The following is a 72,089-nucleotide window of genomic DNA, read 5'->3' as shown; positions in this document are numbered from 1 at the left end:
TTCTAGCAACTCCAAATATCACAATTCAAATTTCCAGCTCAAGCAAATTCAAACTCCAAACTTCAACAAAAACCGGCCTTTTACAATTTTTTTATATTCCACCTTTTGGCTTCTTGTTTTTTTTTAAATTACTCACAAAATATAAACACAACTCTAGTAGCAAGAATCAACACCAAAATATGCCAAACTCAATCCTTCCTTAAATAATAACAAATTGCACAATTTTTAGGTTTTTTATGCAATATGCTTTCAAAACACTTCTCTTTTTTCTTTTTTTTTCTTTTTTTGAATATATGAATGCAACTAATTAAGATTAAAACAGCAAATAAAAATCAACAATAAACCAAATTAACAAGAACAATGATGAAAAACAACCAACAAACTAGGAAGCAAAATATGATAAAACAAGGGAACCTAATGTGACTAGGAAAAACGATTTTGAATTTTTTTTTTTTTTTATGTAGGATGTGTATGAACTAAGAAAAATCTTAACCTAATGCTAAAATTGCAAAATAACACAAAAACAAATAAAACAATTAAAATAGATCAACTTGAATAAAATCTTGGCTCTAATATCAAATGACAGAAGCCTAAGTCGACTTGCTCCTAAACCCGTATTATATTAGCATGGATCTTAATTATGTTGAGATTCTAATGGAAACCTTAACTCCTAATCAACTTGTGATTATAAACCTTGATATATGATGAAAACACCATAATAAGTTAAGGAAATCCTATTGATAAGTCAAACTAATACGCAATAAAAAACTTTTTTTACTAGACATTATGTTATTAAAACATTACTATATGTCAATCAATTAGTAGTTAAACTTTAGATAAATAAAAGTTAGTAACATTTAGGTAGTTCAAAATGTATTAAATTTGAAGGCTAATGTTATACTTTAACTTTTGAATTATTTTGGTCCAATAATAAAGATCAATTTGTAGTAACCTACTAGCCTAGTGGATCAAATTCATAAATACCTGTATTTGGAGCTTTTTTTCTAATATGTTTATTATTTATTTTAATAATAATAATAATAATAATAATTTAGATATTCCTAGAGTTGTTAAAGGAGCCCAATGTGGCTACTAATTTATTGTGGAAATAATAAATATTTCTTAGAGTAATTAAGGGTCTAAATAAGGCCAAATTTTTATTGATTATTTATAATAAATATTTGATTCAAGAAGTCATGTTGCTTGACGACCATATACGACCATATATGGTCATTTTTCAAATTAATTCAAATATAATGGAAAATATAATTTTGATTGAAAAGAATATCTTTAACAGAGGAAGTGAAGTAGAATTTGCCTCCATCAGGAAAATGTCATACAAGACATAAACTTTACCTTATCAAGGATGGAGGTTTCAAGCTGTAAAAGAGGACATCTTGCAAGAAGAAATCGCATCCAGACACAATTTCAAAAATCAAAAAGTTTGCAGAATTTTCTCTCAACTAGTCCTTATTTTCTTATAATCTCACCTCTTTAATTTAATTTGTTTTGGTTAGTTGATCTATTTGTGGTTTCTCAATTCAATGGATATTGTTCTTTTTTTATTGTCAACATCATTTGTACATCAATAGATTTTAATATTTTAAATTTAGTTCATATCCATTATATCTCTTTTAATTCTACAAATACATTATCATTTTATCATTTTTATTCCTTGTGTTTATTTTATGTTTCAATATTTACAAATCTAAAGTCATTTTTATATGTTTTCTATTTACTGTTATCTTATTTTGAATCAAGTTTGTTTTGAAAGTCATTTACCACAAGACATAAAGAAGAATATTGGAATTGGCAAATCTCTACAATCTTTTACAATGACTTGATTTTAGTTAGATTTACATTTATCGCACAAATTTTTTTTATTAATTAATCATTTTATTATTTATTATTTGAAATAAACTACCTATTTTCTCTGATTTTATTTAGAGTGGTATTTCCGCACACATAAAAGAGATGACCCAAATGTGTTTGGTGTTCGAAAAATACCAAACACAATTTTCGGCATTGCCTAATGAGACACTTGATTTTAACCAAGATGCTAGTGACTCTATCTCAAAGTCATCCAAATGGCAATATCAATTCCAAAAATCTTACTAAGGGAGATGAACAAAATAAAAAGCTCAGAGACTATAAGACACCCATATATTCATGTGCAAGTTGATCACCAATCTATCCCAAGATATAAAGGAGGGAGAGAAACTGACTGGCCAACTTACTGAATTTTCGCTAAAACATTTCCAAAGTTTATGATAGGCTTCCCTCAACATATGTAGGCTATTCAAGTCATACCACACAAACTACGCTTGGAAGAGGCAGAGTTAAACCTGTAACACAAGAGCGCCAAGTAGAACCAAAGGGAGACATCCAACTTTACATTCCACCACAAGCGAGGCAACTCGAACAACAAGTAGAGCAGCATAGTCATAATTAGATGAACAACCCAAATGAGTATAAGCACCAACATCAACTAATCAAATTTAATATTCCCGTGTAAAAGAATAGGATTAATTATCATCAACCACAAAAAAACCATAACCTAAATTTTGGGAGAGCTAGATTTCAACACCATGCTAGAATTGATCTAGAGATAATAGAGATCATTATCCAAGAAATGGTTAGTTACATGTTTCCAAAGAACTTTCATCATCCAGACTTTAGCATGTTCTCAGGAATGGAAAGCCAGTCTGCCATTTAGTATATTGGTCGTTTTACAATTCAATGTGGCGAAACTGTATCAAACGACATATGGAAACTATAAGGCATAGAAGCGTATTTGGTGATACTCAAGTTTGAATATAACTTATCAGTACATATGCAGATAAACTGGCAGCTATTGAATTAAGTACAATCTACTGAATTAAACATAAATGAAGAAAACAAATAAGCATAAAAGGAAACAAGAAACATCAAAATTTTACATGGTTTAATCTAAAAACATACTTATGTCCACGGGGAAGGGAGAGCTCTATGCATTACAAAAAGAAGTTACACACTTAGGAATTTCTCAGATGGATAGAAATTCCTACTTAACTAGCTAAACCCCTAGTATAATGAGTCCTAAATCCTCACAAGGCGCTCTACACACACTAAGTCGTTAAACTAGTCTATCTAAACTAGCCCATCCCCAATTTATATTTTTAATTAGAACTGACTAGTTTAATTTCAATTCTAAATACATATTAATCCATCACACTATACATAAGAATGCTTTGTAATTTTTTTCTAATTTATTATTTTATTTCCTTTCCTTCTTCTTGTTTGACATAGAAGTGTATATTGAGTATTATATTTTGTTTGTTGCTTGGGTGAGAATTTAAAGTCTACAGAATGATTTTTGATAATTTGTAGTTTGTATTTTGAGTTTTATAGTGTTCAATTTCTATTTTCCTATGGTTGTTGCTGCTTTTATGTTTCATTCCAATTACTAAAACAAAAAGGGAAGATTTTTAACAAAATTGGTAAAAATACAAAAAAAAAAAAAAAGGATAAAGTGGCTCTATTTTATGCTAAGTGATATATGGATGATGTTTGCGACTGGAGTCTTACTGTCATAATTAATTAAATTGATGCTTCACTCTTGGTAGAAGATTTCTGAAAAGTAGGGCATTACTTTTGATATGCAATATTTGTGTTTTAATTAATGTAAATTGTATATAACCCTATTAATTTGTTGGTTGATATACATTGTTAGGTTAAGTTTGTTTATTTAGTTATTTCTTTGTCTTTTAATTTATTTTTTCTATAATGATTTAGAGATTTGTGGTATTTAATTATGAACATGTAAAGACTTCACTATGCATGTATTGAGAAAGAAGCAAATTAAATTTCTGTTTTGTATACTTGCCTTGTTGAATCATGTTCTTTGAGAAGATTAATATGTATATGTGTTTTAACTACTATGGTAATTTTTTGGCTTTTGAAATTATGAAAGAAGAAGTCGTATTATATTATGTAAGCAAAAGTGTTAAGAAAAAAATATAAGCCAACAATAGAATATTAAAAAAATAAAAGTAAAAAAGAAATAAACAAAGGGTTAGATTTGAAAGATCCTATAAATACAATTCTTGTTTTTAAATTTCCATAAAGACATTTGCATAATTAAAGAATAAGTAATATAAGTTTTTGAATCCACTTTTGGCATCAAAGTCTAATTAATTCTTTAATTTTATGTTTCAAAATAATACCAACATTTTAAAAAACAACTAACTTGGACAAAAAGATCAGAAAAAGCAAATTATTTATAAATATACGCAATATATATATATATATATATATATATATATATATATATATATGCGTGTGTGGATTTTTGAAAGCGGTGTCCACCTAATTTATAGGGTTTTAGCAAATTGCATTCTGAACTAAACATTCACTATCTATGCACCCTGAATTCATAGGTTGTTGATGGAAATGTCCTCCGACTATGATTCCATCCAAAGTTGGGTGTTAACTAGCATGTGAGTGGCATATGCACCCGTTAGAGCTGGGGTACAATTGGTATTCCATGTGATTTGGCACCAAAAACAAGGTAGAATTGAAATTCATCTTCTTTTTTGTATTTTGTAGGATTGAAATTGTTAAAGCTACACAAATTAGGGTAAAGCATTTTATGTGGGATGAGAAACTCAACCAACAGTTAGAGATTTAGGAAATCAGATAGAAAAAATCTAAAATTTCTTGTAAATAGAAGAAATTAAATAGATTTATGGGAAAAACACGATCAAGGTAGCATTGGAAAAAAAAATTATGCAAATAGAAGATCCATCAAGTTAATTAATCAGTACAATTTTGAAAGAGTCAAATTGGATGCAAGTCAGAGACAATTGAAATGGCTTCTGGAGATGCAACGAAGGAACCCCCAATTTATCATAAGTGGCAGTGTCTTTATTGGTGATTGTAACATTTTTAATAGGTTTTGATTTTTCTTTTTATTTGTTTGTTAAAATATTGGTGTTTGGGTTAATATTGCAGAATTATATTTGGCTTTTTTTTTTATTTTTGTGTACGTTGAAAGTGATTGGATGCATGGTTATGTTGTATTTTGCTAGTTGAAAGTGATAGGTCCATAAGTTTTAGTTTGTAAAATGTTGAATCAGTATAATATTTTTGTTCATTTTTTATTATTGGTTGAAAGTGATGGTTACATGGGGTATTATTCTTTCCATTTTTGTTTGTTAAAAGTGATGGATGCAGATGCATGGGGTTTAGTTTACAAAATAAGTTAGTAGGTTTGAAAATTTTGTTTAAAGTGGTAGTAGCCAATCAAGTAAAAGTAATATTGTTTTATAGTCCTAATAATTAATGTGTGCCTCCCATTTCCCTGCATCTTAATGATTAAATCCTTGTTCTAATTTTAGATGTTTGATTTAAATAGAAACTGAAGCATGCGTTAGGGAATATTCAAGAAATAAATGTAAGAGCAATCGGTTCACATTACTAGATAAGGTTAAAATAAATAGTTTGAGTGATTGAAATTATGTATTAAAACATAAATTCAATTTTTAGATTTGAAAGTAGTTTGATTGAAACTTCTCTCATTCAGATTAGTAATTTTGTTGTAAATATATTGATAAAAATATTTATCTTGGGTCCACTTTGTGTGGTGCATTTTATTGACTTATGGGATTTGTATGTGGTCCCTTAACATTAATGTGCTATATATATGTCTGGTAAGAAAGAATAAATAACACACTTGAGGTCCCTTTGCATTATTTTTTTATCTATCTATGAATGTTGTTAATATGTGTTTTATAGCCTTGAAAAATGGAATTGTTTAGTAATTATGTTGTCTAAATTTACTTTGACATTGCAGTACATGGTAGTGATTGACTTACTCTCAATATTCACTATGGAGGTGATGTTTTTGAGAGAATAGGGACACAAGTATATTTAGGTGGGAGCGTAGACTATTTTGATAATTGTAACCCTGATTACATGTCTCTACTTAAATTAAAAGTCATGGCTGAGATACTAGGTTACACAAATATAGTGGTGTTTTATGCATAGTTTTAGAGGTAGGTTACTTACCTTGCCACGGATAATATGGTTCATAATCTGTGTGCTAAAGATTTAGCTAAAGATAGGATATTGAAATGTTTATATTAAAGAATGTCACATTACAAAATCTTTAAAATGGATGCCACAACCATTTGATGATGAGGGAGTATTAAGTGGTGAAGGGGTATTAAAGTCTAGGCCTATTGTTGAAGTTGTACCATAAGCTACTATTGTAAGTGATGCTGGTGGGGTATGAATAACTACACTTTTAGACTTCAAGACTTTCAATTTGAAACACGAGCTGATACACAGGCTCAAAAAAAACCTGAACCACACCGCCAAACACAAACTCAAACACAACTTGAGCCGCAACAGTATACACAATATGCAACCAAGTAGCCTTCACAACCTAAACATGAAATTGCATAGCCTGAAATTGAAGATAAAGATAATAAGGAAATGAGTGACAATGATAAAGACAATCAAACGCAACCTACAATCTAGCAGCCTCCACAACCTGAACATGAGATTACATAGCCTGAAGTTAAAGCTAAATATAATAGGGGAATGAATGATGAAGATAGAGATTTTGTGGGATTAGATTATGAGCAGTCTGATGGTGTCGGTGTTTTTAATAAAAATATGTTGATTTTAATGAACCGGATATTGAAGTGGATAGTGGAGATGTAGAAGTAGATGCCATTGAATATGTTGAAAGTGACTGTAATGATGATGATCAGCTTAACAATGAATGTAACCCTAATTTGGATGAAGATAGTGTGAATGTGAGATCAAGATGTACTAAATGGACTTAGTTCAATAGTGAAATTGATATGAGAGACTCATCATTTTATTGTTGGAGTATTGTTCTCCACAGCAGATGAGTCTAGAAAAGTTGTCAGAGAATATGGAATAAGAAGACACAAACATTTTGAGATTTAAAATTAAAAACAATGACAAGGACAAAATACAAGTTGTCTATAATAGAAAAAGAGGACAACAAATGGGTGCTTTATGCCTCTGCAATTGATGGATCAACAATTCAAATGAAGACATTCAATGATAATTGTAAATGTGGTCTATCTTTTAACAATAAAAATGTGACATCCACTTGGTGGGCAAATACATATGCGAACAGGTTTAAGCAAGAACCAAATTGGGGATACTCTACATTTAAGAAAACTAAGCAAACTAACTTTGTGGTCAATGTTAGTAATTGGCAATATACAAAGCTAGAGCTAGTGTAAAGCACGTGAAAATGGGACAGAGATTAAAGAATATGGTTGGCTATTAGATTATTGTAAGGAGATCAAGAGGTCCAATCAATGAAGCATAGTTATTATTGTATAGCTTCTAAAAGTAATACTGTTTATGGGTGAGAAGAGGCACTAAGATATCTACACAAACTAAAAGTATAGACACTTTGATGTCAATTTCAGTGATTTTAATCCAAATGTGCAACTAGAATGAGCTATTCAGGAACCAAATAGAAAAGTCAAAGCAACAGCCAGAGGAAGAAGAAAAGAAGGAAGAAGAGGATAAAGAGGAAAAGGAAAAGATAGTGGTGGCAATGGTATTGTTGGAAATGGTGATAGCGGCAATGGCAGTAGTAAAAGTCGCAATGGTGAGAGTGGCATTAATGGCAACGATGTCAGTCTTAAATCTACCAATTGCGATAGATGACTCAGTGGAATATGGTTGTTTGAAATCACTTTTTGTGCAAATTAAGTGAACTTCATGAGATTTTGTATGTAAACTACTATGTAATTGAGTTAGGGATGGTATATTTTTTAGACTGTTTATTTTGGAAAGTTATTTATAGGTATATAACTTCACCAAATAAACAAGCTATATGACAACTTATAGATTTATAACATAGCACCTTTCTTTTGAACATATCCACATATTTTTTTAGTCATATAACTATACTATTATGAGACAATGTTAACTTATCAATGTCGATGGAATGCACTTAAGCTGGTATTTTATCCAATTTGTTGTTGCTGTATATGTTTGATTTAAATGACACAACATTTCTATATGAAGGTCCTACATATATGAAACTGAGCAATGCATGTGTTTTTGTAACTGTTTCCAAATATCTAGCAAGTTTACTATATATGAAAATGAGCAAAGTGCATGTTGTAAAAGTGCTAATCAAGCCAATTTTTGATACTATTTCAGAATGTATTGCTGCAAAATTACTTAAACTTGGGGGTGAATTACTGCAAAAGTACTTAAAGTTTAGGGAGTTTTCAGCAGATTTAATTAAATTTTAGGTTGTATTACTGCTACAAAAATTCTTAAAGTTTAGGAGATATTGCTATAGTTGCAATTAAAGTTTAGAGTGTACTACGATAAAATTAATTACAAGTTCATGTGACAAATTGGAAAGAGAAACACTTCATTTTCATGTGGCACTCTACTTTTTTCTACTTACGAGCATAATAAATCTAACTTTTACTTCAAGAAATTAAAATTGCAATAAAAAAAAATGTAAATCAAACAACTACAATACTATCATTGAAAATCCTTACTGCAAGATTACCATTAAAACTAAAATAAATTTACAATAAACATATTATTGTCCTTAAAAATAAACACAAATAATAAAACCACCTGAAATTTCAAAAATTGGTTAACCATTAACCATTATAACTAAGACTCTGCAACTGAATCATGTAGTTGGAGTTTAATCATTTCAAATCCAAAAAGAATACCAACTCACCATCATAAATAATTAAAACCACCCGAAATTTCAAAATTTTGGGCAAAAAATAACCTAAATCAAAGTAAACAATAGAAAATTAAACCAAATCAAAGCAGCTCATATGAAAAAATATAACCAAATATATTTACATACATTGTTATTAAAATCATATGATTCATATGCGAATCATCTTATTCATATCGGAATGGATGTAAAACGATAAAAATTGTTTGTTTGAATTGATTTTCAGGTGAAACGTGCATGTAAAACAATACGAATTATTTGTTTAAATTGATATCTAGGTGAATCACACGTTTCACCCTATCAAATCTCATGATTCGATTGAATCACCGATTCACCAATTCATTGTCAAAGTTGTAATACTCTTCCTTAGATGTGATTCAAATTGGGAAATGTGGAGATTAATTGGCCAATTGAAGAAACCCATTGTCAAAGACCTTGGGAAATCGTACAAGATGACCTTGGAGACTGAGCTAGTGCTAGCAGACGATGATGATGGAGTTGTGGTTGCACTGCTAATGTTTTTGTTCATTTGCTGATCATTCTCACAAAACTTTATTTTTTTTCCTTAAACTGTACTCCAAACGCAACTCAAGGAAAATTCTCAAATTGCAAATTGCAACAAACTTAAATTGGAATCATAGTGAAAATTCCCAAAGAAAGCAAACAACCACAACCAGCCTCTTAAAGAAGAAGGTCTACTGGAGATGTGGAGAAGAAAAAGATGATGATAGATAAAAGAAATTTATTATTATTTTATTTATTTTCTTTTTATTGGTCAAAGAGAAAAAATAACAAATTTATTATTATTTTATGATAAATCCATAAGCTAGCTTGATTTCTTCCAAGTCCACGCGAAAGTGGAACAAAAATAATAATAAATGATAAAATTCCTTTTTATTATTTTAAATAAATAATGAAATAAGATGTGTATATAACCATATATATAACAATATAAACCTAATTTATGTAAGTAGTAAAATGATAGCAGCTGGTACAAGATTTTGCCTCTGATTTTTGCCCTCTTCATTATTTCTTATGCAAACAGTTTTTTTTTTCTTTTTTCTTTTTTTCCTTGTTTGAGGAAATGTGGTAGTAAAAAAAAAATAAAAAAATAAAAGAAGGAAAAATAGTGATTCAATTTGGGATCATTGTGAAAAACTAGAGGAAGAAAAAAATAGTAGATTAAGGTTGAAGTGTATATATTAGAGAAATTGTTATTAGGGAGATATTTTTAGAATCAAAAACCATTTAACTGTGGCTTAAAAAGATGTTGCCCTATGCATGAAATTTCTAATGATATTTGCAATTAATTCAAGCAATAAATAAATAGAAATCAGAAAAAAAAATGATGGAGATGATTTTTTTGATAATTAGGAAGACAAACATGGTTAAAAAAAAATGATGATCGATGCTTGTATTAAAGGTAGTAAAAACCAGCAACTATTACCTTAAATATTATATGGAAAAAAGGAAATAAAGATAGTGTTGGTCTACATATTTGTAGATTTGTTTATGCAAATACTCTCTCTATTAATTTGCTAAAAAAATTTTATTTTACAGTTATGTTGGATCCAGTTTATTTATTTGATCCAGGTTTGAAACCTCCATCCTACCATGAAGTCGGGATTAAATATTTGAAAAAAAAAAAGGTAGAAACAATTAACAAGTTATTGTTAGAAAAATATAGAGCTGAATGGGGAAAAAAAAAAAAAAGGGGGGGGGGGGGGATGCACACTCATGTTAGATGGTTAGACAGATGAGAAAAATAGTTCTATTATTAATTTTTTAGTGAATAGTCCAAGAGAGATTGTGTTTCTAAAAAGTGTTGACACATCAGATATATTTAAAATTGTACAAAATTTATTTGGGCTTATTGATTCTATAATAGATGAAATTAGTGAAGACAATGTAATTCAATTAATGATAGATAATACATCAACATATGTAAAAGCTGAAGAATTTTTTATGGCTATTCAAATGATAAATAAAAGGCAATAGAAAAAATATTAAATTCAGTTGCATTTTTAGATTAAATTTATTTGTTTTTAATTTTATAGCTTTATGGTTGGAGTCATTTAGTGGAAATTGTAAGGAGTTTCAAAATCTTACCGCTCAAGTTCTTAGTTTGAATTGTAGTGCCATTGGATGTAAAAAAAACTGAAGTAAATTTAATTCGGTAAAGTATTTTATCAGGTAAAGTATTTTATTTTTTAAATATTAATAAATATTATATATGGTGTAGTTTAGATATTAATATTGTTTTTTTAAATAGGTGCACTCAAAGAGAAGAAATCGCTTAGAACAACAAAGATTAAGTACATTTGTTTTTGTAAAGTACAATCTTCAATTAGAGATAAGACATAAGAAAAAAATATTAGAAGATGAATCATATGATCCTATCTATCTATTGGATTCAAAATCTGATGATGAGTAGATCCCTAAAAGAAGATGCAATTCTACCTAATGGTACAACTTGGATGAATGTCAATGAATGTTTTGAAGGTGAACAAGAAGAAAATAGCGAAAAAAGAAAAAAAGGTAATATTAGTGTACAAACAATTTAAGTATATTATCTATTGTAAAATATTCAGTAACATAGTAACATAATATATTTATTTATTTGTAGGTCAAAGAGATATTACCAATAAAGAGGAAAAACAAATAATTGATATTGAAGAAAATGATAGTTATGATGAGAAAGCACAAGAACATCATATAGAGAGTGATGATAACTTGGGGGATGATGATGATATCGATCCTTATGAATTTAAATACTGACATTATTTATAATTTACTACTTATAATTAATTATAATTTTTATTTTATTTTTTTCAAAAAGTAGTATACATTAAAATTATATTTTATGGATGTAGCTACCATTTATAATTTAGATGTTGAATTTTAAAGTAACAATCATCTTTGGATTAATAAATGAGAGATTGATATTATCATTATTATTTTTATTAGTATGGATAGATTTAACTAAATATTAAATATATTAGTATTATAAATAATACAAATTATTGATTACTATTTGTGATTCGACTCAATACGTTTCGTTTTATGATACATTGTTCGAGTTCAAAATTATTAAGTCTATCTTACGATACACGTTTCACAATTTTAATAAAACGATACACATTTGGATTCATGATTTGACAACATTTTTTATATAGCCAAATCATATAATTTCTATCAATCCATTCACATAATTACTCAATTTCTAGAAGAATCAAAACTCAAATCCTGATAAATAACCTGGTAGTTTTAACAGTCAGGAAACTTCCAGGATTTTGATCAATCCACAATGTCTTTATCATAATAGTTTTTCCACAATTGCAAAGCACTTCTTCCATCTCTTCCTTAAACTTACCAACCCAAGCTTTGTAACCCACTTTAGAAACCCTAGAATTTTCCTGCTTTTCATATCTTTGGTTTTGAATAAAGAGATGACAACAAATAATGTTGAATACCAACTGTACCCTTGCTGTAACAATGTATTTGACATTTACATTCTGGTTTACGCCCAATTTTTAATGGAATCATGCTCAAGGGGCATTGCTATCAAAAACCAATGACTTCAAGGTGTATAGATGGTGAATTTTTAGTTCAGGATGTAATTTGCAAATATCCTATAAGTTTGAGGATACCACTTCCCAAAACCTTATATATATATATATATATATATATACATATACGGTTAGGCTCAAATTAGGTTCTTAAAACTAATGTAAGGACTTCCTTTTTTAGCCTCTAGATGAAATCAAAGACTCATATTTAAAATTACACTTATTTTTCACTAGATCTTGATAGGATTCACTCTCCCTAAAAAGGGTTTTAGTATGCCACTAAACCTATGCTTAACCATTTTTAAATTTTAAATCCTAGCTCTTGATATAATCCGAAAGCTACTAAATGAAAATCTGATATTAAAACTATTATGTTGTTTTGATATGAGCCTAACAACATATATAAATATATATTCATTTATATATAGCGAAAATTTCAATTGCTCCCTGCTTGTACCATCATAAACCTTACCAGTTTGTACCCTAACCACCAATTACAAAAAAAAGAAAAGAAAAATGCAATCACCTTATAGAAGTTTTGAAATCAATGGAGAAATGATAAAGTTTAAAAATAGAAAATGATACTATGGGGAAAAACAAAAAAAAGCCATAAAGATATTAGAGTCTAGTATAAATCCATCAAAATTGTATTTTTCTGTAATAATGGAAAATATCAATAATTAATGGTGATGCCAATAATCATGAGACAAAACAATGCTGCCAACAAAGTGAAAATCTATCCCAACTCCAAATTCAAGTTCTAACAATCAAAGTATAAAATTTAAAGGTAACGCAAAGTGGGATTAAGATGATGATGTTGATCATTATGCTATTTTTTGGCATAACAATTGCTATGTTCATGTTAACAGCAATAAAATAACTGCTATATAATGTAAATGCCATTTAATTTTAGTTACTAAATAAAAGAACATTAATTCATAATGTCAATTCATCTGGTGGTGATACATTCATATATGTGCATATATATATTTATCTACCACAACCATACAAAAGTTAGATTATTTCATTGTGGTTATACAAAAACAATGGATATATGCCCAACTGTCAAAAAACCTAACTATGACTTTAAAATTATGGACTAAACCTATCACTTGCACCAACAAACAATATGATTTTATACTATTTGCACTAAACAAATAGTATATACTTTTTATAGTGTCTTCAAAATAGAGACACAAAGCTATACTATATTTTATGTCCTAAAATATATTGTAAAAAGCATAAACAATATGCACAACTAACATTCATAGCCTCCTAATTCAAAAAAAAAAAAACCAATCTAACTTTTCAATAATTATCACCACTTGAACAAAACAAAATATAGCTGTTGCTTGACTAACCTACACCTTTTTCTTCCTTTTGCCTAAAAAATTCAATCCAACTGATAGTGGCATGCTTTATTTCACATATTGTAACCCATTTTACAAACAAATTCCAAAAACTATTATAACTATGCAAGAAGAAGAAGGTACTAAAGTTGAACCTCTTGCAACTGAAGATGTAGCTATTGGTGTTGAAGTTGTGGCTACTGCTATTGCAATTGCTGCTACTATTATAGTTGAACCATTGTCAATCTCTTGAACACTTCCAAACTGAGTGTTAAGATATAAACCATAATATTAGAAATTGTATGCTCAATTTAAAAATACTAAATAAACTGAACAAAAACTCATATAATTTTTTTATTGAAGCTGCTGCTTTTGTAGTTCCAGCATTCCCTTGCCCTTAACCAAATCCATCCTAAGTAATAAAGTATGATGTTAAAGTTTATAAGCAAATTTGTTTGTGTTTAACAATTAGAATAAGCATATGAATATATAACATTACCTTGCTGCTTCTTGCCTTTTTCTGTTATTTTGAACATGAGAGCATGACCTTTTATTATGGCCAAGACCCTTACAGATCCACATCTAAGCGCAAATGATCTTTACTCTCTCAATGGTTCATTGGGTTCCCTCCTTCAGGTTAATTTTGGCCTACCAAGTAGCATTTTTCTTTGTGGTGGTAATAAGTCATCCACTTGAACTTCAGGCCACTCAGATTCATCAAGTACAGGGTTGACCATGTTGTCATAGGTGACCAAATAAACTTCCTTGGTCAAGTTCTTATCTACATATGCAGTAGAGTCACCTCTCTTATTGGCCAATCATGCCAATACATACTCACATGGAATGCCATTGATATGCCAGACTCCACAAGCACAAAAGAACTTATCCAAATGAACAATAACCTCCTTGGAATCCTCAATCACCTTAAAATTTTCATTGCCAGTCTATATAACTTTGCAGTTTATAGCTTCCCTTATAAACAAATTAAGACTAACTTACACTTTTAAAAGGATATTAGTTGTCCAAGTAAAAGCTTTGGTGTGTCTCTTATGGAACATCCTCATCATTATTCTCCTGATATACTCAAGCCAAGACAATATTGGCTTATCCCTATAACCATTCAATTTGCTGTTAAATAACTCAGTTATATTGTTAGAAACTTGGTCAACCATGACACTAATGTCAAAAGCATGTCTTGCATAATGGGAAGTAGAAATTGCCATCAAACAATCATAAGCAACCACTAAAATTTTCTTCATTGCCTCCATATTATAGTTGAACTCTTGTACATTTATTGCCCTACATGCAGCCTAAAATAGGTTTCTCACTTGTGATCTTGGAAACTTGATCTTGAAATTAGCAAATATATAACTAGCATAATATATATTCTTATTCCTTAGAAATAAGTAAGTTAAGGCACTCAATACCCATTTCTGCCTATCTGTCATAAATATAACGGTCCTCCTCTCTGATACGCCAAAATGATTATACAGTAGCTCTACAAACCAAAACCAACTATTTACGTTTTCAGCCTCACAAACGGCAACTACAATTGGAAACAAACTACTATTTGCATCCAAACAAACATAGTTAGTAAAACCCCTCGAAAAGACCTTCTGAAATTGCACCCATCAAGACCAATAAATGGTATGTAGCAATTAGTATACTTTGCATCTAAATTTAACCTAAATAAACCCCCTAACTAATTGGCAATCCAGCTACCTCTTGTAGCAAGGTTTAAAATATCCAAAATTTCTTCAAAATTTTTTTGAAATTTTCATTTTTTTTAAGGGGTCAAAATAAAATTTATGTTCCAAATGGAAACTGGTAGAATTTTCACATTATTCATCGAAATTTCTAAAATTTTGCCAAAATTTTCATATAAATTTCCATCAAAATATACCTTAATAATTTGCTTAAAAAATCTATAATATCTATCGAAATTTTGAAAATTTCCATATAAATTTCTAAAATTTTCCATGGAAATTTTGAAAATATCTATAAAAATTTTTAAATTTTTTTATAAAAAAATTTAAAAAAGTTATTAACGTTTAGTAAATTATTTTACGAAATTACCTTTACGTTAGTGATAGTTTTTTTAACCTTTTAATTGTTTTTTAAGTATTTAATTATATAAATAAAACGTAGTAAATTGAATTTAATAACCTTAATAAGTTTTATTCATCGATAAAATATATATATACTTGCTATACATTTGATATAAAATAGATTAATTAGAATCCCATAATTACAAGTTAAAAATTGATTATATAAGAATGAAAAATAATAATATAAAATAATAATATGGAAATACAATATTATGTATAATTGATATTGATAGCATTTAAAACAATAACATTAAGCAAATAAAAATAAAAAGATGATAGAATATATTATACTAAATATCAAGTACAACTATATTTAATACAAAATCTTTATAGTTGACATATTAATAATTACATGAAAAATTATTAAGAAGATACATCTTTTAATAATTACTTTTCACATTTCATATCTCAAAATGAAAACGAGAAAGATACTAATAATTTTCAATTATCTAAAAATTCTATGAGTATTGAGATGATATTTATGAAATATAATGTAATTGTAATGATTGTTTTATCTTAATTAATAAACAATTTATCAAATAAATATTTTTTTTGCATATTTTTATCAATAATAATTTATTTATTATCGTTACCGTTTACCATAAATTCAATTGATTAAGAAAAATATAATATCTATTCAATATTTTTACAATTTTTATAATCAATTTGGTAATTGATTGTTTAAATAAGCTAGTACTAAAGTTTCAACCAACATTTCCATTTTTAAAAATAAATTTCCATCATTTTTTGTAAATTTTTATTAATATTCGATACTTTCCGATATTTCTATGAAAATTTTTATATTTTGAACCTTCGATATTTCTACTGATACCAAAATTTTGAACCTTGCCTATAGTAATAAGATTTTCTATGACCCTCTTACATGCGTGCTCCTTAAAATAAATTTTTATCTAGAAAGTTTTACCATCATACAGTAGAGATGCATGAATCCTCTAAGGACAGCCCACAATGTTCTCACGACATGCATTAACTGTTATGTTCTGATTCATAAGTTTTATCAACATAAGACCCTCCTACACGACATATGCATTTAAGATTTTTCTAGACTCCTTCACATTCTCAAAAACTTAAAATAATGTCAATTTGGTCTTCTCATTAGCTAAATGTTTATATACATTTCCACTCATTCCTCTAAACAACTTTGCAGTTGGACTCTCATCCTCGGAGTGAGACCTAACTGGCAGACCCTTACCATCTACCTTATAATATAATAAATCTACCTCACTACCACTTCCACTACTATCATCACCATTGACTACTATGACATTCTCATCTTGCCTCACACCATCATCATCAGCCCATCTAAACCTTTCATGTGGATCAAATTCCTCCTCATCTTCTACATCATCTAGAGCTAGTTCATTGGGAATATGTTCATGCGTAGAGATATGTTCTTGGCTAGAGTTTGGTTTAAAATTATTAGGGATAGGGTCGGATAATGGTATAGAAAGTTGTTCATGATTAAGGATAGGTTCAAATGGTGGAAAAAAAAAGTTGCTTTATGATTGGAAATGGGTTCAGATAATGGCATAAGAGCTTATTCATGGTTGGAGATGGATTGAAAGTCTAGTTCAAGGGGTGCCGCAAACTGTAACATAAGAATCTCATCAAAACTCATGCTAACGGTATAAAATCAACATCCAAATTGACCATTTCTATACCTCTATCCATAAACATCTTAAAAACATCCAAAGTTAAAAATCAGTTTCTATTTTCACTTTCTCCCCATTTTTCCATGGTAACATAATATGTACATTCATGGTTTCTCCTTCCTCAAGTGGTTGACCTTTTACTAACATCTTTGTTTCTGCTCACAGAATTACGAGGTTGTATTCATCCTAATCCACCTAAAATAGTTCAAGCTTATCTCCTAAAGAACTAGTTTCAAACTCTAATGACATTGTGTTGTAAAATAGATGAAAACAAAACAAACAACAAGAAAAACAAAATACAACCTAAATATCCTCATAATTTACAGCATAACCTAAAAACTTGACTAATATCAAACTAAAAAATTTCAAAACCATATAAAGCATAAATTCCAAATAGAAACATGCATCATTACCAACATACATTATGAAGTAGCAAATCATAAACCACAAACATGTATCATTTACCAAATAGATTATATCAAACCCACGCAAGAACAAAAACCTATACCATAAACACTAAGTAGAAAGAAGAAATAAACTAAGTAAAGATAAAAAATAAATAAATAACATTTTTATCTTCAAGCGCGCCTTATTCACATTTTTTTTCCTAGTGGTAAGGTCCATACTGTGTATACCTCCAACTAGCTGGAACCTTGATATCAAATTTCAACAAAATTTTAGTAAAAAATGCCCAAAAAAATAAAATCAGATTTAGAAAAACTAAATCAATTTTGAAGACACATTTTACTTGAATTAAAGCTTGGGTATTTTTTTATTTCAAATTTCAAAACCCTAACTAAAAAAATACTCACATATGCTAATATAAAAAATAAAAAAAATAAATAAAAATAAAAAACTAACCTTGATTGTTCATGGATTTAAGTCACCTCTCTAAACCCACTTGAAATTCTTCAACAAACCCACTTATTTCCACTTCTTTTACAACCTAGATCTACACACTTCTTCTACCCACTCATGGAAGGAAATTTCGCATCAAATTAAGTAGAGCTCTCAAGTCGTGGTCTTCTTCACGTATGGTATGGTTTATTTCTCAGGCTTTCCACACAAGGCATGTCAATCAGAAATAATAATATTTGCAAAAAGATAAACTTATCCTTTATTTGTTAATTATAATAATGTGTAACTAATGGTAAAAGCCAATATTGTAATGTATGAAAGTTAAACATCAAAATTGAATTATAATAAACTTCAGAAATATCATTTGAAAATTTTCCTTATATATGATGATTACTTTTTTAAAAAAAATCCAGATAAAGAAACGTCATTAAAGCTAAGGAACAAACAAAATTAATCACATTATTAGTGATCCAAATACGTTCTTTGTTACTATAGATAATGCACGGTTAAAAAATAAAAAAATAAAAAAATAAAAAAATAAAAAAAAAAAGACATTTGTAACTTGAAGCATAACTTATGTGGTAAACGATAAGAAGGGCAAGCTGCCTGCGTTATTCTTCTGCCTTGAAAAGACAGCAGCCACGTAAAAGTTTGAAAGATTGAAGACAGGCACATCAAAACTCCTGAGTTTGACCTGCATATTAAAGGACTTTGACTATTCATTGACAAAGAATAACGGGAAAACTTTTGGCCAGAATGCATTACAAATTAAGTAACGGCATGTTGTAATCGATATACAGCAGTTGCAAAGTGGAAATCTAATCGGGGTTGGTTCAGAAAGCTTTGCAAGAAATATATAACATATAGCCAAGGGTTTTACAACACGGAAAAGACGAATGTCGTTCAAAATCAAAAATTTCGAGCCTATCGTTTTATTTATTTATTTTTTTTTTTTTGGGAAATAAATTATGATGCACTAATTTTTGGAGCCACGTAGTTTGGAAGCTTGGCAATAAAAGCATGAATAAATGGACTAGCAGTCAATCTAAATAAGGTTTGTAGAGGTAGGATCACATGGACATAATGGCTAATTATGTGGACGTTTATGGAGTTGGCATCTATGGGATTTATTTGTGAAATGTTATTCTTGGAAAAAATTACTAGGAGTAGCTACAATCTTGCATACTGGAGAGGAGCATCATTTGATTGGGAAAATATTCTTTCTCCCTGGTTTGTCATATTTGAATGGAAGAAAAGGAAATCTAGATCACAAATTCCATTGATTATGTTCTTTTAAGCGGGCACTTGGCCATAGTTAAAAAACTTGAAATATTTATTACCAAAACAAACAAACAAAAAAAATTGAAATATTTAATTTGGATAGGTTTCTCTTTATTGAAGTGACTGGAACTGCGATATCTTTAGTTTTACTATTTTATTTTTAACAAATAAAATAATAAAAATGATGTTTGGACCATCCTTTTTCCCCAGTATATATCATCATCATGTCCTTTTTCCCCAGAATATATCATCATCATCATCATCATCATCATCATCATCATCATCATCATCATCATCATTATTATTATTATTATTATTATTATTATTATTATTATTATTATTATTATTATTATTAGATCTACTTTGCCAACTTCGTAGTAGAAGATCTACTTTGCCAACTTCTTCTAATTTAAATCAATAAAATGATAATTAATAATAAATTTTTGGAGTTGTTAAAGTAGCTTTAATATGACTAATAATTTATTATAGGAACAGTGGGTATTTCTTGAAGTGATTGAGAGCATTAATAAGGCCAAATTTGTATGATTATCTATAATCAATATTTGATTTGAGACTTAATGTTTGATCGATGACCATATATTATCATCTTTCAAATTAAATTAAATATAATGAAAAATATTGCTTTGATTGAAAATAATATCTTTAATTGAGGAATTGATCTTTCAAATTAAATTAAATATAATGAAAAATATTGCTTTGATTGAAAATAATATCTTTAATTGAGGAATTGATGTAGGATTTGCCTTGTCTTTAATTGAGGAATTGATGTAGAATTTGCCTCCATGAACGAAAGGTCATACAAGAAATGAAGTTTGCCTTATCAATTTTGGATGTTGGACATCTTATACGAGGAAAGGGCTTTCAAACACACTTTCAAATTCCAGAAACTATCAGAATTTTCTCTCAACTATGCTTTTTTTTTTTAATACATTGTAGTTCGTTTTTCCATTCAAATTCTTAGCATCAAAATGTATCCATTTTGTTTTAGTTAATCTATACATTTGTTGTTTCTCGATTCATTGGATCATTTTTATTTTTCTTATTGTTTATATCATTTTCTAAATCAATAGATTTCAATATTTTAATTTTGGTTTATTGATAAGTGAGTTTAGCTCACTTATTTAGTCTTTTATAACTTGATTATTTTTGGAAAACTCAAACATTTATGGTTATTTTGATATATTTTTGTGTACTTGTGTAGGTGAGCTCTAAAATGAAATTAAGAGTGATTTTCATGGTTTTTAAAGTTTTTGGGATCACTTGGAGAGGAAGAAGGCTCACTATACCTCAACCAAGTCAAACATGCCACCAACTATTTAATATTTTCAAAATATTGACTTTCCATATCTTAATTTTTAATTTTAACTTTCATTTACTTTGGTCAATATGTAGCTTTAATGAGAATATGTGTAAGACATGTGCCTTTGGTGTAAAGATTTATAAGGGCAAATCATGTGAGTTATTTAAATTAGGCACATAAAAGTCATGTGCACATTTAGGACCCTTTGATCTTGATCTAAAGATTGGATTTAAAGCTAGGATTTTATAGATGATTTAAGAAGGGTTTTTGAGGAAGCTTGGCAGAGAAAAAAGGGGAAGAACCACCATTGTAGATAGCTTGGAAACGAACTAGGAGCAACACACTCAATCTAGAGAGAGAAAGAGCAAAATCTAGAGAGAGAAAGCTTAGGCTTGGAAGAAGATTGAAGAGATTCCTCTTTAAGATTCCTTCTCCTTTGAGTTTTCTCTATCTTTTATCACTCTCCAAATTGTATTTGTATATATATATATATATATATATTGTGTTTGACGTAGGTTTAATGATAAATTTACATTTTATTTTGGATTTGGTTGATATTTTGTATATAGATTGCTAGATTTACTATCTAGGGTGTTGATGAAACTTTTATTTGAATTATAATTGAATAATGGTTTGATTACTATTTTGCAGTTCTATTCTTTTCTTGTGTATTCGTTGGATTTAATGTTTTAATATGCCTAATTAGATTGGAAATTGATTGGGTAATGGGTAGATCTATAAATTTCTCCTTAGAAAAGGATTATTTAATGGATTTGTCACTAGGATTACACAATCCATATTTTAATTAGAGTTGAAAAGCTTAATTAGGAAGTGGATAGCCAAGAAAAGGGGAATTAATGCATGGCTTGTTAGGTTAATTTAGTAAGGGATTCTTAAATTTTCATTAATTATCCATAGATTCTAATTTTCCTAAAGATAGGAAATTGGATGTAATTAAAAACCTTTTGCTTAGAATTATGGATAGAAATCCAATAGTAATCACCCAAGTTAAATTCAATTATAGGAAAAATAAGATGGAAATCAATATCCTAGAGCTTTAGATCATAATATTTGCCATTTTCATTATTTGTGTATGTTATTTCTCTTGATTTCTTGTCCTATTACTTTAGTTTAATTTTAATATTAGTTTTAATTTACAATTACACTAGTTTTTAGTCAATTGGATGCTTAAATAATAAAAAAAAATTAATCAATAATTTTGGTACTTAGCAAAGTTTCTTTATTACTTATGCAACCCGTATATTTGAGAAAATAGCGCACATTTATTCATTTTAGATCTCTTTTAATTCTACAGTTCTATTATCATCTTTATTAATTTTATATCTCTTTTAATTCTATAGTTCTATTATCATCTTGCCATTCACTTTCTTGTGTTTATTTACATTTCAATATTTTCAAATCCACTATCATCTTTATATATTTTCTATTTACGGTTATCTTTGTTGAGTCAAGTTTGTTTTGAAAGTTTTTTTTTTTATCACAAAGCTTAAAAAGGAACTTTGGGATTGAAAGTTCTACATGCTTTTTTACAATGCTTCATTTGAGTTAAATTTACATCTATCACACAATTTTTTATTTAAATCATTTTATTATTTGTTATTTTTAATAAATTACTTATTTTTTTATAATTTTATTTAGAATATCATGTCAATATCCATAAAGAGACATCACAAATTTGTTCAACGTTTAAAAAATACCAAATAACCAACCAAGTTAACTTTTGAAATAAATTTACCATATTAAACATTGTTTATAACCAATACAACACTTTAACATTTAGATTACCCTAAAAAAAATATTATTTTAGTTAGTGAACCATCTATATCTAAAAAATTGTACCTATAAAATATCAGGAGGAAATTTGTTTTAAATAATTAAAAAAAAAACTCATTATTATAAAAATATAATATCCTCTATTAATGATACACTTTACAAATAACTGTATATTTGTGTCATAATCACCAATTATAATAACCAAACATTATATATATAGTTATTCCCTTATCTAATATATATATATATAGAGAGAGAGAGAGAGAGAGGTTTACCATAGTATAACATAGTTCATGACCAATATAAAACTTTAATTTAACATTTGGATTACTTTATAATCAATTATAATAATATAATATGCTATAGTTGCTATACACTTTACAATTATTGCATATTTGTGTCATAATCACCAATTATAACAACCAAACATTATATAGCTGTTCTTGACCTTTAAAAAAATAAAAACAAAACATTAGATAGCCACTCTACCATCCTTCCCCTAATTGTAATTTTAAAAACAATAAAGGTACAACTTTTACCCAAACTATAAAATCAATAATGCATCAACTAGTGGCAAAAGCCTAAAATATTAAGGAAAATTGGGAAAAGGATACCATTTAGCCATAAAAAAAGAAGGGCAAATAGGTTACTATTTTTAAATATGATTAAACAAAAACCTCATCAAATGGGCCCCAATGAAATCACACTTTTTCATCTTAACCAAAATAAAAAATTATAGTGGATAAAGCTAAGTTATTAGCAAAAACAATAGGTGATTCGAGAATCTGGTATGCTGATTATAAGCTATTAAAAGGTGTAGATGAGGATTTAGTTGAGGTTAGGTAGTGTAAGCGAGATGTAACAATGTAAAGATAAGTCTCATCATAGCTTTGAATGGTACGAGGTCCATCATATCTTTTTAAATACTAATTAACCGAATCATGCGCTCGCAAATTGTGGGTCCCTTTCCTAAAAAGATTTGATTTCATCTCTACCACAATTTTCAAAAGCTGCATTTCATTTCAAAAAGAGCTTTACAGGAGGAAAAAGAAAATAGAAAAAGGAAAAAAGAGGATAGATGATTTTACGATTCCACACTACTGAGGTTTATGTATGTATGTTTACGCCGTCTGATTCATCACACTAGAGTGATGATAATGGAGTTTAGAAGTCTCACCATTTTTGCTATCCACACAGAAAATCTCAATTTTGGAAATATTTTACAATACATTTCAAATACTTATGTGTTATTTTTTAAAATATACATATATATATATATATATATATATATATATATTTATATATGTGTATGAGATTGCACAGGATGGTCGTTTTTCTTCTATATAGGTAATCTTTTGTCTAATTAAAAATATATAAAATGAGTGAAGGTTTAAAATAAACTAAAATATTTTGATAAATTTGATACCATGGATAAAAAAAACAACATAAAAAAGCTAGGCATACACATATAATTATTCGATTAGTTTATATTTTAATTATATTTACATTTTTAAAAATTAATTTATTTATTATATATATTAACTAATCAAATAATAGATATATATATATATATATAAAATAAATAATTTGATAAATTACTTAACATCTATTATATCACTCCAATAAAAAATAAAGGATTATAACAACAAAATTTAAACAGTATTTGGCAACATAACATCAACGTGTCTATCAAGCTATATAATTTTATGCGGGCTCCCATCTAATGCTACCCACATGGTATTATATAAACGCATGGAGGTTAGTTTATCACTTTATTAGCCTATTTCGTCTCTTTATTTTTCGTACTTTTTTTTTTTTTTTTCCTTCTATTTTCACAAACGCTGTTTATTGTCGGCATTTCACCAATATTATTGATTGCCATTGCACTTGCTTTAAACTCTATTTGGTAGCTTATTTCTTCTTCTTTTTTTTTTTTTTTTTTTTTTGATTTGAGTTAAAAGTGCTTTTAAATATATAATTATTTTTTAAAAATTATCCAAATATTTTAAAATTTAAAAACTGCCCTTAGCTTTTTTAAAAATCCTGTCAAAAGGCCTTAGTTTTATATATATATATATATATATATTTACTTTTGTAACATTATTAAGTTTCTCTTAATTATTTTAATATATATATATATATATTAGGCAATGCAATAATTGGATTATTAATATTAATGTTTATAATTTAATTAAATATATTAAAAATAAATATTTTTTAAATATATAATATTTAAAAATAATAGCAATTTTAATTTTTATTCATTATCATGGAGGATTCAATAACAATAATAATAATTATTATTATTATTAAATTTATGTTAATAAAATATTTTTCATAAAAATTTGTAATATACTAAATACTGTATAATATTATTACAATACAAGCTAATATAATCTAACATACCAAATCTACCCTTTATGTATATGAAATTTCCATAATTTCCCATTACAAGTATTAAATATTTTCAGTATCTTATCTTGATTCTTGAAAATCCTTACTCATATTATAACATCTCAATTCCTTATTTCCTGGTACGACATCGACACTTAACAAACATTTATAATATAAACAATTATTATTATTATTATTATCTTTAGGAGTTTGGTAGTATTGGTGATGCTTATATAACAGGAACGTCTAATCGACTAGAACTTTCTTAGATGCCTCTTTCAGATTTTTATTTATTCTCGATCAATGATTTTTTTTATTTTTTTTTAAAGATAAAAAATAAAAACATACAAAGTATAAAAACAAATAAAGAAATATTCCAATTAGGCAAAGAAGGACTACAAAATGACACTGTATCCAAAGATAAGCAGAGCATGTAAGAGAGAGCAAGGCACCTTTCATAGAGTTGCATTTTGACTTTGCGTGCGGGATTTTAAAAAGAAGATCTTGCACGATCTATTTTGCCCACAAAAACATAGATTTGGTGACGGCTGCGATCGAATCCAGCAGTACGGCATGAGATCTGAAGCGTTGAGGGAGGACCGTACAGATGGGCGTGGAGGTTGGGAAGGGTCATAATAAAACGAAAAAAGAAGATATCTGATAGAATCAAAGGAGGATATTGTATTATTGTGAAATCTTGAATTGAGAAAGAGAAAGAGAAAGAGAAAGATGTGAGAGGTGGTGGTAGTGATATATATCCATGTTCTGATCTATCTATCTATCTATCTATCTAAAAGGCTCTTAATGATCATGTTATCATTTTTTTTTTTTTTTTATTTTAGCTGCTCGCGTGCCTATGAATAGTTTTCCAATGTACCTTTCTGATTTCAAAATTTTGTTTCCTTTTTTTTTTTTTTATTGGGTCCCATTTTTCCACCTTATTACATCTGCATATCTTCTCTCTTCTCACTTCTCATTGCCCACCACTACCTACCCCCACTTCCTTCTTCACAGCGTCCTGCTCACGCTCTTTAACTTGTTCATGTTCACCCTTATCTTCAATTTCAACTTCTTTATACCTCTCTGTTTTGTCACTTTCGTATTCAATTCTTTCATCTTTCATATCTTCGGTACAAGATGATTAACAAAAAAACAAAAAAATAAAATAAAAATTGAGATTTATTCAACTATATGCTTTTTTATATCCATATATTTTTATGGTCGTGTCTCATATACTAATAGATGTGAGATTCAAGTAGCAGTACACAGGTTGTCCAAGTTATCTTATTGTACTTCAGTACCCTAGTTAATAATATAACAATGCAAAAATTGTCAATTAAGTTTTAAAACAATTTTGTAAAATCTTTTATAAGAAAAACAACATTTAGATGGGTTTTTTTTTTTATTAATTATAAACATGTAAGTAACATTGTTACAAAATGTATGTGTAATTGGAAAAAAAAAATGGAAGACGTCTATAAAATTAATATTAAAAAAAAAAAACAAGAATCAAGTTAAAAGGAAAAAAAAATAAGTAAAGTAATAAAAAAATAAAACCTGAAACAAACAAATTCAAATTAATGGAGAAATTCAAAAATAATACTAAGCACGAATAAATGTCAATTTACTGAATTACACTACAAATATTAATTAATATATAAAATTTAAATTAAAAAATTAAGTTTATAATTTACAGTTAAAAAAAAATTACTGCTTGTCCAAATTTTTATATATAAATTGATACTTTAATTGGTGTCCAATTACATATATAAATGGCTTTATTGTTGCAAAAAGAATAGTAATTTTGCCATTAAAATAGATTTCACCGAAAATATTTAGCATCCAAAATTAAATTTTATAAATAAATTTTGTATACATTGTCTTTTTTTTTTTTTTTTTTTTTGGCTGAAATTGTATACATTGTTATACTTCTATAATAGAGTCTTGATGATATAACAAATTTTCAAAACCAACCTAAAAAAAAAAAAAAATTAAAAAAAAAAAGAAAAAGAAAAAGTAGACAAAGTGGAAACCAAACATTCACGTTTTCCATAATTATGCGATTTTCTCTGGCAGAGACAGCTATATGAACCAAAAAAAGGATTTTATGTTTCCCAAAAAAAGAACAAAAAAAGAAGTCTATTTACATAGGAAGCACATCACGCGTGTCTTAGTTGAAAACCTGACGTTATGCTTCGTCCTTGTAAACTAAAATGGAATTTAGACATAAAATGAAGTATTTAGTTTCTATCGTCCAGCTGTGATAATATTATAAATAAAAAATGTATACAAAATAATTATGAAATGTTTCACATGCATGGCAGGAATATCGTATTTCCTCGTGAATAATGCGAGGAACATATTTTTACCTTTTTTCTTCTTCTTAAATGAGTGAATAGTACATGTTGAAGGACGCTAATCATTGAAAAATTGAAATGATACATGCAAAAATGAGCCATACAAATTAATAACACATTATCACATTAAATATTCAAAGTCTAATTTTTATTATGTAAAATAATGATTTTATTATTAGAATGTGTCAGCGGGCTGTTGGAAGAATTAGTATTTAATGTTTAATAATTTAAATTAATTTGAAATTATATATAGTAATCTGTTTGAGAATATCCTTTTTTTGTTTAAATCATCCTCAAAGTAATAGAGACATATAGAGCAATATCCAAAAACTACACGTTTCACACATTAAGATATTTTGCTTTATTAAAGGCTACGAATGGCAGTTATGTGAACCAAAACAAGTCTATTTACTTTATACACTGATCACATGCTTTTGAGTATGGAATTTGAAAGTATTAAGAAAAAGGAAAAATGAAGCACTGGAATCTATTACGTTTGATTGTGAGAAAAATAAGAGGTAAATAACATGTGATTAATCTTATTAACGTTTGATTGTGAGAAAAATAAGAGGTAAATAACATGTGATTAGTCTTATTATAAAAAAAATGTGATTAAACTTGAAAATATAAATAAAATGTACAATGTATAGAATTTTTCACTTTCCAAAAAAGCTAGCGAAATTTATTTCGATAATTTATAAACAACTATTTGATTAATTTTTACAGTAACCCAACACTTTATTAATCCCTATAAAAACATTATTACTTGCATTGGCCTTAAATAAGGTTAGCTCATTTAATAAAGCATTTATATTTATATTTAAAATGTTATAGGTTCAAAACATCCAAATTTAGAAAAAATCTTTATAATTTATTTGCGTATGAAAAATTATAAATTAATCTTTATAAAAACATTATTTAGCTATATATTTATATAAGTGATTATCACTGGTTATATGGTCACCCATGCAATAATAAACGGAAATGATTGATTGTATTTCTTTATAACATCTGCTTCAACATAAAAGCTTGTTAAAAAGCTGACTTTGTTTATAAAGTTTTATCAAGATCTCAAACATTAAAAAGAAAAAGAAAAAGAAAAAAAAGAAACTTAATATAGCAAAATACAGTATTTGTTGTTTTGGAAAAGCAATAAGCATTTGGCAATTTAAGATCTCAAATCTATTATGAAATTTTCAATCTTAGGTTATTCAAATGGTTTTGAGTATCAACCCCATTCAAGTGATTTCATGTGTTGGATTTATTCAAATGATCATAAATTCCAGATCTATTTAGACAATTCCCAAATATGGAAGAGCCATTTAAGCGTTCACTAACCCAAACTCGTTTAAATGGTTTTGGATCTCAATCTTATTGGAGTAATTTCAAATTTCAATGTTTTTAAGTGATATCAAATTTGTAATTTAAATGACTTTTTTATTATACTAAAATTGTTTTCAAATTTAAATGAAAACAAAGAAATCTCGCTTCTTAATATTTGTTTTTTTTCATTGAAAAACATTATATCTTAATTTTTGTTTTTTCATCATTTTTGTTTTCAAAAAACCATTCTAAAAAATTAATGGTTAAATGTTTTATAAATATTTTAAAAAATATTTTTTCATTTTTAAGATAAAAAAATTATTCTAAAAACAACTAGATAACATAAAATTGGAAAACTATTCTAAAACCAAACTGACCAATATAGGCCCTTACCAAAAAAAAAAAAAAAAAAAAAAAAAAACATGATCCGAAAGTTATCATGGTTATTGCAAATGGGACTGCCGAAGGAAACGATGGACGTATTTATTTTGAATTGTTTGTAACTGCCTAACATTCTGAAGTATAAACTTCGAAGTGCAAAACAAACATACCCATAAAAAATAAATAAATAAATTAATTAAAAAAAAAAAAAAACGTGTTTGGCACGCGGTGTGCGTGAGCATGACCATTCCAAATGGCGTTTATACCAATTCGAAATATATGACATCAGTGATCGACAGTTGGGGTCCATAATTATAAAAGTAAGAATATAATAATATAATATATCATCAATTACAATTACCACCAAACTGACCACAAAATAAAAAAAATAAAATTAAAAAAAAAAAACACATCACTAACCGCACCTCGTGTCACTTTTTCATCATTGATAACCATCCTTAATGAAATCTATAGTTATATAAATAAGTTATTAACATATTAATGCTAATTTTATACTTTTCGCTTTGAGTTTTTAATTTCGAAAAAGTTAAAAACTGATTTAAAAATAACCAACTACTGCTTTTAATTTTTTGTTGGTAAACAAGACTTTCTTTTTCTTCTTCTTCTTTTTTTTTTTAAAAAAAAAAAATACTATTAATATGAATATATGGATGTGCGTTCAATATTACTCCATCATGCCACGTGGTACCCATCTGATTGGCTGATGACCTTTTTATGATCGCCTTCATGGCAATTCCACGTCACCCTGTGTTTTTTGTTTTGAAGTTGTTAGGACCACTAACTGGGGACCACTTCCAAATCTGCAAAATCTGATGCTACTTGATTCTCTGTCAATCAATAGCCGTCAATTTCTATAAATTGACTTATTTGCCCCCACCTCGTTATTCTAAAAAAAGTACGGAAGTTGGGTAAAATCTATAAATGCCGTTTTTGCTTACGGTATTATCTTACGTCCTGATTTTCAGAGGCCATGCAGAAGGCTGATCAAACCTATGATGACTGATCGACCTAACATGGAAGGGCCAAGATCATATTGCTAAAGTAGATTGCGGAGCAGAGAATCATTTTCTTTTTGCTGATTGGAAAACCTAGGTTTACAAAGCTTAGATATACTGAACAGTGAAAAACATCCAGAAGTCAGAATCTTCCCTCTCAATTTCCACTCTCAACCACAGGCGCGTGTTGACACCCGTCTCAATCTATATTGTTCCTGTCTCAATCTATTTTGATGCCGTCAATACAAAACTATAAAAAATAATAATAATGATAATAAATTTTTGTCGTATTATATGTATAAATATTGCCCGAAGAAATCTAAACTAATATTATAGAATAAAAAGACCGGAAGCTAATATATATATATATATATATTAAAGAAAAAGAAGAGTGAAAATTGAAAAAAGGGAAGAAGATGAATGAGATGGAGCGTGAAGCACAGATGAAGAAAGAATGCGTGGTGAAGAAGGTTCCCGTATACGTATCTTCGAAAGTGCTATGGGTTTGGCAAACATAATAAATGAGCAAAACAAAACCAAACACTCCCACAGAGGAGAACGAGAGAGAGAGAGAGAGAGAGAGAGGGAGGAAGAGAGAGAGAGAGAGAGAGAGTCTCAGAATTTATTTGTTTGTTTATTTCTTTAAGAGGTGAGTTTAGGAGGTAAAAAAAAAACTGTCATAAAAAGGAAGCCAAGAAAGATAAACACAGAGAGAGAGAGAGAGAGAGAGAGAGAGAGAGCAAGAGAGAAAAATCTTTGGAAAGCCATTGAAGAATAAAAAGAGAGAAAAAAAAGGGGGGGAAAAAAAAGAAAGAAAAGCAAAAGGCCAAGAAGAGTGGGGGAATTTGAAATGTTTGCAGCAGAGAATGGACTCAGAGGAGACCCAAGGCTAGAGGCCATTTCTGAAGCCATTAGGGTCGTTCCTCACTTTCCTAAACAAGGTTTTTATTATCTTTCTCTCTCTCTCTCTCTCTCTCTCTTTCATTTTTGTTTTATGTTTTTCGTTTTTGTATTTTTAATGGTTTATTTTATTGTTATTATTGTTAATATTAATCTTTGTCTCTGTGCGTGTTGTTGTTGTTGTTGTTGGTGGTGGCAGTGTTTTTTGTATGGAGGTTTTTATTATGTTGTTGTTGTTGGATTCTCTGGGAACTTTCATCGAACATGTGAATGGGTTTGGTTGCAGGAATAATGTTTCAAGATATAACGACGTTGTTGCTGGATCCCAAGGCATTTAAAGATACGGTCGATATTTTTGTTGATCGCTACAGAGACATGGATATCTCTGTTGTTGCTGGTACACCACCCACCACTTTCTTATTGTCATCATTATCATTATTAATATCTAATTTTATATGTTTTTTAGATTGAAATGTGGGTATGGGATTTCTTATTGTTTTTCTCTAATAAGGAGTAAGAAAAGATTAGAAAAGATTCTTCTTTATCTTCCTTCTCTACCCTTTTTTTTGTTTGTTTGTTTTTATATATATTTTTAAATGTATCTTTGGGCTTTTCTGTAAGCGTGATTAGGTTGGTTTTTATATTTTCTAATATCAATATTTTGTAAGATGTTTACGGTCTTGAATAATAAAATATACGTGTCTTTTAAGGCTTGTCTGGATGTGGTGTACTTGGAGTTCTTTATTTTTTATTTTTTAATTTATATTATAATTTTTAACAGTTTGGTCCGTATATTCCCACTTTTCTATTCAATTAGTTTCTTCCAATTTATTTTACTTTTTTTCCCAATGGAAGATATAAATTTTCTATATGCAGAAAATTAAACAAAAAAAAATAATTATGTTATTAGTTTGTTTTTGCAATAGGATTTTAGCATCTGCATTATGCCAGTATTTGTCATTGAAGTTGTGGACTCCTTGGGAATATTTGGTCTTTTTATATTATTATTTGACCCTACTTTGTGATTAATTATAATAAGCTTTTCTTAGTACTTCAAACAATTTCAGAAAATTAAATTGAGAGAGACTCTGTTTTCTTCGATTTGTCTTGCTGCCGTGTTCGAAGTGATTCAAACAAAAAATTAATAGTAAATTTCTAAAATTTCTTCAGTCGATATGGGTTTCTGACATTCTTCAAAGATTCTGTACTTTTTACCCTCTCTGGTGTTTGGTTCTCTATATACCATGCTGAACGCTTAGTGTGGGAAAAAAAAAAAAAAAAAAAGCAGCCTAATTGATAAAATTTTCCCTCCGACATGGGTAATCATGTTGAAAGCTTTCGGAGTTTATTCTTCCAATATGTTTTGCTTGTTGCAACATTAAATGTGAGGAGTGGTGGAAATTGATGTCGATGTTTAACTAAAATTGGTGGTCTTGAATAATGTCACCCACACAATGAATAAAAGACATTATGAATATCATTTAAGAAAGTGACTTCAAAATTTGTCATGTTGGTGTTGTCTCATTTGTGGGGCTTAAACTCATTAATTTCTGCTGTTTATAATCGGATTGAATATGCTGAAATTCAACAGTAGCATGATAGTGACAATGATTGGAATTCCTGATATTGGTTCTTTTTTGGTTTTTTGCATACTTCTTATGCTAGTGGATGATATGTAGGGGTTGAAGCTAGAGGATTCATGTTTGGTCCTTCGATTGCCTTAGCTATTGGTGCCAAGTTTGTTCCTCTAAGTAAACCTAGGAAGTTGCCAGGTATGCCTGTTATATATTGACTCCAATTAGAATAGTGCTTCTAAACTATAGTTTGCATTATTTGTTAAATGGAGAGGTGAATTGTTATTTTATGCTCGTGGTCCTATCTAATCAATTTATTTTGCTCTATTTTAGTAAATTCTGTATGAAGAAGAAGAATGATTGAAGCATCAAGAAAGGGGTTGTTTGGATACAATTATTGAGATTATTGTGTGGGCTTTTGAAGTGTATTATAGTTATTGGATGAACTTATCTATAATTTTACCTTTAAAATGCGGCTTTCTTTGGGTTTCTTTCCATAGAATTGATATATTGAGAATTGTAAGTTATAGATGTCTTAGAGTGGGGATTTTGGTTTGAAGCTCAGCTATGTCTCATATTTGAAATTTTCTGTGTCTTCGGGTGAATGAATACGGTTTTACCGTTCTGTATACATCTTGATAAAGATCTTCCCTTTATGACCCTTTGCCATATTTAGCAGTTTCATTTTTGGCATTAGGAAGTGTCAGTTTATTTGAATCAACTCCATTAATTTCAGAGAAATTTTAGCAGACAGAAAAATTAAACAATGCATAAAAACAAGGTTAATCATAAATATGCATTCTTGTTGATTTTGTTGTGCATCTTTTATTTGCAATGCTAAAGAGCAGACCAAGAAACAATGCCTAGGCACAAATTTTGTTGTGTACTCAAATCATTTGACTAGCCAAACGTTAGTTTGAAAAGATCATGTTAGGTACACATGCAAGGGGCATATGTGCTTTATTGGTTGGTGAGTTTGGTTTATTGAAACTAACTACCTCCTCTTGGTACCATTTTATTTGTTGCATATTCTTGTGCTTGCATTTAGTAAGTTTTCTTTCTTGTATGACCTTTATGTGTTTTGTGTGTTTCATATGCTGCACATGTAGGCAAAGTTATTTCAGAAGCATATGAACTGGAGTATGGAACTGATTGTTTGGAGATGCATATTGGTGCTGTTCAGCCTGGGGAGCGTGCATTGGTAATTGATGATTTGATAGCAACAGGTGGGACCTTCTCCGCTGCGATAAGACTTCTAGGTGAGTGGTTTTCCCTGAGCCTTAATATTTCTGTTTATTGTTCTCTGTTCAACTGGTTCTTTAGCATGCTTGAAGTTAATATATGTAATACATTTTTTCCCCTAGAACGTGTGGGGGCAGAAGTGGTTGAATGTGCATGTGTTATTGGGTTGCCCGAGGTTAAGGTAATGCTCAAACCATTGTAATTATTTATTTATTTTTTTTCTATGTCAACTTACATGTTGATCTTACCACATGGTTGAATGCTTCTTGACGTTTTTATAATGCAACAATAAGATATCCTGTGTTGCTTATAAACCAATATGACTGGGATAATTCATAATCATAACATGTGAGCTTGTTGTATTAGAGATAGTAAATTGGAAACTGTGCAACTATAATTTGTAATATTGAATACTTTTGAGGTGCCCGGTAAGGTTGAATGTGATGGGCTGCCCTACTGCATAAAACAAGTAACTTGATTCCAACAGCTTAATGGAAGCCGTGAAAGTGACTCACCCAAAACTTTAAAACTTGGACTCTGTGTGAAAGAGTGACACACCCAAAAAATGCTGTATCCGTCTGTATCTATGCCAGAAGAGAAATACTTAAAGATGAGGATTATTTTTGGAGAAAATTATTGTGTTATGCAAGGAGTACTTCTTTCTTGTGGAAAATGATGCAATTTTCTTTTAGCATTTGTTTATATCCTTACTCGTTTAGTGCAATGCTTTCAACCTGGTCTTTGGCAATTGCTTTACCTTTCAGGGACAGTGCAGGCTTAATGGAAAGCCAATCTATATTCTTGTGGAGCCCCGCGGAATAGATAATTGTTGTTGAGGTAGACCTTTATTTTTATTATTTATTTTGGAAAGCAAATTATATTTAGGTAGAATAATTCAATGCATGCTAGATCTTTGGCCTTATTTTCGATGAGACTCGAGTTAGTTGCCGTACTTGGAAATCTTCAATTTCCCATTGTTTTCAAAGCAGGATTGGAAATTTGTTCTCAACGGAGTTCTCAATCACGCAACTTTTCACAATTATTTAAAGCTATTAATTAGATGCGCGTATATTTCCACATCATGTGGGATAATGACTAGATTTCTCTGTATAATAAATGAGTAGAAAGTGACTAGCTGATATGTTTGTTTTGACTTCCATATTGTCGACTTGTCATAAAATCTTTCACCTTGATCACACAATCTCAATAACATTTGTAGTATTTTTCCGGGTTCAATTAGAAATCCAAAGTTCAATTAGAAATCCAAAACATTTTTGCCTGCGACTAATTAGTTTGCTGACACTAAATATTGCCAGATTGGTTGCTTTGATTCACATGATTGAACCAATTCTACTACATATAATCTCTTTTATCCATACCTGCAGATACGTTTGAGTTGTGAGTGCTTGGGCTGACTTGCCGAAGAAATGATGCTTGAGCAAACGAGCCATGATATATATATATATATATATATATATTTCAAAGCTTCCGATTACTTTATTCTGGCTTATGAGTCAATTCCTTTAGGTTTACTGGGGAGTTCTTGGTTTTCAAGGCTCATTTGTTGTAATCTTTATTTATGTGGGATCTTATATCAGTGTAGGCCATTTATGAAAATTGACAGTTTTGAACAAAGAACAAACACTATTTTTTTTCTTTTTGTTACTTTATTTTTTTCTAGAGATTGGTTAAATGGTCAAAAATAATTTAGGGTCTCATTATTGGTAAAATATGTTTTCTTGGGGTATTTCCCCATGGTAATTTGGAGATGGGCAGGCATCATTCACTTGAAATTTGGCCTAATTTCATTAAATTGGTTTTTAAATTATCAACATCATTTACCTATTTCAAGTGATTGTCTTTCCCCATCATTGCAGTCACTTTTTGATTCAACGTCATCTACGTCTCTAATGGATGTCTTAATGGAAGATCTATTAATCAAGTTCGGATGTTTCTGTTTTTGCTTTTCCAGCTTTTTTTATTTATTTTTTATTTTTTTGTTATATATGTGTCAATTTTAAGCGTGAATTGTCAATCTAAAGTAACATATTAAATTGTTTAGTAGATGGAAAATTTAAAAATTTCTAAAAATTCTAAACATGTATTGTTAATTTTTTAAATGTTAGAAGAACAAATAAATGCAAAGGCAAATTTTAAAGGTAGTAGATAACTAGATATGATTATAATGATTAAACACATGCCAAACACAAAATTCCTGAGTGATTGAAGCCGGGAGATGATATGGAATACAAGATCGATTTGAAAAGTCGAGCAAAATACTTTTTGACTTCTTTTTTATTTTTTGGTAAACAAAATACTTTTTGATTTCTTAGACCATGAGAAGATCAAACATTCACATAAATGAATGCAAAAGTCGATCACACTGGTATTCAATTTTATTACTTCCTTTCTCTTATATCTTCCCATTATTTATGTAAATGATAACGAGAAATACACCAGGTTATAAATGGCAGATTTTCTGAAGACTTCGTGTATGCATGTACCAATCACTTACAAGTAGCTTTTTTTGTTTAGTGAGATCTACATTGTGAAACAGAAGATGATCAAGACCAGAATCGTTTGGATAACAAAAGGGTCCCAACCATACTGAAAAAAACTAGATTCATCCCTGTTTCCTCTTTCCAAGGCCTCATTTAGTACAATTTTTCCTTGGGAAGGCCTCCTCATCTTTATTAGACATGTCTGTTTGAAGAGCATGACGTATGACAGAGTTCACCTGTTTTCTTAACCTAGCATTGTCAACTATGATATCGGCTAGCACCTTCCTCAACTCGTCGTCAGCTCTGATTGCATCATTGACCATGTCACAGCCTTCTTCAAGGTCAGAAGTCGCTGCTCCATTATCTTGAGCCAAGAGCTCAGCCTGGTTCATATTAAGAGCAACGTTTGTCATAGAGAATACAAAGAGAAACGAGCATGCAAACGAAAAATTGAATTGATAGCACAAAGCTGTGTCAATCATAAATACAGATTTTGAAATGATGGCAAACCAATTATACACTGGTGAGAAGCTAATAAGGAACAAAGATCCATATTTGTCAATGCATGGGATTAAGAAGCAGGCAAATTTTGTCCGCATCAAACCTTCAAGTATCCAAAGCTTAATCCGCAAACTGATGATATATTACATTCTTCAAGGATCTAAGGCCTTTTCTTCTCTTGTTTTCACTTTTCTTCTCTTTTATAATATATCCCAAATTTCCACACCATCTGCACCTCCGCATTTATGGTTACTAATTATAATTGCAGATCCACACATATTTTTTTATTAATATAATCGCAAGTTCCTATAACACATAAAGATCCATCTAGGGCGTATAATTCTTTCTCATATTGGTGGTATCTCTCTTTTCTATTGCTCCAAGTTTTGACTACAAATAAACCTGAAAACAAGTTTGAATAATGGAAGTACCACTAAAATAGGTGATAAATGAAAGGGACAGTAAAAGAGTACCTCTGCAAGCAGGAGGCTAATTCGGTCATCAGATGTTGCCAACAAATCTAAAGCATCAGCAAATGAGGAAGAATAGAAAATGGATTTCTCTTCGTCTTCACTAGGAAAACTGAGATTGCATTCTTGTAGCCCATGATGAAGAAGCTTGCATTCATGCAACAGCTTTTTCCTAGCTGTTTCAGCCTGGCTGCTATTTTGCTTTGCCTGTTGGAGGAGTTTCTAGCAAAACAAAACATTCAAATTCAAATTTAAAGATCAAGGCTTATTCTATTTTATTTACTCTACACTAGATTCATCTGTACATTATCTCTTACTGTGTTCTGCGTAAATTTTGATATGAAGAATTAAGCATTCTTCCAAACGCTTTTAAGCTTTTGGACAGAATGATAATCTAGTGTTTAGAAGCGTTTAGAGTGAAAAAATCCAGGAAGTTCGCTATTTATGGTTCCCTTTCTTCTTCTGAATCCACTATGCTCACCAAAGAGTATATAATGTTTACAGGGCATAAGGAAGAGAGAGAAAACAGAGACACGAAAGACTTAACTTAAACATAGCTTGGCTTGAACTACATAGTTGAGGCTGCTTGTTAACAGCTCCAACTTTAATATAGAGCCAAATTATCCTATCACTCGTGTTTAAATTCTGCCAACCCCATTTATGTTATTTTGTGTAAGAACTAATTTCTGTCTTACTATTGGAACGGGCCTACACACGAGGGTGAGTACTACCTGTCTATTGTGTTGGTTTGATACACATAGTTAGACCTACTTCTTAACAACTTAAGCTTTTGATGCTTTATGATAACTTTACAATAATTTTAACAAACAGGGACAATAAAAGAGAGCAAAGCTACTAAAATATATTGACTTCTGTAGAAAATACACAACTTGATTTAGAAAGAAACAAGGAGAATTAATCTAGAAGAACATCAAACTACCTCAGCTTCAAATTTTTCCTTCTGTGATTTATCGAGCTCGTGCTCCAATTTTGTTTGGGAGTTTCGAAGAGATTTAACTTCTTTAACAAGGACTTTTCGATCTGCTCTTGATTTTGCTTCTAGCTCTTCGTATTGCCTCAACAAATTCTCAAGCTGATCTTTTGAAGAATCTAATTCCTGCAGCAACATGTCTTTCTCCTCAACGGTTGAATTCATCATTGATTCTGTATATGATTTCTCTTCCTGGTATCATATATGATTATTCGAATCATTTAAGTTTATCTTGGGAAGTGATAATGCAAGATAAATAAGACAAAACATTATGAACCTTCTCAGACTTGGACTTTAATTTTAACTCCATTTCCAAAGATTTCCGACGAAGTTCTTCCATATCCCACTGCATTTGAGTAAATCTTTCTCTCTCAACCAATATAGCTTGCTGAAGGTTTTCTTTACTTTTCTGTCGAACAGTTTCAACTTCCACTTCCAAATCCTTGACCTGAAAAAATCTGTCTGTTATGGTTATGAAATCATAATATTCATCTGTCATATCTAATACTTATACCAATTTGTTTTTTTTTTTTTTGTGGGGGGGTGGTGGTGGTGGTGTGTGGTGGCGTGGGGAAGAAAAAGGAAAAAAAAAGTATAACTAAGTTTCAAGCTATTGTCTGTTTGGATCCACAGCAGTTTAAATGCAAGGTTATGCATCTACAAATTCTAATTATTAAAGCGTATCTTGAAACCAGCCTAGCAGACACTAAGGTTCATATTAAAAGACTGCAAATATAGACTTCTGGTTGCCACAATATATATTTTAGCTTCAAAAAAAAAAAAAAAAAAAAAAATGAAAAAGAAGAAGAAGCAATAAAAGTTCCTAGTATATCAAGCCTCTGAATTGACATTTATAATCAGAGTTCATAGTGGTCTAGGTGCATCCTAATCCATCCCTACTGGGACTAATCATTAAAAACAATTCTCTTTCCAACTAATTTCATGACAGTGTTTCAACTAAGGTGATTCACTCAAAATAGCCACATTCTATCATTCCAAAAAGACCTAAAGAATTTTATACACCATAAAAACTTCACACCTATAATATCACTGGGGCAAACATTTCCAAAAAAGTCATTCAGGTCCCTAGTTACTAGCTTCAGCCATGGTGCTTTGTATTTCTACTTCTATTAAATATCCTCCCATTGATCAGATTGCTTCTCATTCAGACTCAAAACAGACCTTCGCTATATATATATCTCAAATATTCTGAATGAAAAGGGCTTTCCAGTTAATAGAACTTTTCACAACTCATTATTCTACACTAAAGATGGTCCTTTTATTCACCAAGCACTCTCCATAACGGGGACAAAAAGGTCAAAAAGGCCAAGATACAAAGGCTGACAGATTCAAGTGATATTAACGAACACTAAAATAATTAAACATAAGTAAAATGGTATAACAATGTGCCCTCCCAAACACAGCTTTCCGCCCCCCTCCCTTCTTCTCCCCCACCCAAACAAAAAAAAAAAAAAAAAAAAAAAAAAAAGGAAAAGAAAACAACATATAAAACATTAAACAAAATAAAATTATAGATGATTCTTCTTAAGATGAAAAGTTAAATATGAATTATGCCCCTTCCAAATTCTACACAATTTTTTCAGAAAAAGGCTACCAAAGATTTTTAACGAAACAATAATCTCTTCAAAGGTGACATGAAAGGGGAATACATGTAACCAGACATGAATAAAAAAGAAGTGAGTAGTGATAGATACAACCAATATGAGCCTACTAATACTATATTACACTCATTTCATCCATTGTATATTTAAGAGGTTACAAAGTGGTGTCATTCATTCAGAACAAGGACAGCAAAAAATGCATGAAAGAACTAGTTTATGAGAAATTTATACAAAGATTCCTTACGAAACTTGGAATGCATCACTTATAAGCAAGATAAACACAAGTCAAAATTTAATTAGTTGCCCCGCAAAAGTATTGAGGAGCAAAAGGTGCAAAGTTTGACATAAAAAATTTTGAAATACCTTCGTCGAAAGATAATCCTTTACTGCAATTTCTTGATTTAATCTTGCTATAAGATCCTCCATATCAGTTTTTGCTGTTACTAGTCTTCGCTGCATGGTCAAGAGAACCCTGTTCATTTTAGGGCGCTGATCCAATGGAAGGACTACCTGAGAACCACCTGAAGTATGCAACAATGAGTTGCCAAGACTTTCCATGCTGCTTGAAACCTCAGCAACTCCAAGAAGGTCAAGAGAGCCATTGCCTGATGAATTTGGAATACCATAATTGGACATTTCACTTCCTCTTAAGGAACTTACATCACTTCCGACACTCTCATTTGAGAGCTTGCGAGCATGACCAATTAATTTGTTATGCTCCGACTCAGAGAGAAGTTCCATCACACTACCAGCTAAAAATGAACTTTTAGAAGCATTTCCATTATATATATTCTTCCCTGTAGCATTGTTGACATGCCTGCCATGCACTTTATTCTTAGGAAGGCCTTCTAACTGCTCTAAAATAGTCTGTCCCATAAACAGTCCCTCATCAATGTTGGACATACCATACTTCACAAGCTTCTCTATGCGACCAGTTAAGTCCTCATCTAATGTAAGATCTTCCACTCCAATCTCAGAATTGTCATCCCTTCCTAGCCTTGGAGTCCCTACCTCAGATGTCTCATAAGCAGTATCACTTCCATTATCCAGAGAGACTGATGAACCACCGATAATGGTAGGTAAGCTTGGATTATTTGGCGATAATAGTGAATTTGCTTCTGAAGTGTGTTGATTTTCATCTTGGAAAGCTGGGAAAGTATAGTAATTGGGGAACCAACATCAAAAAAGTTATAATCTTCATAAAAAAATACTTCTATTCCCCTAGACATCCCCTCTGTCTAAAAAGTAAAAAGGTTTATAGTGCATTTAATGTACTAAAAAGTCACATACAAGACCTAGCAGCAGCTTCAAGTTCAAGGAAAGACGCCACTGCAACACTTCTCGATATATCAATATCAGACAGCAGCTTTGTCATCCACTCCTCCAAAGAGCACCTCCTCTGCAACAACACTAACCTTTCTAAGAATATTAGAGTTGAAAATGCATGCATATCTAGTGTTCTAGTGCATGTGATTATTGCAACTAAAGATTCGCTTCAATTATACAAAAAAGGTCTTTATTACACAGATATGCATGACACACTCAAGAAAGCAACATGGTCAAATTTGAATTGTATAGTAAGTATTCATAAGACAACAAATATACGTTAGTAACAATAATTACCTACCTCTTCCAAGAGAGCCCGGGTTTTCATTCTCAAAAGTCCCTTGGGTGGAGTTGGTGGGAGATTTTTCTTAGGAAATGCCTTTTTAAGCTGCAACAGAAAGTTTAAAACATGTAAGAATGCGCTTACAAGCTGCAAGTCGAAGGAGAAAATCAAGAAAGATTCGCCTCATATAATGTACAAAGACAATTTAGTTGTCATGAACTGGTATGACACTAATATGAATCAAGTTTGAGTTGACCAAAGCACATGATAAAAAGGTAGACATACATCAGTGAACAACTTTAAGAAATCATTGAATCTTCTTAATACTCCGCGTGTTGTTGTAATTCCTTCTGGTGATTGTAAACCAACGTGAACCCTGTAGAACTGTTCCTTAAGAATGTTAAAAAGGAATATACAAAGGGCTGGCATGGCTATTTACAATATGATAATAAGACGAAATTGACAAGTCAGCTTGAATTTTGCCATATTTAATTCTTTAACTAATAATAAGTTAACAACATTTTATTCGTATAAAAGGCCGTAGGGAAAAAAAAACTGGATATAATTTGATATTCCTTTAAGTAATGTACCTATTACATTCTGGAACAGCTAGCAACATATCACAAGGTAATAATGTCAGATCGTATTGACATATGTCAACATCGATCAAGCTGGAAAACATCAAGAATATGGAAATGCAATATAACCCAGACTAACCAAACTTAAGATCATAAAAAAAATAAATAAATAAATAAATAAAAAATATTCAAATTGCATAACATGTGATTCTTTGCACATTTTAAAGCATTCTTATGGTCCATGAATTTCACATAAACGAATACCTAATGCTATTACAGAATCACCTTAAAATCAATTTTTGGTCAAAGTGATCCTGATATCAGTGTCATGAAATTTTCAAAACCAAAAACAGGCTAATAAATTTAGTTACCCACATAGAACAAAGAGTGGGAGATTGACAGTCATCATGTACAGAAAGAAACAATCATGGCAACTTTGAAAGATGATAAGGGTTCCTCCTACTTATCAATATATTACTAATGGTGGTATGGAGAAGTAACATTGCTTTTTGAAGCAATAGTATCAACATAACAGCCCAAACTGCATTTATCACGTAACAGCCCAAACTGAATTTACTCTATTATTAAATCAAATCCTAAAAGATGATATAAACAACATCTAACCCTGGGCATAGATAAACACTGGAGAGTCATTCAATTTGAGTACCACTACAGGATCTGAATCTCTTGATTTTGGAAGGACAACCCAGGAAGGTATAGTAACACAGTAACTCCATCCTGTGCGAGGATCATGTGGCCAAACAGTATCTGGTCCATTCTGCAAAAATATTACACACTTTTGGGATAAGAAAAAGATTCTGAAGTCAAACTCGTAAAGAGAACAAAATCTCGGCAATCACAAGATTACAATTGACTAAGCAAACAAAACTAAAGACTTAGACTTTTGGATGGACAAATCTCTCTTAATGCAAAAGCATGCCCGCCATGTCTAACAACGGAAATATAATTATTTTCTTATTTGAGTTTTGGAGAATGCTGCATCCAATCTGCAAACGCATAGAACTTCAGCTTGTCCAACATGTTGGTTACATGCCCTTCCTAAAAAATAATTTTATACAGTATTCAAAAATTGGTATGCAGTGAGAAGAAAACATTCTCCTACAATTAAGCAACAAAACCCTTAACACCATTACGTTACAAAATTGTATTCTTAAGAATCTTAATGCGATAAAAGCTTTCAATACAAAGTGGCCAAAAGAACAATGCAATTTTGTGTGAAGCTAACATAGAAACTAAAGAACACTTTCAACATTTCTAGTTGAAGTAAGCTCGCATGGAAAATACAGAACATTCTCAGCATCACATAAATGACATTGGAAAAAGTCCATACAATATGATAAAAATAAAAGATGAAACTACTAAACCTTCTCCATTGCTAGTTAAATGCAATCAACAACTTTATAATTCTTAAGAAAATTTTCCAAACTCTCTGCAGATTATGATTAACTTCTATGCTTTTAACACCTTCAAAAACAGTTCTATATTGACCACAACACTTTCCACCATCGTATACCAATTTGATGACATCCCTATATGAGTTTAGGCTCTTTAAAATCTTGAAACTACAAGTACCAACATGGAGCTTGGAACAAAAGCTATAACAGTGACTTCAGCAGGAACCCTTCTTCACTAGCCTGGAGGCTTTATTTGAAATAGCAAGAAAACGAATATAAATAAGGGATAGACTAATGTGGGTGGAATCTGAATCAGAAAGAAAAAGCTAGAACCAAGGATGAGAACCCCCAATTAAGTTTCAAAAATCACAAAATGAAATAATTAGCCCCTTTTCAACTAATTGATTACATACAAAACCAAAAATGTTATCAAATTGGAAAAAAAAAAAAAAACAAATAAAAAGAAAAAGAAAGAAATGAAGTTTAAGCAAGAAGATCAGAGACCCACAAAGTGTGACCAAACTACCAGAACAACTAAATCAGAGTTAGTGATCGACAAGACCCAAGGAAGTAATAATTAGAGAAAATTTTAAAAAAAAAAAAACCCAAAAGTGATGAATTCGTAAAACGAGTTTATCAGTGAATGGTAATGAAATGCATAGCGAAAATTAAAAAAAAAAAAAAAAAAGAATTACCCATTTTTTAGGGGGAGGGCTCCAATCCATCCCAAGCGGCAGGGGCGAAGTCCCATCGTGTCTGTGCTTCGGTGGACTCCGTCTCTGCATCCTCTCTACTTTTTTTTTCTCTGTCAATTTCTCTGTCTATTTTTTTCTACTGTAATGATCAGAAATGATCATCCGATAGCATACTTTCCAGGAAAATCGAAAAAAACAAGAAATTTATTTTTTTCCCAATTCTCTCTCTCTCTCTCTCTCTGTATGTGTGTGATTCGGTGATAGGGTTATGGTGATCGGATCGGAAAATGCAAAGAAGAAGAAGAATCAGACATAATAGACATGTGGGTGACGGACCTCCCTTGACCCAAAAAAAAAAAAAAATTCAAAAAATCAAAATCGCAGGGCAGCTTCGCGACAGCAAAACGACGGCGTATGTGAGGAAGGTCCGAAATGAATTGAATTGAATGGAGGAATAACGTGGCTAAGCTTAGCCGAAAGCGTTGCGTGTCACCTCGCCTGCATCGATTCGGTGCCGTCTGTTTATTTGTTGGCCTTCTTCTCCTTTTTCTAAGTCAGAAAACAAAGAAAATAACAGTGTGTGTGTGTGTGTGTGTGTGTCTGTTAAAAAATTTTTCGTTTAGGTCCCCAGAAGGCAAAGCCACAGCCGATCGCACCGCATTTTCATTTTTTATTTTTTATTGGGTTGTATTTTCGGAGGTGAAAAATATATAAGATTAATAAGATTATATATTTCACCTACCTGTCTTTATTTGCTATTGCATTGTGCTTCACGGCACAAATGGAAGGAAAGGAAAATCATAGTACTTAGAAGCCTATTTCGGCCTTTTCTTCTCTTTTGTTGGGCTTTTCCTAACTCTCTTATCCCAATTGGGTATTCCGCTTTGTTTTAAGTCCAACCACAGCCCAATTTCCTTTGCACATTGTTTTATTTTTTTTTTGCACCACCATTTTCAACTTTATACATTCCCTTCAATTACTATGTACGTTTTCCTTTGGTAATAAATTGCCATGTAAGTTTTGCTTTTCAAGCGTCAATCGCTTAACCTTATAGAATTAGTAATGGTTGAAATGTAAAACTTTGTTGGATGGCATATAAGGTTGTTCCATCCCAAGAATCGTTATTGTAGAGATATAGCCTATGTATAATTAGTAATATATATATATATATATATATACCACAAGTACCGAACAACCCACAACTAGTGCACAAAAAAGCAAATATAGATACAATAGATGATTTAGAACAAACCTTTCAAAAAAAATTTAGAGAGAGAAAGATAAGCACATAAATATAAAACGAGAGAGAGAAAAACACATAAAGTTTTATATGGTTCAATTAATATGATATACGTTCATGGACAAGTAAGAAGATGACGATTCTCATTAAATTGAATAAATTACAAGCTTAATTAACAAGAGCATTGCACCATTGATGGGGATTTTGAAGAATTCTCTGTTTCTCTCTCTAAAACCAAATAAAATCTCTTTTTTTTTTTGTTTTGCATGAAATCTTAAATTTATATATCATTAAAGAGGGGTAAAACAATAATTTCACCCATAAAAAACAAGAAAAAACATCGGCCGAGTCTATTGCCTTTTTTTTCTTTTTCTTGCTTTCTTCCTCTTCACTTCATCACCAAACATCATCCCATCAACTCCTTATGTTCACAATTACTTTCAAGCTTTTTAAACAAGAATCTAAAACTACAAAAAACAACAATTATGAATGCATCTGTGTTTTTTTTTTAGTGGGAATATTCAAATGTTGATCATTGTTAGAAGAAATAACAACTTTTATTATTGAAATGGTCCTATTGAACCATTTGTGGCTAATTTAATTACACCTTTTGGTGCTTAGAGTGCTTGTCATTTTTTTTTTCTTCCATTTGAGCTAGATTTGATTTTGCCTTTAGTAAAAGAAGGGCGACATCAAGATGATAAACTTATATGGTATTACCACAAAAATAGTAAATTCTTAGTTAAATCAGCATATTGGATAACAAGAAAACTGAAACAAATTTCTTAGATTAATTATGCTAGAGCTGAATCAAGTAGCCAAGTAGGAAACGTATGGTAGAAATCAGAATGGAGTTTGCATGAACCAAATAAAGTGAACCTTTCTTTTTCTTTTGGAGAGCTCAATAGGAGGATTAGTGTTGAAAGCAGGTGTGCTTTGTGTCAGATGGCAGATAAATTTGTATACCATGATTTTATGGAGATGGCTAAGAGGATTTGGTTACAAACTAAACTTTTTCATATGAAACCGAAAAAACATGAACCATGTTCCCAATCATTGATGGGTCTTTGCTAAGCGGGATATATATCAAATGGCATATATCTGTTTTGGGCAATTTGAACCTATGAAACCAATTAAATAATTGAAATCCAAATATTCCAATTGATTTCGTGGTAGAGAAAGCTATGATGTTCGTAGAGGAATCTGAGCTTGCTGATGTCCAGTTATCTAAATTTGTATATCAAGAACAAGTTAGACTAGCAGCCTCTTTCAGGTTATGTTATTAATATTATAAGCATGTGGCACTGGACTTTATTAAGGGGATAGTTGGTATTGTTGTGGTTATTACTTACTAGAGATAATAATAGAGAGTTGGTCGCTGCTTTAAGAAAACCTATTTTCCATAGTCTATCCGCTAGCAACCAAAGTAATAGCTCTATATGAAGGTTTGGCTTTTGTTAGAGAGTTATTTTTCAATTGTGAATTGGAGTCAGGTTCCCTGATAACTATCCGTATGTTTCATCATCATGTTTAGCATTTGAAGGGAAAAATAGCATGCAATGTGCCAAACTATTGGGAAGGCAGTTTACAAATCTCCTACGCACAGATATGTTCCTAGAAATCGTAATGAAGATGCATTCCTCATTAATTGCTTGTTTTTGCACTAAGTGTAACAATCAATTAATTTAGTTGGAAGAAGGCCTTTTATGTAACAATCAAATTTTATTGAATAAAAGTTCTATTTCTTTTTTTAAAAAAAAAAAAAAAAACTTTATTGAATTGATTTTGCTGGGACAATCTAATGGCGATATCCACTATTCATGTGTAAGGTATTGGACTCAAAATTCAAAATCATCACATGATGATTAAAAAATAAAATAAAAAACTTTGTAGAATTTATATTGTTGAAACCAACTTGCATTACAAGAGCAATTCCTTCCTTCAAGGCCAAACTTGAATTGATGGTAAAGGTGACAAAACCTATTAAAAATCCTATTTGGACAGATCCATTAAATATGAATATGAATTGTTATATATGTACACAGTTTTGATTTAGTGAATATTATGTAGGTAATGTAGCCATTGGAATAAAATCTTATATATAATAGAAACTGTGTCAACTTTAGACAATTACCATATTATTGCATCTCCTATATATAATTCCCATAGATCAACTATGTTCATACATATAGATTAATTCTCGTCATAAAATGTACACATATACATATATATATATATATACATGTATTTTCAGTTGTTTAAACAAAAAGAAAGAAAAAAAGAAAATAAAATACATGTATTTTCTGTTATCATTATTGATGCTCGATTGCTCTATCAGGAAATGATCCAATATTTCCCCCACCATAATTTGGATGATTCAGGACTTGTCCCTGTAACTGTAGTATTTGTCTTTCCGTTGGTGAATCCATGGTTATTACCGTTTTCAGAAACCAAATTTCACCGCGTAGAGTGTGCACGGATGTATCCCGCTATTATTAAAATACCAAATAAATTTTAGTGGCCAACCTATGGGCTCACTGCACTGGAATACTAGTACTCAAACAAATTTGTCGGACTTTCATCGATAAATTTAAAAAAAAAAAAAAACAGAAAAAAAGAAAAGAAAAGAAAAAGTTTCATTAACAAGTACATTGTTCCATTGACCTCAAGTAGTCAAGAATACCCGCTACATACATTGATTTTAATATCGTTTTGCAATTTATATTTAATTATTTCGACCAAGATCGGTTAATTTTTCACCATATAAAATATAAACTGTATATTTTCCATTCCCTATGCTTCAACGATCCGACCTCATATCAAATTTATTTACATATATAATTAGTTTAAAATAGATTTTTTATGCAAAAAAATATATCTTACTACTTTAGAAATAGAATTTGTTGTCCTGCAGTACTTCCATTTTGTTATCTTAAAATCTCCCAACATCCAATATAAAAAAGGAAATCAAGTAATAATATCATCAAATGTGATATAAAACCTAAAAAGTGCCTAAAAGTGCTTCTAAAAACATACAGCACCATCTATATAGTGTGTTTGACAGGAAAAAAATAATAATAATAAAGGTGCTTATTAATGATTTTTTATTTTTAGAAAATTAGCTATGTTTGGTGATTGTACAAAAAGAAACACCAAATGCGTTGAAATTAATCACTTTCTCGAAAAGATAAGAATCATGTTTAATTTATTTCCTTCATCATCAGCATGCATGATTTCTGTTTCATCAACGTCCTATTAAGATTATTATTATTTTTATTTATTAAATGTTGAAATTTATATTGAAAAAAAATGAGTCATGTCTAACTAGATATTTCATGATATATTCATGAAGAACAAAATTGGATCGAACAATTTCAAATATAATTCTATCAATTTAAGTGAAATATAATGTCTCTATTTGTTTTTGTTTTTATTTTTTTATTTTTATAGAAAGTGAAGTACAATTTGAATTTACCCTAAATTAGACTAATAGCCAAGTTTAATCCAATTAATTTTAAATAAAGCCAAATGTAATGAGGTTAGACTTGAATAATACAGTTAGATCCTCCTCATGAAACTATAAGTAATTTTATCTATTGAACCCAGTTTAAAGACTTGAAGCTGCATGAATGTTAATCTGCTGGCAAAAGTAAATAACTAAAAAATAATAATAATAAATAAATTAATAAAAGAAACTGACGGGGTAATTGATGTAACAATTTAAGACATGAAAAAAAAGGCCCTATATCCTACATGTTTTGGTGGCTAAGGACTGCAAAAATTTCTTCGACAGTTTCAAAGTGAGTGCAATATGATTTTAATTAATTGCTTTTGCATCTTCAACTCTATCTCTTATTTATTACCATCATTTTTTCCGTTATGTGTTGCCTTAAAACTAGCCGTTATTCTGAACGAAAATTAGCTTTTATATAACAGTGACTTTTTTTTAATTTCTCCCCCTCCCCACCCCTATATAGATATTAAAAAAAAAAAAAAAAAAAAACTATGCCTAAAGAACATTTTAAAATAGTTTTCACAATTCCTTTCAAAATGGAATCGATTTCAAAAAAATGTGGACATGTATATTATATTTTTAATTTTTGATGAAAGCATCAGAGACATTCTTTTCATTGATTTTTTATTTTTTATTTTTTATTATTTTTTCCTCTTCATTAATATTTAGAATTCAACTTCCAAACAAGGGGTAAAAGCTTATACCGGAACACCCATTTTAAAATCTGTCTAAAACAAGACAAGACCATATGTTCCCTGAACTTGAGCACAAGGACCTCACCTTTCAGACATTAGCTGGTGTTGCCACCATTATATACTATATATTTATGCAAAGTTGAAATCTGTATATATAAATATTCACCATGTTGTTCTCCCAAAAAAAAAAAAAAAAAAAATTGAAATCACCTTGTAATAATAATTATATATACATATATATATTACATGACTTATACGGTCTTAAAACTATTTATGCCTAATTCAAGGTTAAAAAATGACATAACATAAACTAGCATAAGCCTCACCTGAATTAAAATGACTGAAATATCAGATAATTCATATAAATAGGTTATATGCACATCCCCATCAAGCCCAATAACATTATTTATTTTTATTTTTGTTTTGTGTTTCTGTGCAGTGTGTTCAATACGTCCCAATAGTTCAAAATGATTTAATATATATATATATATATATATATTGCAGTGTGTTCAATACGTCCCAATAATTCAAAGTGATTTAATATATATATATATATATATATATAAATGACTCTATCAATACTGATTTTATATTGTGGTATGGAATTCGAATAGTATTTTTGGTTGACAAATTAAGAAAAAGGTGGGGCAATGGTAGGTGCAATTCATACCTAAACTACGCTTCAATTCTCTAATAGATAATCAAGGAAATGACATTCCACCAAGTTTTTTCAATGTCTCAAGTTGCGTGCTACCTTTTGAACGGATTGAAAAAGAACAGTTACTTCTTAATTTACCAATCTCTGGTCTTTGCTCTGCAGAAAGGAATATTTAAAATCAGGGAAAATAGAAATAATGAATAGAAAAAGAGAAAGACAAAGAACAGCGTAAGGAAATGATGGAATGGTTAGGGAGTTTTGAGATTTGCATCCCAATTTTGAGTTCTTATAATATACAATTTTAGTTACCAACATCTCTCCAATTTCAAAATCAAAATCACCTTAAAGATGAATAAATTAGACCGGCGAAAATCACCTTAAATTAGGAGATAAAAAATAAAAGAAATAGTGGGAAAGGGGGGGAGAGAGAGAGAGGAGAGAGGGGGGAGGGGGTGGTGGAGGACACAACAAACAACATAATTCATATCTTGAAGAGGAAAAAAAAAAAAAAAAAAGAAGGTGAAAAACAAATTAAAAGAAAGACACAAAAAGCAGAACAAAATCCATGCATGTTTTGGTATAGTAGTGGTAAAACCAAGAGATAAATTGAGAACCTATTTTTTGAAGTACAGTGGAAAATACATATCTCTCCCTGAGCATCATAAGGCAGACCTTCTGAATTCAATTGGGAGAGATGAGCCTAGAGATGCTTTTAATTTCCAACAATTCAGATCCTCACAGCAATTTTTCACAGATTTCTTGAACTGTCCCTGTTAGACGTCAAATTTATCTATTGCATATAAGGATTATCACCTTTTTTCTGTGGGAAAATTAAAGCTCAAAAACAGTTCAAGAAAGCTGTGGAAGATCACAGAGAGGACCATTTGGGATATACGATGATCAGAAACGTGAATATTTTAGAACTTTTTGTAGCAATTTGACATACAAAAAGTGCAAAATATTGACCTTTGAGAAAATAGAGAATAAAGCAGGTGGTAGATTGGCAAAGAGGAGATGGCCATATATATAGCAAAAAAAAAAAAAAAAAAAAAAAAAGTAGTATGTCTACGTCAGATGACCAACTACGTTTATGCATACCAGCACCAAAACCATTTGGACCCACCACTTGGCACTACTTATTTACCTATACTTTAAACCAACTTGATTCTCTTAATTAATCTTGTGTATCTCTCTTTTCCTAAATTTTACTTTTCTCAGGATGTGTTGGAAGGAAATTAATGCATTGCAAATTGGATTTTGTAACGCATAAATTGGAGTAATATTGTCTTACATGGGAGCTATAACTTGACACTTTGGTTAAACAAGATAGATTTTCTAAATAAGTTGATAAGTTCTACATTCTAAAGGACAATGCTAACCAAATTTTTGGAATCCAATAATATGACAGTTCATTAATGGTCAATAAATTAAGAATCAATAATGTTAAAAATATTAAAATATTTACTAAATTTATTTGTCAAATGATGTGGCAGTTAATATAATATTATTAAATTTGGTTTTATTTACTTTTAATTACTTGTTTGAATTCATTTATCCATATGTATATTATATAAATATATTAAATAATAATATATTAATATGTTATTTGATAAATATTTTATATTAATATTTTGGTGCTTATAGTGCTACTAATTAATAAATACCCTAACATTATGGGATAAGGATCCTCTTCATTTTTTTATGAAAGATAAATCCAATGAAATAATGTTAAGTCATTGCATATAAAAAATTTAGTTAATAAATTAGGATCCTCTTCATTTCTTATGAAAGGTAAATCCAATGAAATAATGTCAAGTCATTGGATATAAAAAATTTAGTTTAATAAATTTGGTAAATTTAGAATTATCCTATGTAAATCGTCTATCTCAATGTTCATGTAAATTAATTTTAGGGAAAAAGAAATTAAACTCGTTAATTAATTAAAAGAAATAGTCATATATATAAAAGATACTTGATAATTTAAATGTAATCCCTTTTGTGTTTTTGTTTTTCTGTTTGCATAAATACTGTAACAACTTGTACCATGAACTAATCAAAATTTTATAAGTTTGACCAGATTTGATCAATTAGATCTCATGTGGTTCTAGGGTTGACGTTTACATGCTCAAAGTTTCGATTTTGATTGGTATACCATTGTGTAGAACCCGTCAACACGAGTTCATAAATAGACAGCGCGCTTAATTCTAACTCCAGGTTTAAAAATTATGGGCATTTGAAGTTTTATGCATTAGTATTTTAGCAGCATCTAAAATCAATATCAATTTTTGTGTTCATGGACCTAGGTGTCTATAAATACATGAGAATCCATGCATTGGGATAAACAAATCCAAAATACCCATTTAATTCTTGAAATTACAAAAAATAGCATAACTCACTACTTATCTCACCTTCAGTTTGGTTGACTAGTGACCCAAACACCACCTTCACGAGATTGGCCCTTTTCCTGCCATAGACAACCTATACATGCCACCCCTTAGTGTTGTCCACAAAAAGTCTCGCCGACTATTGAAATTTCACAACAAACCATTGCAGCCATGCTGAGATAAGTATCTTAGTCTGGTGGTCAAAATTTGATTATTTCACCCTAATGTTCAAACAATTAGTAAACAATCTACCTTGCGTATTATCCATTTAGTTTTGTTTTCCACAATAGCAATATTTTACTTTCCCTTGTCTCTAACTTTATTTGTCTAAACATATTAGTATTGTTTATATAATTTAAATTTATAAATTATTCTTAAAATACTCTGATCTAAATTGTGCACATAGCAATGATCGTAGTACGTATATGTGTTACTAGAACTATACTATATGGCTAGGTAGTAGTTGTTGATATTGAACTATAGTAAGGGAATTCGTGGGTTGTTGTGGTTATCTATTAATTTATATTTGGAATGTGTTTTATTTGCATATATTTTGGGTTATACATGGTTTTGAGATTTCATTGGATTTTCATAAAAACTTTTCGATGGGACTTCTCTAAACAAGGCTTTTTGAAGATCTTAGAGGGTTTTCTAAGTTGGGTCCTATCGTGCATCTCTATTTTGAAAATTTATAATATAACTCATTTATATTTCATCTAGATTTTAGTATATTTATATTTTATATTTTATTTTATTTTCTTTGCAATGCCTCGATTATGGAAAATTGTATTAATATAGTCTCGTCAAATTATATTTCTATTTCAAACTAGTCATCTAATGTCAGGACCCATCTAAGATCCCTTACAAAAATCCTAGATAAGCCTTGATTTCAGGAGAAATCCTATCAGACCGTCTAATGGAAATCTAATAGCATCTCCCCTAAGGTTGAACATGCTCCAAAAATTTCCTGCACAGAAAACACTCCACTATCATATCACCTTATTCCTCCAACCTTACTACAAGGTTTTCCACAAAGTACAGAACTCCGGTAATAAAAGCATAAGAATACAATTGCTAAAAAAAATTTAATGAAAATAAATACCTTTACATTTCATGTCTGACCACTTATTACAATTATACGTTATTTTAAACCCATAAATACAAATAGAAGATTATAAAAACAACAGTAATAATAATGATAATAACAATAACAATAACAATAATGATACAACCTCCTAAGAAATTGGGTAACTTAATAGTTGTCCGACGGCTACAATACTTGCCCGAAGGCTGCGATACTTGCTTGATTAGACGAATACAATGAGTACACAGTTGGCACTAATGATGATAATAATAACAATGACAAATTTACAAATAGTAGTAGTAATAATAATAATAATAAAAAAATAATAATGATAATAAAAATAGTAACAAATGATAATAATAATAGCAACAACAAATAATAATAATAATACCAATAATAATTATTAATAATAATAGTAATAGAATAGTAATTACAATAACAAATAACGATAATAATAAAAAATCATAATTATTAATAGATAAAATAAAATAAAATAAAAAGTTTAAATATACTATGGAATTCGCACACTCGTGGCGAAGGTACATTCGATGTACCATATAGCATGCTGATGCATGGTCCTATGATATCAACTATCGCAAGTACACTACTATTAATACGGTTAGGTTGTTGAAGTGTGGCAATTTTGCCACTTGATGGTGCATATCACCGGCTAGCATGCACACCTTGGTATCAAATCCTTTCCTTTTATGAGTTTATATTTCTTTGTATGTTTTTAATTGATGCAAGGTATATTTTGATAATGTTTTGTGCCTAAGTTATGTATGCAAAATTATAGGCAAAATTATGCACAAAAGAGTAGGAATGTTATGCTTGAAGTGCCTATGGTGCTGGATTCATAATTTCCAGCAACATAGTTCCACTATTTATCTTATATCTCAGGTTGAAAATGGAGTTTTGGGCTGAAATTTTGAGGGATGTCTACAGACAGATATAGAAGACTATGGTTTAAATTTCAGGTCAAAATGACATGGGAAAGTCCATTTTCTATTCCAAACAGATTGCTGTATCTGATGGGCCCAGTATGCAGAGTATGGGCCAGTTTTGGAGCTGTTTGGCCCATGATCCGGTTCCAGAACTTTCCTAGCTCTTGGAACAATATTTATTGATGACCAAGGATGCTTCAAACCAAGTTTCATAAGCAGATACAAAGGGGAACTAAGTAGGTGAAGCTAGTTTGGTTGTTTACCCAAACTAGTTAAACAATAGGAACTTAGTTCAAAACCATGTGCCAGCTTTTACTATATTTGGAATAGACATGTTGCAGCTGGTTTTTGACTCTTTTGTGTATGAAAAGTTAGGTGTTGACCATTTTATTTTTAAATTTCAAATACTTTACTCATTTTGTAAGCTCACATGCTTGGCATGTGTGAACTAGTTGTAATTTCAAGCTTATATTGTAAAATGAATGAAATGGCTATAGATCTAAGCCTTATTTTCAAAAGCCAACGTGTTCCTCTTCTTCTTATCTCTTCTTCAACACCTTAGAACACTCTAGGAACCCTAAAAACCAGAAAACACCATAACTAAAACCTAAAAACACAACTCACACACAACCATTCCCAAGAGCATCACCAAAAGCTTGCTTGTTGCTAACACTTTAAGCTAGCTTGCTCTTGGTCATAACCTTCTCACCCCAACAAAGTGGTATCAGAGCGAGGCACGTTTTTGTGAGATTTGTGAGGTTTTTGGGCTGGTTCGTTCCTTGAGAGTGAAGAGATACTTGAAAGAACAAATATATTTTCATATTCCTTCATACTAGAAAGCAACATTCACATGGCTTCTTCAAGTTTTTCAACTTCTTCTCCTCCTATCTTCAATGGGGAGAACTACAACATTTGGAGTATCAAGATGCAAGCCTACTTAAAGGCTTATGGTCTTTGGGAGGTCACCATAAATCCCCAAGAACCCGAGCCTTTGAGACAAGGGGCAACGGTCAACCAAATCAAGCACCATGAGGAGGAATTGGCTAAAGGTTTCAAGGCTCTCACCGCCATTCATTCTTGTATTAGTGATACCATTTTCTCAAGGATAATGGCATGTGAGAGTGCCAAAGAAGCTTGCGACAAACTTCAAGATGAGTTCCAAGGGAGTGCAAGGACAAGGCAAATGCAAATCCTTAACTTAAGGAGGGAGTTTGAGACCATCAAGATGAAAGACAAAGAAACGGTTAAGGAGTTCACCACAAGGCTTCTTAATGTGGTGAATCAAATTAGGGTGCTAGGTGAAAGATTAAGTGACCAAAGGATTGTAGAGAAGGTGTTGGTCTCCTTGCCCGAGAGGTTTGAAGCTAAGATATCTTCATTGGAGGAGTCAAGGAACCTAAATGAAATTTCCTTGACCGAGTTGGTGAATGCCTTGCAAGCTACGGAGCAAAGGAGGAGGATTAGACATGAAGAATCAATGGAGGCTGCATTTGTGTCTAAACAACATCAAAAGACACAAAATCAAAAGAAGAACAAGCTTAAGGTCATAAAGGAGAAAGGTGAAACTAGCAAACCCGAGAGGAAGTCCTATGAACCTTGTCACCATTGCAAGAAGAAAGGTCATCATCCAAGAAGGTGTTGGTGGAGTCCGGATGCATTTTGCCATAAATGCCAACAAAAGGGTCATGTGGAGAGAGTATGCAAGGCTAACAAGAAAGATAAGCAACAAGCAAATGTTGCTAAAGATAATGCAAGTGATAGTGAATCCGAAGAGTTGTTTGTTGCTACTTGTTTTAGTAGCATCAAGAATGATGAAGGATGGATCATTGATAGTGGAGCAACACACCATATGTCTCACAAGCATGAGTGGTTCACAAACTTGGATAGGAGCAGCCACAACAAAGTTAAAATTGGAAATGGAGCCTCGATGGAAGTGAAAGGCAAAGGAGATGTGGTGATACACACAACCAAAGGTATCAAAACTATCCATGATGTTCTCTATGTACCTTCTTTATGTGAGAACTTACTTAGTGTAGGTCAAATGCTTGAGAACAAATATGCATTACACTTCTCAAACATGAAATGCACTATAGTTGATCCACATGGAAATGAATTAATGTGTGTTGGAATGAAGAACAAGAATTTTAGGTTGAATATGGATGAAAATGGTGCATCGGTTGCATTGAACACCAAAGTTGAGAACACCTCTCAACTTTGGCATAAAAGACTAGGCCATGCTAGCTTTAAGTCATTGGTAGGCACACATGAACTTGTTAGAGACATGCCATTGGTGGAGAAGCAAGAACATGTGTGTGAAGTGTGTCAAAAAGGAAAGCATACTAGGCTAGCATTTCAATCTTGTTCTTGGAGATCAAAGGAGAAGTTAGGACTTATACATTCGGATATTTGTGGTCCTATGAGTATTCCATCCTTAAATGGCAGCAAGTATTTCATAACTTTCATTGATGATTACTCAAGAATGTGTTGGGTGTATTTTCTTGAAAGAAAATGACAAGCTTTGGAGAAGTTTGTAGAATTTATGAAGTTAGTGCAAAATCAATCCGGTTGCACTATAAAGGTGTTAAGGACGGACAATGGTGGGGAATACACAAGTGAGGCTTTCAAACAACTTTGTAAGGATCATGGTATAGTTCATCAATTCACTACACCATACACACCACAACAAAATGGTGTATGTGAAAGGAAGAACCGTACCATCATGGAGATGGCTAGATGTTTGTTGTTTGAAAGTGGCTTGCCAAAGAAGTTTTGGGCCGAAGGAGTTAATACATCCATCTACATCCAAAATAGGCTTTACTCCAAGTCTTTGAGGAGTAAAACCCCATTTGAGCTTTGGTTTGGATATAAGCCTTCTCTTGATCATCTAAAGGTATTTGGAAGCATTTGTTACATCCTAGTACCACAAGAGAAGAGAGGAAAGCTTGATGAAAGTTCACAAGTTGGTGTCTTGGTTGGCTATAGTGATGTGACCAAGGGATATAGAGTGTATAACTTGGAAACCAAGAAACTTGTGATAAGTAGAGATGTGAAAGTTGATGAGGAAGCTAAATGGGTTTGTGGTAAGGAGGAGTTGGCTAGTATGGATGAAGACAATCGGCTTGAAGCTCATGATAACGATGAGGAACAAGGAAATGATGAAGGTGCTGCCCATGATGATGAATATAATGAGAATGAGCTAGAAATCTCCATAGGGGCTGATTTGGAGATTGGTGATGGTGTGAGAGGCACAAGACCTCTTAATGAGATTTATGAAAGGTGTAATGTGGCATTGAGTGATCCAATCAATGTCCATGAGGCTATGGCAAGAAAAGAGTGGAGACAAGCCATGCAAGATGAAATCGATGTGATAAACAAGAATGACACTTGGAGCTTGGTAACAAAACCGAAGGGAAAGAATGCTATTGGGGTGAAGTGGATCTTTAGGACCAAGTACAATCCGGATGGGTCCATAAATAAGCACAAGGCAAGGCTTGTTGTCAAAGGATATGCACAACAAGCCGGTGTGGATTATGGAGAGACTTTTGCACCGGTTGCAAGGATGGAAACCATAAGACTTCTTCTTGCAATTTCGGCACAAAAGTCTTGGAAAGTATATCACCTTGATGTGAAGTCAGCCTTCTTGAATGGAACATTGAAGGAGGAGGTCTATGTTATGCAACCCGAAGGTTTTGTGAAGAAAGGAAGTGAAGAGAATGTATACAAGCTACACAAGGCCTTGTATGGCCTTAAACAAGCTCCTAGGGCATGGTATGCCAAGATAGATGGTTTTTTGACAAAGCATGGATTTAGGAGGAGTCCTAATGAGCCTACATTGTATATTAGGACTCATGGTTGCATGGTGTTGGTTTCTCTTTATGTTGATGACCTCCTAGTGACCGGTGGTAATGAGAAAGAAGTGAGCAATTTCAAAAGTGAGCTAGAATTGAACTTTGAGATGTCTAGCCTTGGAGAGATGAAATACTTTCTTGGAATTGAAGTTGTCCAATCATCCAAGGGCATCTTCATATCTCAAGAAAGCTATGTGAAGGAGCTGTTCAAGAAGTTTGACATGGAAGATTGTAATAGCGTTGCCACACCTATGAATGAAGGCACCAAGTTGGTGAAGGATGATGATTCTCCAAAGGTAAATCCTTCCATCTATAGAAGTTTAATTGGTAGCCTTTTATATGTATGCTCTACTAGACCGGATATCATGTTTAGTGTGGCTGTTTTGTCAAGATTTATGCATAGTCCATCACAAAATCATCTTAGTTGTGCAAAAAGAATCCTAAGGTATTTGAAAGGTACTAGTGATTTTGGTATATGGTACAAGGATGGCATGAATGAAGCTTTGCTTGGTTATAGTGATAGTGATTGGGCTGGTTCTTTGGATGATAGCAAGAGCACATCGGGCTACATTTACACTCTTGGAAATGGTCCTTTCTCATGGAATTCCAAGAAGCAACAAACCGTTGCACAAAGCACTGCGAAAGCCGAGTATATTGCTTGCTCAAGTTGTGCTAATCAAGGTGTTTGGCTTAGGAAATTATTGGAGGACTTGAGCTTGAAGCAAGAGAAAGCCACGGTAATATTGTGTGACAATACTTCAGCAATAGAAATTGCACAAAATCCAGTCCAACATGGGAGGACCAAGCATATACCGGTCAAGTATCATTCCTTAAGGGAATTTGAAGCACGTGGTGAAGTGAAGTTGGAGTATGTGACTTCCGAGGAGAACTTGGCGGATATCTTCACCAAGCCATTGGGAAAGAAGAGATTTGAGATATTGAGAGGACTTCTCAATGTCTCATACAAAATTGCCAAGGAGGAGTGTTGAAGTGTGGCAATTTTGCCACTTGATGGTGCATGTCACCGGCTAGCATGCACACCTTGGTATCAAATCCTTTCCTTTTATGAGTTTATATTTCTTTGTATGTTTTTAATTGATGCAAGGTATATTTTGATAATGTTTTGTGCCTAAGTTATGTATGCAAAATTATAGGCAAAATTATGCACAAAAGAGTAGGAATGTTATGCTTGAAGTGCCTATGGTGCTGGATTCATAATTTCCAGCAACATAGTTCCACTATTTATCTTATATCTCAGGTTGCAAATGGAGTTTTGGGCTGAAATTTTGAGGGATGTCTACAGACAGATATAGAAGACTATGGTTTAAATTTCAAGTCAAAATGACATGGGAAAGTCCATTTTCTATTCCAAACAGATTGCTGTATCTGATGGGCCCAGTATGCAGAGTATGGGCCAGTTTTGGAGCTGTTTGGCCCATGATCCGGTTCCAGAACTTTCCTAGCTCTTGGAACAATATTTATTGATGACCAAGGATGCTTCAAACCAAGTTTCATAAGCAGATACAAAGGGGAACTAAGTAGGTGAAGCTAGTTTGGTTGTTTACCCAAACTAGTTAAACAATAGGAACTTAGTTCAAAACCATGTGCCAGCTTTTACTATATTTGGAATAGACATGTTGCAGCTGGTTTTTGACTCTTTTGTGTATGAAAAGTTAGGTGTTGACCATTTTATTTTTAAATTTCAAATACTTTACTCATTTTGTAAGCTCACATGCTTGGCATGTGTGAACTAGTTGTAATTTCAAGCTTATATTGTAAAATGAATGAAATGGCTATAGATCTAAGCCTTATTTTCAAAAGCCAACGTGTTCCTCTTCTTCTTATCTCTTCTTCAACACCTTAGAACACTCTAGGAACCCTAAAAACCAGAAAACACCATAACTAAAACCTAAAAACACAACTCACACACAACCATTCCCAAGAGCATCACCAAAAGCTTGCTTGTTGCTAACACTTCAAGCTAGCTTGCTCTTGGTCATAACCTTCTCACCCCAACATAGGTGTGGTTGCCTATAATGACCGTTTGACCCACTAGTCTCGTAGATAGTACAGTTACGAGGCTAAGATATTCATAAGTCGAATCAAATCGTTGCCTCCGTACGGTGTGGTACATTAAGACATAACATAATATATATATATATATATATATAAATACATGAAAATGATAGTTGATGCATCATATGGATGGAAATGATTATGAGCAATGGATAACTAACCTTTTTATTATCCTTGAGTTTGAGAGAATCAAATTTGTCCTAACAATCTTAGAGTCCTAAGAACCAGTTGCTAATGTGTATAAGGAAAGTAACACAAGATATGTAAATTGGCAACTGACGGATACTATAGTTTGCTGTTATATTCTTGTCGGAGTTGCCAGTCATATGTAGAAGCAAATATCCAACCTAGAAGATGCATCATAAATGATCAAGATTGTAGATAGGATGTTTGCTAAGACCAGTAGTACTATTAGACAAGCAGCAATAAGGGCGTTGATGTACTATTGTATGACTGGACGGAATGTCTGAAAACATTATCTCATGATGATGGAGAATTTTAGTTGTACAGAAGTGATGGGGGCTAAGTTGGATAAAGAGTTGTAGATTGCTATGAACTTAAAATCTCTACCTGATAGCTTTAATCAATTCAAAATGAATTATAATATGTATAATATGAAGCTTTTTCTTATTGATCTCATGCACCAGCTTGAGAGTGTTTAAAAGACTCTCGAGAAGCTTGCAAATGCATATCATGCTGAAGGTTCTTCTAAACCTAAGAGGCAACCTAAAGGTGGAAAGAAGGATAAAAAGCAAAAAGGAGAAGTTCTAGTTGCCAAATTAGCTGCAACGAAGAAGCTAAAAAGCGAAAGCTTCAACTGCAGTAAAAAAGGTCACTGGAAAAAAAGATTATCTTAAATTAGGTATGGGTAGTTTACTTGTAGTTGAGAGTTGTTTAGTAGAGAATTACAATGATAAATGGATGATTGATTCATGAGCCACTAATGATATTTGTTACTCTTTACAATGGTTTATAATAAACCTGCTCAATAAAGGACAAAGAAGCTTGAAGTTGGGAAACAAGGAATTGTCTCCATGATGGCAATAAAACTAGTGGAGTTACCTTTTAAAAATAAAACTTTTTGTTTGTTAGACTATTCATTTATTCTAGATTTTAAGAGAAATTTTGTTCTCTGTTAGTTTTTTATTTAAACATGATTTTAGAGTCCAATTTAATTCCTCAATTTCTATTAATAGTAATGGTACTTTTATTTGTTCTAGAGAAGTAATGAATGGTCTTTATTTTTTGACTCCTTTGTTTGATGATATTAATGTCATTGAAAGTATAGATGATGAGCAACTTCATTTATCTAAGAAAAGAAAAATGTTAAATGAAATCTATCTTTGGCATTTGTAATTAGGTCCTTGATCTTTGAATTTATATTAAAATATGAATCTTATTTGGAAGGTAAAATAATAAAGAAATGCTTCGAGGCCAAATGCCATTGCATAGCTAGAATTGGTGCATACTAATGTATGTGAACCAATGAGTGTTCAAGCTAGAGGCAGATTTGAGTATTTTATCACTCTCACTGATGATTAATTAAGATATGATTATAATTACCTAATGCACCATAAGTTTAAAACTTTTGAAAAATTTCAAAAGTATAAGGCTGAGGTAGAAAAGCAATTCGGTGTCCATACAAAGCAGCTTTGATATAACCGAGGCAGTGAATACTTGTCTAGTGAGTTTAAGAGAGGATAGTTTCTCAATTATCATCCTTGGAATGCCTTAGTAAATAGAGTTGCTGAAAGAAGAAATATGACTCTTTTGGATATAGTGAGGTTTATGCTTAGTTATTCATCTTTACCTGAGTCATTCTAGAGATATGCCTTAGCAACAGTTGTATACCTATTGAACTTGTTTCCATCTAGATATGTTTGAAAGACACCTATAAAATTATGTAAAGGGTACAAAACCACTTTAAACAATATTTGGATTTGGGGTGCTGTTGCACATCTTAGTACAGAAACCTTAAAAAATTAGAATTTCGTACAGAAACATGTATGTTTATAGGCTATTCTAAGATGAAATTTTTTATAATCCAAAGGAAAAGAAAGGGATTGTGAGTACTCACATTACTTTCTTAGAAGAGAATTATGTGATGAATTTTAAACCTAAGAGTAAGGTGATTCTTGAAGAGCTTAACTCAGTTCGAGATCAACATGAAATTCCTAGGCCTCCACCTTGCATTCTATGCATGTTCAAATAGGGAAAAATATACTAGAAGTATCCAAAGGTGAACAAGCACAAGAACAAGTTCAGGACTAAACTCAAGAACAAAAAGAGGATATTGAAAAGATTGGTTATCCACCATCGCAATCACAAAACTTAGATCCTCATGTACATGTACAACATCTAGTTCGGTAAAATTATAGTGGGAGAGTAATACGTAAACTTATAAGGTATGCCTTAGTATATAAGACTTATCAGGTCATTATGGATAATCCTAATGATGACCCTACTATTTATAAAGAAGCACTGGAAGATATTGATTTGCAAGAGTGGAAAAAAGGTCATGGATCAATGTATGGAATTTATGGATTGTAACTTAGTTTATTCTCTTGTAGAAGCACCTAAAGGAGTAAAACCCTTTAGGTGCAAATGGATCTACAAGAGGAAGAGAAGACCAAATGGAAGACAGAAACCTTCAAAACTAGAAAGAGGGTATGAAGGATTATGATGAAATCTTTTTACCAGTAGTCATGCTTAAATCTGTTTTGATTCTCTTAGTTATACCATGTATGTCATGCTGTGCACTAGGCTAGATATTTGCTCTTAGTTCTAAATCAAATCCTAGACTGAAACACTGGGTTGCAATAAAGCATATCCTTAAGTATTTAAGGAGAATAAGAGACTATATGCTTGTGTATTATAGGGGGAGTCTCAAAATTCTTAGCTATATAGAATCAGATTTCTAAAGGAATATTGACTATGAAAATTTTGGTATACCTTTTTTCTTTTTACTATACCTCGGCAAGTATTTGAGAAGTATGTAGATAGTATGAGTCTGAAAAGGTTCCCAGACTTACTTTAGAATGAGTGGGAGTATATTACATTTGTACTCTAGGAGCAAGATAAGTTGTAATTTTATTTTCTGATTTAATAATATGAATTTTTTTAAAATGTTTAGGCACATTATATTTTACGTATAAGGTCGAGATTAATTCATATTATAAATCTATAGAACACATGATCATAGGTTCTTTTAATTAATGGATTATCTTATAGTTGTCAAATAAAGTTGGGCACTTCATTTAGACTACAATAATTTATGAAATAATCTGTCATGGTTATTATAAAATATTAAAATGAATAATGATCATTTTGAGAGAATCGAGAGAGATTTAATTAAGGATAAATTTCTATGAAAAGGAATTAAATCTCAAGTAATATTAGATATGTTATTTTTTTTTTTTTCAATATTGAATACATTATAAATAGGTAATTAAGTGACTATAGTTCTTTAAGTTATCAATAGATGATGTCTATTGTTAACGACTGATATCTTGATGATTTGGGAATTAGTGAGGTTTATTATAAATGACCAATATCTTGATTATTTGGGAATTATAGTTTTTTATTACAAGGTATTTATGAAATATACAAAATGAAATTTCTATGAAATATTCTCCTAATATGTTTTGGTACTCAGATATTGAAAGTTATTGGCTAGTGCATTGGATTTGTTAAAGAAACCGATAAGTCAAGAGAATATATAATTAATTGATTAACAAAAATTATCATCAATTAATTATTGATATTTTATAAAGAAAAATACATTTAATATAAACATTATTAATCTTGGAGTTTAAATCTGGGCTTTAGTGGAATAGCACCGTATTAGATCAAAATCCTAAGCTTGCTCAAAGAAAATAAGAGATTATTGGATTGATGCTCTTGGAACAAGTTAATCCATTGATCAGGAGTTTTGAATAATAATTGGTCGTACGATCCCCAAACCAGCTTATTAAATGACAAAACTCATTTAATTGGTTATTAAGATATAAGAAGAAGACTATTAATTGAGCCCAAAGTTATAAAATCTTAGGAGGATTCAGTTTAGCAATATATAAATATACTGCTTATTACCCTCCTATTATATAAGGTTTTACGGATTATTTTTTAGAGGTTGAGAATCTTAATACGAAATTCAATAGCTTGATAGAATATCAGAAACTATGAGGTTTCAGTGTGTTTTTTAGATTAATCTTTTTGTTTATTTTTTAATTAGGTGTGTCTACATGCAGATCTATCACGTAACAAATAGTTTGGAAGGTCTTGTGGATTGAAGAAGATATTTTCTACACTACTACAGGATAGTAACGGATAATGAAAATATATTTTTATCACATATTGTATTCAACTGTACGATTCTTGGTTTTCACTATATGATTCCAACACAAATAGAAACATAGATGAAAGCTGTAAGTTTTCTCAAATAAAAAAAAAAAAAATCATAATCGCTGTTAAAATTAGTATAAGAAGATATGAATATTAAAACAATAAATGATTTGTTTTTGTTTTCTATATTGGTGTGGGTGATTATACTTTGGACCTTTGCTAGAAAACACAAGAGAAAAGATTAAAAGTGTTATTTTGAGAAAAATATATAGGTTGATTAACAAGCACTGAAATGAAACAAAAATAAAATGCGAGGGTCTTGTAGTATTATAAGTTAGAGATGGATTTTGCCAAAAAAAATGCAAAATATAGGGACCTACACAGGAACAAAAATGAAATTTAAAATGGCTATATTGTAATTTTTCAAAATAATGATGTAATCTTGTAAAAAGAAAGGCTATTTTGAAATTTAGCCAAGATAAGAAAAGCATGGGTAAATTATTTGTTGTAGACCAGTCACGTGAATTATTTTTGTCTCCTTATCCTTGCCTTAATCTTACATGTTTTTATGCCATATGTCATGTCAATTAAGCATTTACTTTTACTACTCATATGGAAATATTGAAAAAAAAAAAAAAGTGGCAAAAAATGAAATGTGTATTGAGTTTTGCTTACTTTGCTCCTTCCTTTTTTTTTTTTTTTTTTTTTTTTGTTTTCCATGTGTTCTAGCTTATGAATTTTGAATAAGTGAAATGAAAGTTGATTAGAAAAATATATTTTCTTTTATTACAACTACTTTAGTTGTCGTACACTAGTTAGCATGGTGATTAACCATGAAAATTCAATTTATTCATATTAATTTCAATAGAAATATCTAAATCTATTTTGGATTATTCATATTTAATTTATTTTATATATTATTTCAACCATTAGTATGTTATCATAGTAATTACTGAATAAGTAGGTAAAATAACCAGCAGTTAAGCTACTATCTCTTCAAATGATGAAATCCCTAGTTCAAATCCCTTCTATCTATAGCATTATTATTAAATATGTGTGCCTGTGTAATGATAACAATAATTCTCTTGTGAGAGGGAAGGGGGGGGAAGGAGCTACATACATAGCTCAATTGTTATTTTAAGATATATGACATTAACCATTGTTGGGTCATAAACTATTGTCCCTTATTTATTTATTTTATTTTTTAACTACATATCTTCCACACCTTTCAGTTGGATTCTATCTCTGATCTTCTTCTTTTTGTTTTTCATTTTTCTTTTGGAAAGGATTTAATAATTTCAGACAGATCCATATAACTAAACAAAAGTGCATAAATATTATGCACAACAATAAAGTTGTTATAAACAAATATTACAAAGAAATCTATTCAAGGCTTTTAGCAAAAAAAAAAAAAAAAAAAAAAAAAAAAGAAGAAATCTATTGAAGGCAAAGGGACTTGCCTTTTTTATTCAAACAAATCACATTGATTATCATTCTCCAACAAAACCTAGAGCCCTAGTTTTCTCCCCACAATTGAAGAAACAAACACAACCAAAAAAAAACCTCACAGAAAACGAAACCCAAAAAAAAAAAAAAAAACATAAAAAAATAAAGAGAAAAGCATGAAAAGCGAATCTTTAATTTCATTCACATACAAAACCAGGAGGAACTGATTTCTGGCAAGCACTGACAAGCAAACTAAGTGTAAGAGGCACATTCAAGTTGATTCCAAGCACATTAGCTTTAATGGCAGTGCAAAGACAAAGTGCAACTTCCAAATCAGCCAAGCCTCCAAGCAGAGCACAGCATTTGCTTGATGCAGGTGTTCCAACACTAACGTTAACTAGCCCAAGAAGGTCCACACAAACCCCAAGTTTCAGTGTGTCTTTAGGGCAATGTGCAGGCTTAGGATTGCATGTGTTGCAAGCACTAGAAAATGTTGCAGAGAAGAGCAGGGAGAAGATTAGAATGGTTGCAGAGAGCTTGTTAGAAGCCATGGCTAATGAGCAATTGAAGAATCTTTGGGCGTATAAATGGCTTTTTGTTTAAGGGGATTTGTGCCTTATGGGAGAGAATGGGTGGCCTTTATAAAGGGAATTTGTGAGGTTGATGATGGAAGCTGGTTTGAGTGGAAGAGCGAGTAAAGGGATGATACTCTTAACAGTTGGAATTTTCGTAAGTTTGTGATAAAAGATATCTTTTTTGTCTATTTGTATATATTAGTATTATTACCGTGAAATAATTTATTGTTCTTGTACAAGAGGACATTAGAAATTTATCATCCTTGATTTTATAATCTTTTTTTGTGGTTCCTTCAAAGTGAAAACAAAAGTAGTAAAGGCCAATATTTATTATGATTCCAAATACAATTTCAACCTCATGAAGAAATTTGAGGGTAATCTAAGTAAGGGCCAATTTTTTTGTTTCTATGAGATATTTGAAGGAAAATAAGAAAATTGGGTGAAATAAAAGCAAATTGCAATGTAAATAGGGATATATATATATATATATAAATAGTTAGATTCGTATAAAAATGATTTGATAATATTAATATTCGGTCTTTTTTTTATTAATTTTTAGATCATATCAAATATTAGAATTTAAAATTTAAAAATAATAAATATAAATTTAATAATATATTAAAATTCAAATTAATACATATAATTTTAAATCTTATATTTTAATGTGATTTAAAGGTTGAAAAAATAAATCCTTATGCTAATTTTGATATTAAAAACATAATTTGAATTTGCAATATATAAAAAATTTCCAATGCAGATGTTATTTTAAATTACAATTTTTTTTATAACCGTTTACCAAAACTATCTCTACTTTTTAATAAAATATGGTCATTTACAATGAAAACAGACTATATATATATGACTAGTAAAATTGTTCTACTAATAAATCCCTCATTGTGTTTTACCAAAAAAATAAATAAATAAATAAAATCCCTCATTGTGGGTTCAAAAAACATTCCTCTTCCTTTATAGAGTAAAATTTATTGTAACATGATTAAAAAAACAATCAATAGCGACATATATAAATATATATATATAAACAAGTAATGTGTATAGCCAAATACCCAAAAGGCCAAGGAGGTTTCTGCCCACAGCAATCTTTGTAACGTGACTAGAATAAAACCTTTTTTTTTTTTTTTTTTTTGGGTGGCTACATCAGTAATGGTTTCCAGCTAGAGGGTCCTGACAAATAAGAACCACTTTTTTGGTGTTTCCCTGTCTTGTAATCTGTCAAGGGTTGCGATATTCTTTCAATTATTCGAAGCAATTTTAGGTCCGAATTGCATTTCGGATCACATGCTGTTGATGTTTACTGTCGGGCCTGGTTTTTGATATTGGGATTCTAGTTTTGGAGGTCGATTTCAAGGTCTACATCTAGCATAATATATATATATATATATATATTTTTAAAGAGCAACACAATTAAAATCATTTGTTACCAATTAATCACGCTAATTTGAACTGCCACTTTGAAGAAAGAGTACTAGATTTGGACTATTTTTAGTTCACATTAATCAACTTAAGCTTTTATTTATTTATTTTGTAAAGGATAAATCAACTTAAGTCTTAAAATAGCGTACTTTTGCATGCCAAATGAGTACTGGACAATTTTATAAGGATAAAGAGCTCAGGCAGATTTTTTTTTTTTTTGTTCCTCTTAACTTATCTGGGAAAAAAAGTAAATTTTTATTTATACTTTTTTAGATTTGCTATTATTTCATTTAAACTTTATACTTTTTAAAAATTATTATTAATCTCCATTTAATTATATATATATATATATATATTAAAACAGATCCATTTTTCAATTTTTACCTGTTAATTTTAATAGTCAAATGTAAAAAAAAAAAGTTTGTGTTTTATGATAAAATAATATTATAAAATACAATTTTAATCTTTAACTGTGATAATTGATTCATAAAATTTGATAAATAATTTATTTTGATAATTTAAGAATCCAAAATAGATAAATGATAATTTAAAAAAACGTAGGGTCTAAATGAAATAATGCCAAAATTGAAGGAGTGTAAATAAAACTTAAAAAAAAAATGATTAATTGCACTTTCTATCTTGATTTGAAGAGTTTTGCAATTTAAATTCTAAACTTTTAAAAGTAGTAATTTAAATTCTCAACTTTTTAATTTGTTGTAAATTAATCAAATCTCCAATCTAAATACACAAAATGGTAACAATTTGGTCCAAAAACTTATATCAAGAGTCTATGAGTAAAAAAATTAAAGTGTTGATCATTGAAAAGAAAGTTCCCACATAGACAAAATTGTTACCAGTTTGTTTAATCAAATTGAGGATTCTATGAATTTGTAATAAATTAATTTAAAAATTGATGGTGTAAAATATTGCTATTTCTAAAAATTGAAAATCTAAATCGTAAAATTATAAAAGTTAGAGATATTAAAATACAATTAACCAAAAAAAAAAAAAAGATTTCTTCAAGAACAAGTCGTAACAAAACCATTATGTTTTGAAACAATGATGTTGAATTCAATGTAAAAACTTAGAAGTAGGAAAGAAAAAAGTGATTAATGTAGCTTATAAGTTGATTACCCCCATTAGAAGGCAATGTCAGTTCTACTTTTTTAAAAAAGTAGTATTATATTTATTTATTCTAAGATTAAAAAAAAAGAAAAAAAGAAAAAAAAGAAAAAGAAAGAGAGATAAAAACTGTGATGCTTTCTTGTCAAGAGCCCTTGCCGGTTGGCTACCTCCTTCTCATGGTTCTATCTTGCAATTGGATGAGAGACAAGAAGATTCTCATGGGGTTTATAAAGCTTTGGTTTTAGTCATCTTCATCCTTGCACGCGGAGCCCAGAAAATAATTTTTGGGGGCAACATTATTTTCTTAAAATAAATATATATTGAATAAAATTATTTTAACTCATATATATAATTATATATCCACAGAAAATATACAATTTTATATGGAGATTAAATAAAAACTTTAGGATTCAAAAAAAAAAAAATGATACATTAGTGATACAAAAGAAAAATGTTAATTGAAATTTTCTAAAATAATTTTATGGTCTTTTTATTTTCAATATTTTGATTAGTTTTGTTTCCAAATATATTTGTCATTATATATTATTTTCTAATTGATAATTAAAGAATATAAAATTTTCTAGAAACTATATTTATGTATATATATATATACCCATAATGAAATTCTATAGTACAGACGTCTATATCTTGTTATAGTGTAGATATCCTCAAAGATGAATTTTGAAAAAGCCATTCATCTTTATATATAGTATTGATGACGGTTTTTTCAAAAACCATTATTTTAGAGGAAGTCCGCACCATAACAAAATGTGAATGTCCGTACCATAGACGATCTCTATATACATATTCATATATATATAGAGAGAGAAAAAAAGAGAGAAAGAGAGAGAGAAAGAGAGAGAATCTAACAAAATTACAAGCATTTTCCATCTAATCTTTTGATTACTAACAAATTTTCATCAAAAACACTAAATTATCTAATAAAAAATTACTAACTTATTAAATAACTCCCTTACCTTATTTATTTTCTTTGGTTCGCCTTATTTAGGGGCTAAATATCCATTTTAAAAATATTAGCTAATTTTTTTTTTAAAAAAATTTAAAATATATACATTAAATAAAAATATTTCAAAAGCTTGGGGGACTATGCCCTCTCAGGCCAATACATAACTATTGGTTTGCCATATGTATTTTTAAAAAGAAAAATGTTATATTCACTATTACTGACCATCAGGAGTGAAAATCATATATATATATATATATATATATATGTGGCAATTTAATTGATTTTTCAAAAATATTTCTTTTTTATGTTAAATTTTTGGTTCAAAAAATTTAAATATAATTTAATATGGGCAATTAACAACCTTCATAGCAATAAATCACATGGGTAACCGTCACTGGTAGAATTGAACGGTGTTATGTGGTTTCCGGTTAGTGTTGTCTATTTGCACTCCAATGCAAAGCACTTAAATATTAATGTTAATTATTTCTTGTTTATGTTATTAGTATTAGTTTTCTTTCAACTACTAATATTAAATTTACGAACCATGACGTAAATTGCTTAGTATCTTCTAAATTTTGAAACAGATAAACAGTTTGTTTTGAAAAGGAAATAAAGAACTACACAAGAAAGCTAGATTAACAAAAACACCAATATGTTATTGTAATATATTTTCAAACAAACAACATAGGGTAAAGAAGTTACATCCTTTATGGATCCAGCGTGATTCTAAATCATAAAAAAAATAAAAAAATAAAAATAAAAACGCAAAAAAAAAAAAAAAAAATTACACCACAAAAACCAAGAACACTCACAAATTTCGGGTTGACGCTGAAACAATTGTCACTGGATTTCCATCAACTATGACATCAATAGGCATTGTCACATTATCATGCATCTTTCAGTGACAATGATTGTCCTCATCAAGGTAGCATGTTTCCACCATACATTCAGGGACAACGCTCGTGTTATCACATGGTTTTTTGATAGAGAAGACCTCAAAAGTTTTTTGCCGCATTTTTTCATGCAATTTTTTGAATCCAGTTGTGACAAAGGACGGAAAATTATCAATGATAATTTCTATGTTAACTCATCAATCATCAACATTTACCCCAAAAAAAAAAAAATTCACTATGTTGTTTTATGTCCAAAACTTTGCGCTTAACTTAAAGACTAAACCAACCCAAATTCACCCTCCCAAATCCTTCCTCCATCTCACAGTGCAAACATCACCCCCAGAACACCATTTTTCTTCAAACAACTTAACCTCACCATCCTTCTTCTTCCCACGCATTTGTGCAACAAAAAAAATTGTATGAAATTTTCCCCACATTATGCATGCTCACATTGCTTTGAGGTTCTTTCCTCTTTCATAAGAATTTGAGACTTTGTTGGTCTGCTGGAAGAATTTGAGCTTAGTGGTGGTGGTGGTGGTGGTGGTGGTGGTGGTGTGTATTTAAAAACCAGTTAAGCAAAGGCATTCAGGG

General features: G+C 30.4%; 3 protein-coding genes across 10 annotated transcripts; 1 reads left to right on the top strand and 2 right to left on the bottom strand.

Moving 5' to 3' along the window:
- Positions 1-30,731: 30,731 nt before the first annotated feature.
- On the top strand, positions 30,732-35,550 carry LOC107421166 (adenine phosphoribosyltransferase 5). Of its 6 annotated transcripts, none has more exons than XM_048476633.2 (7): positions 30,734-31,117; positions 31,363-31,473; positions 32,756-32,848; positions 33,760-33,909; positions 34,015-34,073; positions 34,657-34,729; positions 35,209-35,550. In XM_048476633.2, the coding sequence occupies exons 1-6, from the start codon at positions 31,027-31,029 to the stop codon at positions 34,726-34,728; spliced, it is 576 nt and encodes a 191-aa protein (XP_048332590.1). In that variant the 5' UTR covers positions 30,734-31,026; the 3' UTR covers position 34,729; positions 35,209-35,550. The 6 variants fall into 6 exon arrangements, 4 of the variants coding, with proteins under 4 accessions (XP_060672921.1, XP_060672922.1, XP_048332590.1 ...); XM_048476632.2 differs by having other exon boundaries at positions 30,735-31,117; positions 35,278-35,550; XR_007241789.2 differs by lacking the exon at positions 34,015-34,073 and having other exon boundaries at positions 30,732-31,117; positions 35,278-35,550.
- A 728-nt stretch (positions 35,551-36,278) lies between these two features.
- On the bottom strand, positions 36,279-44,915 carry LOC107421165 (PX domain-containing protein EREL1). Of its 3 annotated transcripts, XM_048476628.2 has the most exons (10): positions 44,275-44,915; positions 42,832-42,942; positions 41,872-41,970; positions 41,605-41,691; positions 41,268-41,376; positions 40,341-41,125; positions 38,633-38,803; positions 38,305-38,547; positions 37,368-37,586; positions 36,279-36,776 (listed from the first exon to the last, which is right to left on the bottom strand). In XM_048476628.2, exons 1-10 carry the CDS (start codon positions 44,362-44,364, stop codon positions 36,543-36,545), a joined length of 2,148 nt encoding a protein of 715 aa, XP_048332585.2. In that variant the 5' UTR covers positions 44,365-44,915; the 3' UTR covers positions 36,279-36,542. The 3 variants fall into 3 exon arrangements, with proteins under 3 accessions (XP_048332585.2, XP_048332586.2, XP_048332587.2); XM_048476629.2 differs by lacking the exon at positions 44,275-44,915 and having other exon boundaries at positions 42,789-42,930; XM_048476630.2 differs by lacking the exons at positions 41,872-41,970; positions 42,832-42,942; positions 44,275-44,915 and having other exon boundaries at positions 41,601-41,673.
- Positions 44,916-66,499: 21,584 nt separating this feature from the next.
- Positions 66,500-67,151, bottom strand: LOC107421167 (14 kDa proline-rich protein DC2.15). The gene has a single exon (XM_016030346.4). It carries the CDS (start codon positions 67,056-67,058, stop codon positions 66,705-66,707), a length of 354 nt encoding a protein of 117 aa, XP_015885832.1. The 5' UTR covers positions 67,059-67,151; the 3' UTR covers positions 66,500-66,704.
- Between the last annotated feature and the right edge of the window lie 4,938 nt (positions 67,152-72,089).

The sequence above is a fragment of the Ziziphus jujuba genome, chromosome 5 (genome assembly GCF_031755915.1).
Source record: "Ziziphus jujuba cultivar Dongzao chromosome 5, ASM3175591v1".
Classification (NCBI taxonomy): Eukaryota; Viridiplantae; Streptophyta; class Magnoliopsida; order Rosales; family Rhamnaceae; genus Ziziphus; species Ziziphus jujuba.
This window is presented reverse-complemented; position numbering and strand designations above follow the sequence as displayed.

Excerpts from the sequence above, each read along its gene's own strand:
- LOC107421165 (XM_048476628.2), bottom strand. The coding sequence starts at position 44,364 with ATGCAGAGACGGAGTCCACCGAAGCACAGACACGATGGGACTTCGCCC. Across the intron at positions 38,804-40,340 it reads AGGATTATCTTTCGACGAAG|GTCAAGGATTTGGAAGTGGA; the intron begins GTATTTCAAAAT and ends AGATTTTTTCAG. Across the intron at positions 37,587-38,304 it reads AGGAAAAATTTGAAGCTGAG|AAACTCCTCCAACAGGCAAA; the intron begins GTAGTTTGATGT and ends TTGTTTTGCTAG.
- LOC107421166 (XM_048476633.2), top strand. The coding sequence starts at position 31,027 with ATGTTTGCAGCAGAGAATGGACTCAGAGGAGACCCAAGGCTAGAGGCC. Across the intron at positions 31,118-31,362 it reads TCCTCACTTTCCTAAACAAG|GAATAATGTTTCAAGATATA; the intron begins GTTTTTATTATC and ends GTTTGGTTGCAG. Across the intron at positions 34,074-34,656 it reads TTGGGTTGCCCGAGGTTAAG|GGACAGTGCAGGCTTAATGG; the intron begins GTAATGCTCAAA and ends TTTACCTTTCAG.
- LOC107421167 (XM_016030346.4), bottom strand. The coding sequence starts at position 67,058 with ATGGCTTCTAACAAGCTCTCTGCAACCATTCTAATCTTCTCCCTGCTC.